This window comes from Leucoraja erinacea, chromosome 15, assembly GCF_028641065.1.
Source record: "Leucoraja erinacea ecotype New England chromosome 15, Leri_hhj_1, whole genome shotgun sequence".
Taxonomy (NCBI): Eukaryota; Metazoa; Chordata; class Chondrichthyes; order Rajiformes; family Rajidae; genus Leucoraja; species Leucoraja erinaceus.
Window position 1 is genome coordinate 12,621,143 of NC_073391.1, and position 72,089 is coordinate 12,693,231.

Below are 72,089 nucleotides of genomic sequence, written 5' to 3' on the forward strand. Positions count from 1 at the left end.
ATACCCAGACCGAACAAAGCGAGCTGGGACTATCTTTGTCTTTGGGACATCTCAGTGCAGTTTCTTTTCCTGGCTTCCTTGATGCTTTGAAGTTGCTTCAATGATGGACAGCTCCTGCCCGTTATTCTCATACAGTTGTCTCACAGTATTTGCTTTACTTGCTTCTTCCAAGTGAACAACTGGGCAGCCCTTGCAAGCAGGCAGGCACTCTCGACACTGCAAACCCCTGGGTTCTGAAAAAAATGCTTTTCACGTTCTCTCTATGTCCAGAAAGATTTGTATTAGCAGCATCCAGGTCATCCCCACGTTATGACAGAGTTCCATTCCCGTGAACTGTTCGTACCTAAAGTGTTCCCAAGTCAGATATGAGGATGCAGCCAAGTTCCCACATGACAGAAGATGACTGCAGCCCCACAGCAGCCAGTAAATCTATATAGCCAGTCTCCAAATGCTCATTTGTATGCACGGGCAGTACATAAATTGGGCTGTTTATAAGCTGGGGAGAACCTGCATACATTATTGTCAAGGTGCACCAGAACAGCACTCTTTAAAGTGTCTGAAGAAGGGTCTCGATCCAAAACATCACATTTCTTTCCTCCAGAGATGCTGCCTGACCCGCTGAGTTACTCCAGCTTTTTGTGTCTATCTTCAGGCACTCTTTGAATATTGCATTTCCATTCACCACCATGCAATTTCACCACAACCTTTGGCTCGACAAAACTTGGTCTGATCTCCCCATCTCAGGACTTCTTGACACCTCTCAAGCCCACCTAACCAGTAATATGGCTGGCTGGGGCCAGCACACCCAAAGCATGAGCGACTCCTGGATCTCCTCACTGCCCAACATTATCATTCTCTCGGCTCCACACTTCGATTGACTCAACCCAATTCATATTCATGATCACTGGTCCACACCTAACCATCAAAGGCAACTGCACACAATAGTCTTCACTGGCAACCCAACAGTACTTTCCCCACTCATGACGTGGAACATGTTATGCAACAATATTTTGATCAGCATGTTTGGGTTATTTCTGATACACATCTGGGCTGATATTTCACAGACCCTCTGGAATACAACATTTTTAAGTCTAGCTCCATGAACAACCCAGTCATTAGAAGATGAAGAAATGAAAAGGAATATGTTTGATGGCAATTGTTGCTCACCTGAAAAATGGAAAAATACATCCAAGAACAGTTTTAAATTGGGAATTAAAAACACACACATTAATTGTGTGGGTTTAATTCAATTCCTTCATCATATAATTACAGGATGTTAATGATACTCCAGTGGCACTATTCCACACTGCGGCATCTTGTGCATCCACAAGACGTTTGGACAGGTACATGGATAGGAAACATTTAGAGTGATTTCGACCCATGCAGGCAGGTGGGACTAGTGTAGATGGGATAAGTTGGGCCAAAGGGCCTATTTCCATGCTGTAAGACTCTGACAAATAAGAATTATCATATTTGGCAGCAATTATTTTGGGTAGTGACTTGCACCTATTTACAATGTGTCCTTTTCTGCCACAACCTTTGGCTCGATAGATAAACGCCATTGTGCCATCCATTACACCCTTGTGCCATTTTGAAAATGAATTGTGAGACTGGATGAGGTCCATAACATGTGCAGGAAGGAACTGCAGATGCTGGTTATACACCATAAATAGTGCTGGAGTAACTCAGCGGGACAGGCAGCATCTCTGGAGAGAAGGAATGACACTTATGACTGTTCAGCCAAACACCCGACCAGTCATATTGTGAAATTTGCAGATGACACAGCTGAGGTGGGATTAATCTCCCACAATGATGAGTTGGGCTACAGACAGGAGGTGGGAGAACTTGAAGTCTGGTGTAAAGCAAACAACCTTTGCATCAATGTGGGGAAGACAAAGGATTGTGTGGAGATGGTGGTTTAAATATCTGGGTGTGCACATTTCTAATGACCTCACCTGGACCTGCAACACGGCTAGCATCATTAAAAAAGCCCACCAACGCCTTTACTTGTTGAGGAAGCTGAAGCGTGCTGGCCTCAGCACCCTAGTCCTGACATCATTTTACAGGTGTGTGGTGGAGAGCGTCCTCATATCATGTATCCCAGTGCGGTACGGAAACTGCTCTGCTGCTGACAGGAAGGCATTGCAGAGGGTGGTCAAATCTGCCCAAAAAAATCACAAATAACTGCCTCCCTGCCATTAAGGACATTTACATCAGCAGAGCCTCAGACATCATGAAGGACCCCACCCACCCAGCAAATGGACTCTTTGCCCTTCTCTCCGCAGGAAGAAGGCTGTGCAGCATAAAGGCCAGGACACAAAGGCTTAAAGCCAGCTTCTTTCCCGAGGCCGTGAGACTTTTAAACTCCCTCCCTCACTGACCGAACCCTCACTACCTCAGTGAAGTGTCTGCTGCTTCTGCTGCTGCTATGGACATTATTATGCTGCTGGATTTTAACCATGCTGCTTTTTTACTTTTTACTATTTATTCATTGGCTTGTTATTATTTAGATTTTATTGTGGAAGGTTTTATATGTTAGAATTTATCGATGTCTTTACCGCACTATTACGCTGCTCGGACCTGAATACAAATTTCATTCATGATTCATGTGGAAGCATGTTCTTATTGAATGACAATAAATAAATGAACCTGAACCTGAATGTGTGACAACCTCCGATTGCACAACAATCAATCTCTAAATTTGTTTTGGGCTTATTGTATTTATTATTTACTCCATGGGCTTCATGTGAACTAGGAATATCATTGCACCCAGTTATATCTGTCAATAAACTGATCAGAAATATGGATTCTGAATGGGTGAGGAATCATGGGGTCAGGAGATCAGGAGAAAAAAACATGTAATGGTGGAAGTCTGCACAGTGCAGGAATAAAAACTACTATTGTAAGGGGACATCCAAGTCTAATGGTGTACCAGGACTCTGTCATCCCAGGAGTACTCAAAGATGAGCACTCTTGGAACAAAAGGAACATAACAAGATGCATGACCTCTTGCCCCGTGCCCCTGACTTTGAAATCGTATCATGGACTCTCAATAAAATGCCCAATCAAATATATGGATTGATGCAAAGCAACCCTGGAATGGTATTATCAGATTCATTCCAGAAAGTGTCACGTTGGTGCAGCGGTAGAGTTTCTGCCTTGCAGTGCCAGAGACCCAGGTTCGATCTTGACTACGGGTGCTGTCTTTAAGGAGATTGTACGTTCTCCCCGTGATCTGTGTAGGTTTTCACCGAGATGTTTGGTTTCCTCCCACACACCAAAGACGTGCATGTTTCTAGGCTAATTGGCGACATTAATTGGTATAATTGGTTAATTGGTATAAATGTAAATTGCCCCTAGCCTGCATACGATAGTGTTAGTGTGTGGGGATGGTTGGTCACTGATAGTGGTCAGTGCGAACTCGGTGGGCTGAAGTGCCTGTTTCCGTGCTGTATCTCTAAACTAAAGCAATCAATTTTTTGACTGCATGATGTCACAAGGAACTTATGCAACTGAACTTTTGGGCAATATCGTTCAGGAACACATGGAACATATTCCCAAAACTTGTTCATCCAACAAGTTTTAGATGAGTTGCACATGAAGCTCGTAAAGCAGCAAAATGGTATAGCAGTAGAACTTCCTTCTTGGTTGTATGCCCTTGATGTAATAACATATCTGCATTGTACTCTGCTCCAGAATTTATTTCTTTAGAATAGAATGTTGTAGGCAGTGTAGAATGCACATCTGTTACTATATCAAAGGGATACATTTCTATTACGTTCTCCTGAATTTTGTGGCCTGTGGTGAATCAGTGGTTCTCATCATTAATAGCTGCCTAAAGGGAAGCAATTTAGGCAATCAGGAATGTGGTACAATATAGTACCTAATGCAAAGGATCTAGGACCTGCATTGAGGTAAGCAGCAAAGCGTTTTTTTAACTAAGAACCTTGAAATGCTTGCAATGTTAGTACAAACATAAATTTATGTATTTCATTCATTCTAATGTACAGGTGTGAAGTAAGCATAGATGAATGGAACTAGGATTAAAAGAGAGAAATTGAGGATGGAAAACAAAACATATAAAAAAATAATTTGTATTAATATGTCCAATACTTGGAAAATGATTGTGAGAGGGTCTATACTTGAAAGGAAAATATTCTTTAGTACTTTAAGGTGGTTATTGAGGAAGATTATGACATTAACTAAACTGATACATGAATGGACAATGGAGCAGCACAATGGCCCAGCTGGAGAGCTGCTTCCTCACGGTGCCAGAGACCCAGGTTCGACCGCAACTTCATCTTCTGTCATTATGGAGTTTGCACATTCTCCCTCTTATCGCGAGGGTTTCCTCTGGGTTCTCTGGTTTCCTCCCACATTCCAAAGGGTTGCGGATTTGTAGGTTTATTAGCCTCTGTAAAATGTTGCCCTTAGTCTATAGGGAGTGAATACAAAAGTGGGATAATATAGACCTAGTGAAAAGGGGTGATCGGTGATTGGAGGACCGAAGGGCCTGTTTCCATGCTTGTATCTCTAAAACTAACACAAGAACTAAGAACTAATTTCTTCTACTATGTTTACATTATAAATAGGAGCAGGAGGAGGCCATCTGGCTCTTCAAACCTACCTCCACCATTTAATGTGATCATTGCTGATCCTCAATATCATATTCCCACTTGTAGACTATTATGACAAGAGTGGCTCTCCAGGGTGTAAGCACTACACCCTTGCACATGCTGAGTTTTCCAGCAAGATTGAATTGTCTGGAGAAGAAGGAAGACCTGGACAGCAACTTCCTCTAGAAATTCCACACCCAAGGGATAAACACACCCTTGCACAACCATACTGAACCTAGGGCTACCTTGTGAAGAAATTGAATCAGCCCCTTATACAACACTTACTGGCATCTGCTGTTATCATATTCTATTAGTGAGCTTTGTATCTCACCTCTTCACAAACCTCCTAGCACCTTCTGACTAAGGATATCACAGTGTAGCCATCAACTTAGATTTGTGCAACCATTTGTGACCACCGCTACATTTATCTTCTAATACTATCAAATTGTTTTCACAGCCTGTACTGTCTCATCAACTCATAGCCTGACTGATTATCTAAAGTCCTACTTTAAAATCACCTTTTTAAAAAGCAATGTGATATCACCACTGTGTGTTCTTGTTTTGAAAACCACACCATTGAGTGGATAATTACCCAACACTGTTAGGAACAATGTCATGTCAACTGTGGCTGGAGCATATGAATATAATATGTTCATTACACAAGACATAGCTATGACAGAATGTGAAGTCGGAGAAAATGGAGAAAGATAGCCAGGCATGTAAGAAGGACACAGCAATATTTTCTAATTTAACGTGAGGGACTTCCACTTGAAAGTAATGCCATCAATAAAGATTTATGCATTGTATAAAGCGGTTGCAATAAAGTTGTTATGATTTAACTTGCACATGTGAAATGCAAGAAATTATTTATTTTGAATGGCAGCTTCAAAATTATTAATAAATAATGACAAGTCATGATCCAGATTGATCAATTGTATTATATGATTTAGGAAAAGCATGAATTGACAAGAATTGAAAGGTTGCCGAAACCATGACAATCCTGAAACCTTTTTTGTTTGCCTTGTTCCCTGTTTAGACAGTACTACTGCCTTATAAATGCTCCCATTGAATGTAGGGCAAATCATAAACCTCAGCTATAGGAGTATATTGCTGCCGCTCTGCTCACAACGTCTTCAGGGATAAAGTCTTTTGCATTTGCAATGTAAAAAAGGTTATTTAAGATAGGCACGGTTTCCTTTCTGAAGAATTTGCAAGCGTGGGGGTTCATCATTCCATTAAATACCTTAGGAGTATAATAAAGAGATTGGTGTAGCTCTTCTAAGTCATACATTATTGTAATGTCCATTAATTCTCCGAAAGTAACTAGGCTCTGACAGTGAAATGCAATTTACTGGGCATTTAGAAAGTTGTTATGAGCTTTTCGTTGAATCATCCTTAAAATATAAAAGATGTTTAGCTCTCAGGATTACTTGTATTAGGTTTGGAATGTGATTGGCTTCTGACAGTCCTGATCCATTGAGTCAACATTTATTTCACTTATTTTAAGTTTCAGACGATGCTCAAAATTTCAAGTAAGTGTTAATGCGACAGTAACAAAATTAATTCAATATAATTTTGCAGTTAAGCATGATCTGCAAAAATTCAGCAACCAAATCACAATTTCATGTTTTAAAAGCTCAGTATTTACTTTGTGTTTGATCTGTGGTTGGTTGTTTCCATTTTATTTGTGCCTCTCCACTAATATTTTACGTTTCTTGTTTTATTAAAACGACAATGAAAATTATGGTTTGGAATTATTGTCAAAGGCGAGCAAAAATATTAATGGTCACAAATCTAGAGCAGTAATATCATTGATGGAACTCCTGGGAGTAAACTTATGGAAGGATGTTGTATAAAATGGAGAGTGAACCAGAGACAGACAACATCAATGCTGTATTCTCCAAATCATACATCCATTAAATGTGATACTCAACTGGAGGTTATGGGTGTGGTTCCACAGTGGAATAACACAATCCAATCTGTTACACAACTGTGTTCCATCTTATTGTTGGTGGAAGAAGTAACAATATGCATTTAGATAGCACCTTTAACATGCTGCAATATCTCCAGAAACATAGTAAATGGATATTGCGACGGATGTTAAGAATGAGTCTCAAGAGAACCATTTGTGGTGTAATCTCTGTAATTCAGTTTTATTTGAGTTTAGAGATACAGAGGGAAAACAGGCCCTTCGGCCCACCGAGTCCACGCCGACCAACAATCATCCGTACTCTAGTTCTATGATATCCCAGTTTTGCATGCAAAACTAGGAGCAATTTACAGAAGCCAATTAACCTACAAATCTACACATCTTTGGAGTGTGAAAGGCAACCAGAGCATCAAGAAAAAATCCACTCGTTCACAGGGAGAACGTACAAACTCCGTGCAGACAGCACTCGTAGTCAGGATCAAACCCAGGTCTCCGGCACTGTAAGGTAGCAACATGGCCGCTGCGCCACTGTGAGTAAAAGATATACATATTAAGAAACATGTTAAAGGAGAGAGATCGAGAGCAGTTTCAGAGAGAATTGTAGAGTTTTAGCCTGGACAGCTGGATAAGAACATACTGCACAAGTTGTAACAGTTGGAAAGATGCAGAATCCATGCAGAGTTGTTGGACCAGGTGTGGTTACATAGTTAGGATGAGAAAAGACATGGAGATATATGAACCCAATCATGCAAAGCATAACCAGGGGGGAATAGTAGGATATAACAATTGTAGGAAAACAGTGGGAAATACTCCAATAATCTTGGAACGCAAAGCCCACTGAAAATGTTGACTCATATTCTATGCAGATATTTCTATGTCAGTCATTGAGTTGGATATGGACTCTATTTAAGGAGCTGTTGAGACTGATGAAAGAAGCAAGTCTAATCAAGATGCTTTCAACAAAAAAATCATTGCATGGAAAGCAGTCAAACATATTAAATGTATTTAAATTCAATCTTAATCATATCAGCAACACAATCAGTAGTTTTGACTGCTGGCAATGAACGTCCATGTATTGGGCTTCTCCCAGGTTGAAACTTGTAGGCTTTACAACAAAAACACAGTTTGACTAACTAAACCATGATCAATGACACCAAACAATGATACTGAGTTGTTAATATATGCTGCCAAATTGATTTGGTAAGCATGCATACTCTAGCTGATAGATATACTGTTTATTATTCCAAAATGACACCAAAATCAACTAAGATCAGATTTCCAGCACACTGTCCACTGTTATTTTGCCTGTGAGGAGATAGCTTCATCAATGCTTATTTTGGTTGGGGGTTTCTGATTTCTTTAGGCATCTGCAAGTATTTGGTGCATACAAATGATGTAGCAGGCAGGTGTAACTTTCTATCCTGCCATTATTATTCTAGATCAAGGAAGTTACTTCAAGACCCAAGTATTACCTTTCAATTCAACATAATTCAAAGAATAAACAGAGGCTATGCAGGTGTAGAACCAATGGCTGGATCAAGTGAGAGAGAGAGAGGCTTTCACCAGGAGGCCACTTTCATGTCAGGAAGAAGAGATGGGAAATGTGTACTTCAGTAAAAATGGTCTCACGGAACCCCTGGCACTTGCTCCAGCCAATTTTACAATCTTCAAGAACCTTATTTCCGTCAAGTTGTGTCTAAGTGGCCATGGCATGGCAATGGGCATCTCCCAGGCTGAAACTTGTAGTTTGACAACAAACCAGTTTGCATTCTACTGTCACATAATCTGGGTCAATGAAGCTCCCCTAAAATACATTCTTGTTGTGCCCAAATGGAGGTTGGTGAAGTGAATATGTTACTTTACAAGATTTGCAGGCTTCCCTAAGGTGCCCGTTGCCTTTAACTGCTTGCTCTTTGTTTTCCCAGTGCACCATTTCAGCTTTGTGAAGTATTGCAACCAGACAGGTTTTCACTCCCTCAGTGACTGGCTGGTGCATGGCCCGCAGACAGTACACTACACTGATCAATGGCTGCTGCTACCCTTGCAACCGTCATGATACTTTAATTGTGTGGTAGGAACTCTGCTGTTTGTAATTGAGCCATTACAACAAACCAAAAGGATAGGGGTAAGATGACAAAACCTATCGGCTGCTGACATGGCCCATAACTTGCTTTCAATTCTCATGGTCATATCGGCAACATGCATACCTCAGCTGTAACACAAAATGTTTTAATACAGTTCAATGGCACGCCGAGGATCTGCAGTCATTGACAGAGTGGCTATCAAGATGTTTGTTTGTTGCGCATCTTCAACCACATGAGGACTCAGACCTTGCTGCCAGCTACCATTTCCACCATTGTTTTTCCTGAGCAGCAGAAGGGCATATGTTGAGAGGAGGGAGAGAGAAACATTAACTGCATGGACTGGTACATCTGTCTATGGCTCCAGTGAACACGACCCCTTTTTCACACTCACCACCAGTCATATTTTCTCCGTTGCTGACTATGGCAGAGCTGGCTTGGTCACGATGCATAAAATAAACTCAAATGCAAAGGTTTGGCCACATTTCCATTTAACCTATTCTTCTCCATGGATTGTCACCTTGTCGTGGTGGAGAAGCTTGTGTTGACCCGAGATCCTGAGAACGATGCCTCCATGTCTGGAGCAATGCTCCAGGTAGGGCCACCCATGGCGTTAAGGTCAAAGGGGAGGTCTGACAAAGAGCAATCTAACCAATGGTGGAACAGGCAGAGGATGATGGCTGACCTTTGTGGAGTGTCACAAGGGCTGGGAAATCAGTTGAAGGCTGCAGCAGAAAAGTGTTTCCAGTCGTCTTGGACTCCATGCCACTGCATCCCAACCCAGATCAGTCAAGGACCGTGGGGCGGCTGTCTGTGCACCAGTCTCCCCACGTTAAACAAAATCACGCACAAGTGTCCTCCATACAGGGAATAGCACCCTGGAGATACCCATGGTCAGCCATGACTGAAGGGGGCCAAAGAAGATCCTGGAATGTCAGGACTTCATATGAAGAAAGACTGAATAGACTTGGCTTGTACTCGCTAGAATTTAGAAGATTGAGGGGGGATCTTATAAAAACTTATAAAATTCTTAAGGGGTTGGACAGGCTAGATGCAGGAAGATTGTTCCCGATGTTGGGGAAGTCCAGGTCAAGGGGTCACAGTTTAAGGATAAAGGGGAAATCCTTTAGGACCGAGATGAGAAAAATGTTCTTCACACAGAGAGTGATGAATCTCTGGAACTCTCTGCCACAGAAGGTAGTTGAGGCCAGTTAATTGGCTATATTTAAGAGGGAGTTAGATGTGGCCCTTGTGACTAAAAGGATCAGGGGGTTTGGAGAGAAGGCAGGTACGGGATACTGAGTTGGATGATCAGCCATGATCATATTGAATGGTGGTGCAGGCTCGAAGGGCCGAATGGCCTACTCCTGCACCTATTTTCTATGTATCTATGTAAACAAAGTCACGCACAGGCGTCCTCCATATAGGGAATAGCACCCTGGAGATACCCATGGTCACCATGACCGAAGGGGGCCTGAGAAGGCTATTTTACACAGGGGCTAATTTGCAAGCTTCAATTAACATTAACAAGCATGTTTTTGTCATATGAGGTGAAAAAACAACACGTAGGGAAAACTCAAGCAGTCACAGGAACATGCAGACTATACTCAGATGGTACTATCATTCGGGTTGGAACAGGAGTCACTAGATCTATGAGGCAGCAGTACTGCTGCACCACCACGCTGTTCAAAACATGCCATGTTCCACATATCTATTAACAAATCTTTTTAATGCTGTTTTGTTAGTCCCTGTCTTGCACAACTTTATGGTGCTCATAGGCAGCGTTTCTCCAGTGACCAGATGCTCAATTATCCCAAAGTGTCACAGTGGCCATGAGTTGCAAATCGTGGCTCTAGTTGTCATCAACTGGTCTTGAAGATTAGTTGCAGAAGGCATTTATTTCTCCACTTGGCATCTCAGGAGGCAATTGACTAGATCCCCAGTCATCAGACAGGGCACAACCACAGACATTGGGTTATAATGTTGCAGCAGGTGTACACATGTGGCCGACATGAACAACAGAGTGGTGTACACACTATGGAAACTGCTTTCATTACCCAGAGTCGCACTTCAACAAACTTATGCCCCTGTCCCACTTAGGAAACCTGAACAGAAACCTCTGGAGACTTTGCGCCCTACCCAAGGTTTCCGTGCGGTTCCCGGAGGTTTTTGTCAGTCTCCCTACCTGCTTCCACTACCTGCAACCTCCGGCAACCACCTGCAAACTCCGGGAACCGCACGGAAACCTTGGGTGGGGTGCAAAGTCTCCAGAGGTTTCCGTTCAGGTTTCCTAAGTGGGACAGGGGCATTAGTTTCTGCTGCAATGGAAAAAGATATTCTTCATCATTATTGCCTTCTTACTCATCTATCTGCTGCGTCTCCACCTTTGCGTGGACAGGTTCTAGTTCTTGAATAACAGGGGAAGAAGCACAGACCTGGTTGCAGTGGGAATTAAGTGGTGCCGGCTTGTACCACCCGCAACCTGCAAGTTAAAACGTATTTTGAAGTCGGGGATCTGAGATGTTGGAAGAAGTTCCATTCGAGTTGCTGGCTGTGGCCGCAATATTCACTGTTCCAGGTGGTGTCACCTCCATCTTCCCCGTGGAGTAAGGTTACAAAGCCCCACCTGACCATGAATAATCTGAGCTGCTTCTTCCTCCTGTTGTGTGCAGTCCAACCCTACAAAGGAGCAGACAGCGCAGCAGTAGGTGAGTCATGGTAGTCTTGGATGATCTGCCAGTCGAAGTTTAATAGCTGTGTGTGTGTGTGTGTGTGTGATGGGCTATAAGGTTTGCAGTGAGACCGAGTACTCGAGAGTAAGTTGACCCTCTGAACTGAAAAGAAAAACTGCTGGAAATGCTCAGCGGCTCTGCCAGCATCGGTAGAAAGAGAAACGGTTTGTGTTTCAGTTTGAGAACCTTCATCAGCCATTTTTCATCAGATCTGGGTTCTGAGGAAGGGTCTTCATCCTGCAACATTAACCATTTCTCTTTGCATTTCTGATTTCCAGCATCTGCAGTTATTTTGTTTGTATTTTTTTGAACCTCTGATTTTTTTATACTTATAGAGGTTGTTGATGAGTGAGAGATATCTGTAATGCACTAAGAAGTAACAGAGGCTAATGATGCATCTTATTGAAGATAGCAATTGACAATGCATTTACTGAACTTAGAACTAGTGAGGTCTGAACATCTGAGGAAACTGTTCCTCCATTTTCAGTTCTTGATTCCTGGAAAGCCCATGCATCTGGTCTTCTTACCTTTGGAGAGTTTGCCAAGCCTCTGCGAGGATAGAGCACATCTCCTCCCACTCCTCCTGCAGACCTCCAGTACAGCACTGGAAAGCCAGCATTCACCCAATTTTCCCCACCATCAATTTTTCTTCTGTCAGACTACGTTACACATGGACTTTCACTGCTTGCAGATGCCACATTTAACATTGCTTTAATTGGTGCAGGATGGTTGTAAACAATACAGGCTTTCACTGTCCTATTTAGTCATTAGTTTGTCTTGTGGTGCAGTGAAAAGTTTTTGTTGCATGCTAACCAGTCAGCGGAGAGACAATACATGATTACAATCAAGCTATTTACAGATACATGAGAGATACATGTTAAAAGGAATATCGTGAATAACATTTAGTGCAAGATAACGCCAGTAAAGTCCAATCAAAGATAGTCCGAGGGTCTCCAATGAGGTAGATAATGAGTCAGGATTGGTCTCTAGTTGTTGGTAGGTAGACAAAAGTGCTGGAGAAACTCAGCGGGTGCAGCAGCATCTATGGAACGACGGAAGTAGGCAACGTTTCGTGCCGAAACCCTTCTTCTAGTTGTTGGTAGTTTAGTTTAGTTTAGTTTGGGGGGCTGCTGAGATGGGCTCCCATTCCACGGAATACCATGTGTTAGCTGGAATTATAGTAGTTGGCAGGCAGGAAGTCAGTGTGCTGCCTGCAAGAGAAGCAACTGATGGGGGTTAATCAGTTAGCATAACCAGAGTGGCCATTTCTTGGGAATGTCCACTTTAGACAAACGCAAGTCTTTAAAAGATAAATATGGGGTGCTCACATTGAAAGAAGTTAGGATTAGAGAAAAGAAGTCCATTCCCATACCTGCTGTCCTCTGTTTCAATGAATGAAATCACCCACTAGTGCCAAATAGGAGACACTTGTGTGACTGGCTCAATGTTGTTGTTCAATGATGAGCAAAGCTAACAACAGTCTGGAATCCTTACCGTCCGCCTTCCCACTCTGTGGCATCAGGGCAACTCTCAAGGGAACTTCACCTGCTCAGAAATAGGCAGCCAACTGCTTAAAATCTCACCGAGGTTTAAAAGGAATGAACGGTTAAATTTAGGAGGCTGTGAGGTGTAGTGAGACTTTAGTGTCAGCAACTAAGATTCTAATCTAGCTATTTCAAAGAGCAGTCTCCCAGGGGGAGTAGCTTTAATCTAACCCCCTTGGCAGGAAACCAATGGGATCGAATCGCCTGCACGTTTTAAATCCCACACAATTTTGCTTTCTACTGAAGCCAATATAAAATAAAATTGGGCAGGGTGCTCTTTCCCTGAGTCATGATGCTCAATGTGAGAAAAGTGCTTCCTGATTTGACTCTTAAATGGTCTCTCTCTAATTTTATGATTATGCCCTGCTGTTTTGGATTTCCCCGAATTCCTCTGTATCTGCTCTATCAAATCCCAATGCCATTTTAAATGCTTTGATTAGATCACATCAGCCCCCCCTGGGTATGACCCTTCATGCCCTGGTTTTGATCTGTTTTTATTTAGGATAAATACCTTTCTCACATATTTAATCAGAATTGAATGCGATGTTCTGGGTGACATTTGCCCAATTAAGTGTGACTTTCCAGTCTAGCCCATTTTGATACTGCAGATGGTGGAATTTTGAGCCAAACACAAATACAGGAGTAACTCAGCGAGTCAGGCAGCATCTGTGGAGGGAATGGATAATTGACGTTTCAGGTCGGGAATCTTCTTCAGACTTATTGCAGTAGGGGGTAGAAAGCTGGAAAAAAGAGATGGGGGGTGGGACAAAGCTTGGCAAGTGATAGGTGGATACAGGTGAGGGAGGTGTTGATTACTTCACCCATCTGCAAATCAACCTCTCCGCAGATGCTGCCTGAACCATTGGGTTCTCCAGAACTTTGTGTTTATCCATTTGAAACATAGGTTGACGTTTGTAAGCCTATCCAGTTGCCAATTGTTCTTGTGCACAATGTTTTGAATGGTATATACACTCGTATGCCAAATATTTGCACTCTTACAACTCCAAACACTCACTATTTAGATCCAGAATGAATGGTGCCCCATGCACCGAATTCCATTTGCAAGTGTATTGTCCATTCTTTTAATCTTTCAACAGGTCTTTGCAACTTGATATAAACAGCTCAGTATGCCATTTTATGTTTGCCCATCTGACATTACTTGAAGCACAAATGGAGCTATAGCAATATATGGAAGTTGTCCTCCATGTAAATGTGTTGGTCATGAGTAAGTCACCAACCTATGTACAAAGTGTGATGCAAGCCTAATTGATTGAGGAGAGATTTTCCCAGTTGAGTTAGAATGTAAAGGCATTGAAATCAGCAGAAAGTAACATTGTGTGGGATTTAAAATGTTTAGTCTGGAATCCATACCATCCAGTTCCCTTCAAATCTTCATATGAAGATCAGCTGCTAAGAGATTGGTAACCTACTGCTTTATGCCTTACTGTCTTTAAAATGAGAAAATTGTTACATTTAAGAGGCTGTAAGTGATTCCATTCTAACTATTTAAAAGTTCTGAACATGAACTAATTGATATTACAGCAAAAGGTTCCACGTATATAGTGCCTTTAGCTTACCAAAAACACCATAAAATACTTCCTAGAAGTCTTATCAAATGAAAGATTGATAATGATATAACAGAAGGTGTTAAAGCATTTGTAATAAGATGTAATAAGATTTGTAGGTAGGTTTTAAAGAGTGACTGAAAGCAAGAATCAGAGAGCGAACCAAAAAGATTTTAGGTGGGAATTCCAAAACTTGAGATCTTTGCAATTGAATGAAATGGAAGAATGCACATATCTTAGGAAATATAGACTTGGAGGAGGTTACCAAGGAAGGGGCAGGCAAGGCATAGGCGGTCTTATTTCAAGGATGGAGCAGTGCATATATATAAATTGCTATTACTGGATTATGTTTTTGATTGTGTGTGAATTGTTGTGCTTATGTAATTCTGAAAACGTTTTTAATAAATCCAAAAACACACATTGGAGGTATGTAATATGCTTCCCGTGCATTAATCTGCATATTCCGCATGTTATGTCACAGTAGATGAGGAACACAGGAGACATTCATATTGCTTTGGGAAACTTGAAACAGATGCATAGTTTCTCCGGGTTGGTCAGCGGCCACAGATGTAGTGGGTCAACTGGACTCAGCGTAAGTGTGAGAGCTGCAGAAGATTCTCCTGAATAGGAAGAGTAGTGTGTAGAAGGCCACCAAGGACTGCAGTGCTCACTCTAGGGGTTAACAAAGGTATGGGTGAAGGTTTCAGCAATAGGTGACCTGATGAAAACCTGGAGTCAGGCTTCATTAGAAAGTAGATGTAATTTCATTAGAAAGCTGGAGTAACTCAGTGGGACAGGCAGCATTTCTGGAGAGAAGGAATGGTTGACGTTTTGGGTCGAGACCCTTCGTCAGACCTTTCTTTGATTTAAACCAGCATCTGCAGTTCCTTTCCATTCTTTCGAAAGTACACAGTTTTTGAGATGGCACGGATATAAGGTCTGAAATTCCATTAAGGGTCGGATATGGCACTGAGATTGCAAATAATAGGCGCCAATGTTTAGTATTTTTTGGAAAATGCGTAATCAGGCAACCAAATTTATGTTAGTTTGGTGAGAATGGTACTGAGAGAACAGGAGTTGGATCTCATGGACCCGACATATTTCCAGAGGTTATGAGGCGATACTAAAGAAGGATGCACATTTGGCACTAAGTTTGGGGAAGTGTGAGACGTTTGCTCTGTCAGACATGGTAATGAACAAAAGAGGCAGATCCAACATTCTGGATAACCTTAACAATGAGGTTCATGACCTATTGACATTTACCTTTGTTTATGGCAAATGAAAATTGGTTTGAGAGGCCATTCAATGCAGGAAAAAAAGAACGGAGGTAATTGTCGCAATCCAGGAATATCCTGTAATAATAAGTCAGGGTTTTTTTATTGTGATATGTCCAGATACATTCTTACTTGCAGAAGCACAACAGATATGTGAACATAGTACACTATAGACACTGGAGTAAACAACAAAAATAAATTCAATATATAAAAAAGAAACTAACAATATAGTGTAAAGACAATGTCCTTGTGCAATCACAACAGTTTGTGGTTCAAAGTATATTTTGAGTTTGTAGAGTTCAATAGCATGATGGTTGTTTGCCTGAAGCTTTTAATTTTGTTTGCCTTCTTCCCGATGGCAGGAGTGAAATAAAATGTGACCAGGATGGTGTGGGTCCCTGATGATGCTGGCTGCCTTTTCGAGGCAGCGCCTCCTGTAGATCCCTTCGAAGGGGAGATGAATACCTATGGTGGAGTGGGCAGTGTCTACCACTTCTACGGCACCACCACATTATAAGATCAGACAGATTTGACCTACTGACAAAATCAATTTGTCACCATTACCATTCAAGTCTATATCCATTGGGGATACTGAATAAGGAGAGTTACTTGAGTGGGAAAGAACAATGGATTCCATGCAGACCAGAGTATTGAAAAGTAATGTGGATTTTGCTGAGCAGCTCAATATCTGCCAAAACACTGTAGCATGTAGCATGTGAATCTTACTTTGTGTATTAAACTCAGCCAGCTTCTCAAATAAAGCAGCTGATCTCGCCTTTCTCTAAGGCAGCCCTTGAGATTGATGACACCTTGTCTTCACTCTAGTTTTGTGAGTTTTAAGATGACCACTGAAGCCAATGGTTCAGTGCTACTTTATCGCCGTGTGGGCAAAGTGCAAATGCACAGTACAATTATTTACTTACAAACAGTCCTGTGGAGGATCAGCATACCATCCCCGATTAGCAATTGTACAGAAGTAGTCTATTGAGCACACGTGCAAGGCATGTTTTGGCACCATTTTCCAAGTCCAGTCCACGCTCAGTTGTTATGAGTGGTGCCAGATCCAGGCGAGTCCCAGGCTTCTGCAGGCCTCCTGCCATCGCCTTCCTTGGTCGACCAGCAACCGACTTCCTCGCCACACCCGTCCACCTTTGTTCTCCGGGGATTCCTCCCGCAGCCGACCTTGAAAGTGCAGTAGGCCAGACCCCGGTTCCCTCTTCTCAACTACAGATGAGGCAGTAAGCGCCCGATGGAGCAAGTACGTATGTGGGTGGTTTGTCGGGACCTTAATCCTGCTTCTTCAGCAGTTGATGAGGGGGTTGCTGTCTGTTCCCAAAACGTGGACTCAAAGTTCACAATACCATCCTAAATACACCTGCACACTCTAAGTGGTTGTGGGACAGGGAAGTTGCATTTTGTTTCAAGGTGTCTTTGAACACGTCCTTGAATCTTTTCTTCTGGTGATTTGGATTCTCTTGCTGTGTCAAAAATGTGAACAATATTTTACTAACAATAGAGTTTTTAGTGTCGTACTCAGAAGCATTCTTCCCTTACAAATAATGTAGCACTTTGCTCTGAAGGATTAGCCCTGTTTATAAATCCATTCACAATCAATTGTAAACTAGTTTAACAGTGGCAATGACAAACTTTGCCTCATTGTCTTTGTCGCTTGTAATTAAGCTGGAAAATTTAGTTAACAAGAAAAGTAAAAAGGATGATAATGCAGGCATCGAAGTAGCTGCATATCTATTTATTTTAATTAAGCTGTCTGAAAGTAGCCAGGTGGTAAAAGTTGAGATGCCGTTTAATTTGTCTAGTCATTCAGATTTCCATTGACAACCATGTGTGAAATTACCAGAGATGTGCACTTAAGTGAATGCAAACCCATTGTGACTCTAATTAGACCATTTCAAGTTTATTCATAAAGACACAAATTTACTCTAATTTGGATCACATCAGGTTTCACTGTAATATATACAACATCATTTTCCATATTGCACTACCTGTTTCCCATCATCATGGCATCTGGCATCTGTTGCTAGAGCTGCATTTAACAAAGTGAATTTTTTTTTTTCTTACATTTTGTCCATAAGTCCAGAGGGATGAGTCTGATCCCTGTAAATCCGTTTTGGGCATTGTGACCTTGACAGTCCTTTGTCCGGTATTGTAGTTCTTGCTGCAATGCTTTCTCATCATCCGGTTTTAAGGAGATGAAAGCCACTGTCAATAGGTTGGTGAATGGGACTCACCATTGTCTCTCTTATCATTAGACCGCTCAGAAACTGTGGGCTTGGTTTACAGTGTCAATCAAAGAGAGCAGATTTTGAAGGCCACCAAAATATTAATAACCATAACCCTTATTATGACTGCACGCTGACAATTATCATTACTGTAACTCCCCATTCTTGAGAAAAGAGAAAATAATGATCTAATGTTTCCCGAATTTTCTTTGCTAGCCAAATAATGGACTTAATAAACACATTTCATTTCTTACATTGACACTAATAACATTTTTATCTGCTATAATGAGTGGTACATAAAAAAATAATGTTAACTATGAATGCATAGTACTAATTACTTACTTTGATCAATGTATTTCAATGGAGCAATTAATTTGTTATGCATATCCTTGGTTGGGGCCGCAACTGTTCATTGAATTTTAATCACTTAGAAATGGTGTGGAAAGCCACATATCCAAATTTGTTGATGACTTTACGACAAACAGCACGGTACGCAGTATAACTGGTAACATATATACTGATAGAAATAGTCAGTTCGTTAGAAGTATAGCAATGGAGTGCAGTGGAGGTGTGTGTGCGCGCGCAAGGTCATTCATGTTGGAATTAAAATGGCCGTTACAGGATACCATTAAATGGTGAAGTCAGAAGCAGTTATGGCAAATTTGCCTACAAAATGCCATAAATAAATATTGCAATGTTGATATGAACATGGAGTGAAATTATGACAGAGAGACAGAATATTAACAAAGTAGTTATAACCTTGTTATAACCAATGCCCAAAGAAGTAATAACCTTCCCGTGCCAAGTCCGTAGAGATGCAGGTCGCTGTTCCTGAAGTGCATATTCAAGGTCTTTTTAAATGCCGTGAGGGTTTCTTCCTCCACCACATCAGACAGTGAGTATTAATCTTTTACTGCCTTCCAGATTCTAAACGTTTAATGATTACTTGGTCTCTCCTTCCTATTTTGACTCCTCTATTAAAATAAATAGATTGTCCATACTTACGTACCTTAGCCCCTCATCATTTAATACCATCTTTCAAAGATGACTTGGTCTCTTTGCCACCAACACTAACACTGTGTCTCATCATTGTGAAAGATGTTGTCATATTTGTCAGCATAGTTTTTCTGACTGCAAGTGACTTTAACATACATTGTCTAATGTGTAACGTTCAACCACTTTGGTCTGAATAAAATCAATCACTATTCACTCTCTGAAGAACTGGCTTTAACTAATGCTGGAGGCTCAGAAGTAATGTTACTTAAAGGTCCATCACACTGAAACTGTATTCCTAGCCAGGATGCTGCATACCATCCATTGAGGGTCAATGGTTGTGGGGAGAAGGCAGGCGAATGGGGTTAGGAGGAAATGATAGATCAGCCATGATTGAATGGTGAAGTAAACTTGATGGGCTGAATGGCCAAATTCTGCTCCTATCATTAATGACCCTATGATTACAATACATACTACCTACCATCTTCAAATTCTTTGCTGCAACTAAAACCTACTTCCAATGCTCATTGGCCTGGTCCATGCATGCCTTTTAAAGGATGATATGATTGTGCAAAATCAACTCCCTAGCACCAGACCCACATTCCAGCAGGCATACTAAGATTCAGCACCTTTTCCACCCAGTACTCACAAGGAACCATACAACAATTAAATTTATCTTGTATCGTACATTTATCTACACCTCAGTCTGAAGAAGGGTTTCGACCCAAAACGTCACCTATTACTTTTCTCCACTGATGCTGCCTGACCCGCTGAGTTAATACAGCATTTTGTGTCTATCTTCATTTATCTACACCTTCAGCTGGAGTAATGTCAGTGTAGGGGCTTTTTCACAAAGTATCCTTACTCATTCCTTGTAAAGCCGCAAGTACATACTCACACATGTGCCTGAACTGCTCTCATTGTCAAAGTCAAGATCACAACTCTGCAGTAACTGGAAGAGTGCTGTGGTGTTGTGCATGTAATGACTGACATGAGTACTTGGGTGCATGTCTAAGTGCCGACATCCATAAGAAATCTGACCTGAGATTTATTTCAGCAATGCCTGCTGCTTCCGAGCTAGCACGCCATTACGGGAGAGAACCCAACATTGCGCTGATTTTCTGATCTTTTTAGAGCTTTTAGAAGCAGCTTAAGGGAGACATGCAGTTACATATAATGCCAGAAAATTGCATACTTTTTTTTATCCCTTGGAGGAAGATGTACATAATTCATTATAATGGAGAGACACAGAAAAAATAACAAGAAAGTCTAATGGCATGTTGTGTGCAAGGATACCAGCAAGTAAAAACAGCTGTACAAACTATTTATTAGACTTCACCTGAGTAGTGTCAGCAGTTCTAGTTACCAGTTAGGAAAGAATGATTTGCCTTGAAGGATTGCAACATAGATTTACTGACACCTGTGGTCTTTGATTTTAATTACGTTAAGATTATACAACATATCTTGCATTTCCTGAAATCTAGATAGTTGGGGGCTGATATGATCAAAGCTTTCAGTATATTAATGAGTGCTCAATTAGGATTTTTTTCCCTGTTTGGTGTGTCTACGATAGTCTGAAAATTAGAGTTAACCCCTTGGGAATGCAGTTAGGAAATGCTGAACCACAAAGACTGGAAGGAGGTTTAGGACTATCTTCTCAAAATGACAATTGCTGCTGGATAAACATAGCTTTAAGTCTGAGGTGGATGTTTATTGGCAAGTACTATAAGGCATATGAGGCAAAGGGTAGTATATGGGGTTAAGATTGGCCAAATCTCATCGGACAGTGACACTAAGTCATATAATCCTATTTCTATATTTCTGTACCTCTAAATAACCGTAATTATTTAAAAGAATGGCAAAAAAAGACATTTTATGCTTTAGTGAATAGGACTTTGGCAAATGGTTATTAGAGGGAGTCTCAAACAGATCATATTTGAATAACAATTACAACACTTAGGGAGAAAACAAGGGAACTATAAATAATTAAATAAAGTGACATAATTAGTAACTTGAAGGTGAATTAGGAAATCTACATAACAGAAGGAAAATCTGTGTATGTTGTCTGCCCCAAGATTTCATTTACTTTGGGGCCACATTTTCCGTTAGAATAATTTTAATGTCAATTGAATGGGAGCATTTGAATGTAAGTCAGAGAATACAATGTGATATGTATCATTGTATATGGAAAAGTAAAGTATTTTGTGTTGAAAATAGTGATGTGGTGAAATATAAGAGCAACAGACTTGTGCTTTCCAAAGTAGAAAATACACACATTCCCAATGCAACGAGCTACTTCAAAACCTTCTCCTGCATAACCACTCTGACTATGATATTACATCCATGTAATCTCTCGAGAGCATAGAGAGTCAAGAGTCAAGAGTGTTTTATTGTCATATGTCCCAGATAGAACAATGGCAGCAGCAAAACAGAATATGTAAACATAGTACACTGTAAACAATATAATAAACGAGAGAGAAAATAAATTCAGCGTGTTTATATGTACACACACACACACGCACAGGCACACATACGTACACACAAAAAAACACAATAATAGTGCAATAATAGCAAAAATAGTCATTGTAATTCAGGGCTTATTTGACATTGTAGTGTTTAATACCCAAATAGCTGTAGAAAAGAAGCTGTTCCTGAACCTGGACGTTACAGTTTTAAAGGCTCCTGTACCTTCTTCCCGATGGCAGGGGTGAAATGAGTGTGGCCAGGGTGGTGTGCGTCTCTGCTGATGCTGGCTGCCTTTTTTCCGGTAAATCCCTTCGATGAGGTCTGAGCTGGAGATGGGACTGGGCAGTGTTCACAACTTTTTGTGGTCTTTTTCGCTTCTGGGCATGCAAGTTGCCGAACCAGGCCATGATGCAACCAGTCAATACACTCTCAATATTTCTATGCTTATTAAACTCTGATCTTGGATGTGTGTGTATTTGTGTGTTGTGTGTGTGTGTGTATGTGATGTTCGTGGGCATTTCACATCTCCTCGAAAACACAATGCACTAGTGGTGAGATTTTTACAAATTCCGATAGGGATTTATGCCATGATGTCAAACATCGCCTTATCTGAAAAATTCATGCATTATTTCTCCAGTTATTTATGTTCACAAATCTCAAACTTGCTTGCACTGCAAGTGACGTCACCCCTATTCTGTCTTCTGTACTTCTTGGCTTCTTAACTTTCACTTCTTTAAATTCGTCACTTAGCGTTTTTAAACTGCTGCTCAGGTCGTGCTGCGCGCTCTGCTGGGCTCCTTGAAGTTCTAGAACATGGCGGCGGCGGCTGTTATCGCCGCGCAGATGAGGGTGCGGGCCAGCGCGATGGGAAGGTGGCCGTGACGGTCGGGACGGGAAAGGTCGTCTATGGAGACCTGTGATTCCTCCGTCAATCGCAGGGTCTCGTGGAATCGTGACACCTTTCCTTGCTCGTTATCCAGATCCCACCTGGCGATCTCTGGCCGTCACAGGGGGTAGGCTTCCCCTCGTGGAAGCCACGATCGGCCGGCCCTCGCTGCTTTTGACCATCCTCAGATCGCGCCCGCCAGCGGCCTCCCTCGAATCTCTGCCGCCCGCTCGCCATGGGCCCAGCAGCCCACTCGCTCGCAGTCCGCTCGCCTACCCGGCTCCCCTCCTCCTCTCCACCCCCCTCTCCTCCCCCCCCCCCCTCCCCCCTCCCCTTTTCTCCCCCCTCCCCCCCCCGTCTCCTCCCTTCTACCCCTCTTGTCTCCACCCTCCCTCTCTCTCCCCTCCCTCTCCCCTCCTCTCTCCCCCCCTCTCTCCTCTCTCCCCCCCCCTCTCCCCTCTCCCCTCTCCCCTCCCCCCCCTCCCCCTCCCCCCCCCCTCCTCTCTCTCCCCCCCTTCCTCCCCCCCCCCCTCTCCCCTCCTTCCCCCCCCCTCCTCCCCCGCTCCCCCTCCCTCCCCCTCCCCTCCACCCACCTCCCCCCCCCCCCCCCCCCACCCCCCCCCCCCCTCCGTGTGTGTGCGGGGTGGTTAATGTGTGTGGGACGGCCCCCCCCCCCCCCCCCCCCCCCCCCCCCCCCCCGCAACCATACATCGAGGGGACGGGACCCAACGGGTCCCACTTGGTCTGGTGAATTCTAAATATCTCAGGGCTTTACTGCTGCTGCTATTCTGTCTCCCAGCCCTCCCCTCCCACTTTTCCCAAATCATATGAAGATGCACACCTGGGTACCTTAATACGATATTTACTTTAATTCAGGCATTGGAAGTATATTATTATTATTACTATAAAAAGAAATAAGATTCCCATCCTTAGGTGCTAGCTGCAAACAACAGTTTAGCAGGATATAGTGTGACCATGCATTTTCCAATAACGTGTGTAAAATGGATATTGTGGATATTGTTTGGCGACGTAAGAGAATAAAAATGGGGTGCCATCATAGACAACAATAATGAGGTAGCTTCCTTCACAATTATTCCCCCGGTGAAAAACGTGCTGTATTTTTAAGTCACAATTCCAGTTGATTTGATATCAGTGAATGAATGCTTATTTTTGTCAATTTTTTCTTTATTTTAGAAGAGATGTTAACCCATTTATTTTAAACAAACCGTAGAGGATAACATTGTCAGCGAAAGAAAAATATAACAAAATATAACAAAATAATTTCCAATGGGTTGAAAGTGGCAGGTGAGAAGCTGGCTGGCGGTAACGATGAGAAATAGATTGGAAACTATCACATCTCCTTCAAGGCCCCCTGAATAGATGCTCTTATAAAAAGATGAACAACCATTTATCATGATCCAGCATCCGTATCCTCCAAGAAAGTCATGTGTTCAATTCAAATTTTTACCTGGTGTCCAGTTTCAGAACGTCGCAGTAAAATACGGTTTACACTTGCTCTCCTTCACGGGCTGGAGTCCAGTTTTCAGTAATCTTGTCTTAGAAGTACCGCTCATGGTACTTTACCTCCAACAAGGAAATATTTAGGTTTGATTATAGAAAATGCTACACATAGTCAGAAAGTTTAGCTTAGTTTAGTTTAGAGATGCAGCGCAGAAACAGGCCCTTCGGCCCACCGAGTCCGCATCGACCAGCGATCCTTGCACATTAACACTATCCTACACACACTAGGAAAATTGACACTTATACCATGCCAATTAACCTACATACCTGTATGTCTTTGGAATTTGGGAGGGAACTGAAGATCTCAGAGAAAACCCACATAGGTAATGGGGAGGACGTACAAACTCTGTACGGACAAATCTGCACAGACTATTGGTCACCCCTTCACACTGGTTCTATTTTATCCCACTTCCCCATCCAGTGCCTACACATTAGGAGCATTTGTTCCTGAAGCCAATTAACCTACAACCCCCCCCATATCCTTGGGATGTGAAAGGAACATCCGAAGCATCGGAAGGAAACCCACAGGGCAGAGAGTGTACTAGTCACAGAGAGAACATGCAAACTCTATGTAGAGAGAACCCAAGGTCAGGATCAAACCTGGGTCTCTAGCAGTGTGAGGTGGCAGCTTTACCAGCTGTGCCACTATGCTGCCTTTAGTAAAGTATCAAGTCAAAGTTAGGGTGCTGATCCTCGAGGTCATGCCTGGCTTCTTCAGAACACTGTTGGTGGTGGAAAAAGACAGTGGGATTGAAATGACGTGAGAGGCAACTAGAAGCTCAGGTTCATGCTTGCAAACTAAACAGAGCTGTTCTGTAAGTGGGTTCCCCCATGCAGTGAGACCACATCCTCAGTACAGAAAGCAGTGCGCTAAAGTGAGGTGTTTGGTTCCCTTGAAAGTAAGAAGACAAAAGTCAAAAGGCCATATATTGTATCATTAGGTATGAAATCACAGCAACTACAGCTGCTCCTCGATCCACGATGGGGTTATGTTCAGATAAACCCATCGTAAACCGAAAATATCGCAAGTCGAAAGCGCATTTAATACATTGTGATCACATGACCGGAAGTGACGTACGGCTTGCTGCCGTTGCCGAGCATTTGCCGATCGTAAAATCATAATATCGCTAGTCGAAGCATCGTAAATCAGGGAGCACCTGTATATTGGGTGGATCCTGGAATGAGATACTATGTTTTCCATGTCTGCATCTGGTGAAGTTAATTTCTGATTAGTTGTTTCATACTATTCATCCACGGATTTATTGTTAAATTTACGGATTGATCAATTTCGATCATGGATTGAAATTCATTCAAAACCATAAATTTAAGGTCCATTTCATGTGGCTTTCAAAAGAAATACTCTTTTCCAAGCAGATGGGAAGAATAAATGAAGATTGTGGGAACAACCAACATGACATTGTGGCCATAGCATCTTCCTTGTTCATGGGGCTTGAAAAGCCTCATATATGGAGGTGCAAAGAGTCCAGAGCATTGAGTGGATACTCAATGATCTCCTGTGGTCAGATATGAGGTTCCTCATGCAACCAATCTATGTGTGAAATGTTTCACGGTCTGGGATTCATCGCCACAGTTGAACTTTTGCCTCCAAGCAGCTTCCATCAAGAAGAATGTGGATGCATTGTCTGTGGCCTGAACAGATTCTTTTGAAGGATGTCCACATTCTTTGAGGGAGGCACTTCTACTGTGGGATCAATTATGTGGTATTTCTCCAATGCACTGGATACGACCCACAGTTCCTTCCATCTGAATAGTGCCCTCATAACATGGCAGTTGGCTACTTGGCCTTTTGAATTATTGTAAAGCAGTAGTGCACATTGCTATGGAAAGCTTTTACTCGGAGTCTGTTTTACACATTGCCTGTATTTTACTGGGAAACTAACAAGGCTTAAAACACTCTCTTGGTAAAAGCTTTCCACAGCAATGTACAAATGTTGCTTTTCAAGAATCAAACATTTTTTTTGCATATTAATCAGTCTTAAATAATCTTCATATTGATCCTCCATTTAAAACATGTTTATGAATCACAGAGCTAAAATTTAATTTAATTCATTTCTGTTTGAAGAAAATATCTCCCAGTTTAAGCCATGAAATCAAGCTTTTACACTGGGAATTCATATACCCCATATGCTTTCATTTACTGTTATCTTTTTTTTCCATAGACATCTGGGATTAAATACTAGCTGGCACGGTTACTAAAAATCCTTTCTACATCTGTGAGAAGTAGTATTAGTGAACTTATTTTCTTTAATCACTCTGTTTAATATAGTTAAGCACTTTTCAAGCCTGAAGTTGAATGCTTTCATGACAAGCAAATAATTTTTAAAAGTTGTATCTTCTGTCCTGTTTCTAAATAAGTTTACATTGAAATCCGTAAATGTGAAGTATTTTGTAACTATTTTAGTTCTCTGGTTTCATTTTATTTTAACATGGTAATCAAATTATATCATGTCTCTTTTTCAAATATATTTGCATACATTGACGGAACAGCACATTTAAATTTAAGGAAGAGATTTAAAAGGTGTGCTGGATTGCAGGAAAATGACAGAGCTTAACATTGAATGAAAGTTTACAAAACATCTGGTAAAGTCTAACATTAAATATCCATTACTTTGTAATCCATTAATTACATAAAAGGTAATATGTACATTATTTTGTGTTTATATGTTTATATTTTATGTCTGAAGAAGGGTCTCGACCCAAAACGCAACCCACTCCTTCTCTCTAGAGATGCTGCCTGTCCCGCTGAGTTTCTCCAGCATTTTATGTCTATCTTCGGTTTAAACCAGCATCTGCAGTTCTTTACTACACTATTTTATGTTGGAATTATAAAAAAAGTGCGAAGGCCTTTCAGGGAAAATTAAATTATCCAAACTTTCACAATCAAACTTTCTTAGCAGAGAATTAAATTCATATATTTTAGTATCTTTTTATTATAAATTATATAAAAGCAATCTATATAAAAAGCTGGCTGTATAGAATAGTTTTTGTTAATCATTACTGAAAACAGTATCAATGTCCATATTCAATACAGGAACTGTTATTTCACAATATGAGCAATACTACTATGAGCAGTTCCATAATACTGTTGTAGATAAGATATGATTGTTGCAAGGCAATGAAGCAAACATTGGTACAGTAAGTCTATGTGACCATTAGAGTAAGTGGTGGGGACTGTTATTTGCGGTTGTAAAATATTTTAAATCCGTATGTAGGATTGGACGACAATGTAGAAATGAAAGATAACCATAATTGAAGAATTGCTTCAGCTATAATAGAACGCAAAGCCACAGTACTGTAATGTCAGCTCTTTTTCTTGTGAAATTAAAAAATTCCAAACTATATAAGAAATTAAGGAATGAAATTATAAAATACATAAAATTCAAGTAACAGGTATACATAAAATCCAGTTATTTTATGTGCAATCATAAAATGAAATTATAGAATGCATAAAACTAAATTTACATGAAAGCATAAAAGTATAATCAAAGCTGGTGAAATTTTGCCAGTTCTTCCTCTTTAATGTTTGTGACAGAAGTAGTTGAATTGTGTGCACAAGGTTCTAGTAATGCTTTTGCTTCTGCTCACTCTGCTTACAGGGTCCAGCTTCCCAAAATGATAATAAGTATTTTGATAGTTTTCCCATATTTTAATGTTGGCTCCTTATCTGCAATGTCAGCATTTTGTCCAAGTCTTTCTGACAAGGTTAACGCCCACAGCCATTTCCTGTTATGCCTCATACTGACCATGGTGGGCTGCTGTATATTTTCCAACGCCCACTCTTCTGTCTCTAGAAGGAGATCATGTCATTAGACACAGACAATGAATCATTATAATTGCTCTAATATGACAAAACTGCTATGCTGCCTTAAAGGGACCACATCCTTTTGCCAGCATACATCCTATCATTCCAAATATCATTGCAAAGAAAATATGTTGAAGTTTAATTAAAAACCTGAAGCCCATTTAGAGCAAGTAAACAAATTGGCTTTATATTATGAATTTATATTATACATTTTATTATATATCTCTATATGACCAATTGTATTTGGCACAAATTGCACACTATTTCAATGTGAATTCTATGCTCTGGGTACATGCTAAAGTAATCACTTAAATTTCTTAATTAAAGTAAAATACTTCAAGATTTTGATCTCTGTTGTACAGGTTAAAGTCCCTGAAATGTTCTCCATAAAGGAAATGGACATTGATCCAATTTTTCTTACAGTGTTTTGATTCTACAAGAGAGCTCAGGAGAGCTAATGATTTCTAAAACTTTTCCAGCCAGGAGTTATGTGTCTCTGTACATGTAAACCTGAGGGATTTCTTGGTAGTTGTACAAGCCAATTCTTCAGCAAGCACCGAGCCCTTGTCTACAGAAATTTTGCAGCTCCTCCTGTGTATAATTTTCAACAGATAAATATTCAGCAAATGGCAAACTTCCGTGGAAATGGTTCACATCTGTTTTCACTTCCTCTAAATCATCCTCGAGAAATATTTAGAAGACAGTAATTGACAGAAAATTATTTTCTTCAAAAAATGACTGCCAAGCAGTTATTATCGAGGCAAATGCAAGAGGGGGGGAAAACAAAGAGATTAGTAAAAGGATGAGTATATCTTTCTATCATGACAACCTTTATCCTTTTGGCCAACAAACAATATGTGAGCTGTATTGGGAGGTTAAAAATTGGGTGAGGGGCCTTTACCAGAAATAATAACTTCCTTGAGAATAACTTACTTGCTACTCACTTTTATGCTATTGGCATTTTTCAACTTCATGCAAGTGGCATATTCAAGTGTAATCGATGCATTCACCACTATAGTTTATTTTAAAAGGAACTCTTATTTCAGCATTGTATCAAGATCCACACATGTTTATACTGAAACAATGAATCCTTTCTGCCTCATCCATTGATGAATTCTCTTGATGTATTACAGTAACACACAAGACAGACTTTGCTAACTTTTAACATTTTGCAGTTTGTTTATGTTTTACCACAATGCTGCACTTCTCTCAAAAAATATTCAGCAGGTCAGGTAGCATCCCTGGAGACTGAAGAAGGGTCCCGATGTGAAACATCACCAATCCATGTTCTCCAGAGATGCTGCCGGACCTGCTGACCTACTCCAGCACTTTATGCCTTCTACTGCAAACCAGCATCTGCAGTTCATTGTATCTATAGAAATGTTCAATTAAAAACAAGAGCTTTTTAACATTGTATACACTAAATATTACTCCAGGAGAGTAAATAAGTCAGTGACAGGTTGCTGGGTACACGTAACTTCCACTAGAAAACAATAGGTATTTCTCGCGGCCTTGGCTTGGTTTAGTTTAGTTTGGTTTAGAGATACAGCACTTCGGCCCACAAGTCCGCACCGATCAGCGATACCCGCACATTAACACCATCCTACAAACACAAGGGACAATTTACAATTTTACCAAGCCAATTAACCTACAACACTATACATCTTTAGAGTGTGGGAGGAAACCGGTGATCCTGGAGAAAACCCACGCAGGTCACGGGGAGAATGTACAAATTCGATGCAGACAAGCACCCATAGTCAGGATCGAACCCGGGTCTCTGGCACTGTAAGGCAGCAACTCTACCAGTATGCCATCATGCTGCCTCTTGGATTCAGCACATAGTCTACAATTATAGTCATCATTAACATTTATGACCACAGTTCACAGAGGAGTTAAAATCAACATATGGTCCATTTTTAAATAGAGGAGTTCAAATGGAGCATTTTTTATTACGTTTAAGAAAGAACTGCAGATGATGGAAAATCGAAGGTAGACAAAAATGTTGGAGGAACTCAGCGGGACAGGCAGCATCTATGTAGAGAAGGAATAGGCGACGTTTCGGGTCGAGGCCCTTCTTCAGACTTCTGAAGAAGGGTCGAGATCCAAAACGTTGCCTATTCCTTCTCTCCATAGATGCTGCCTCACCCGCTTAGTTTCTCCAGCGCTTTTGTCGACCTGCCAATTTTATGACATTCCTTTTATAGTCCTCAATGTAGACACCATTTATAAAGCATTGGCTTGCATTTTTAAGGAGAACTTTCTTGCAAACCTCCCTGGTATCAATGGAAGTTGTGAGATATGGATAGAAAGAGACAAATAATTACTTTTTTTTAATGGAGGCACAAGAAACTGCAGATGCTGTAAGGGTGGCACAGTGGCGCAGTGGGTAGTGTTGATGCTTTACAGCACCCGAGACCTGGCTCATTCCGGACTACGGTGCTAGCTCTACGGAGTTTGTATGTTCTCCCTAAGACTGCATAGGTTTTCTCTGAGTGGTCTGGGTTCCTCTCACATTCCAAAGATATACAACTCTGTAAGTTAATTGGCTTCTGTAAATTGTAAATTGTCCCTAGTGTGTAGGATAGTGCTAGTGTGTACTGGGTGATCACTACTTGGCGTGAACTCAGTTGGCCAACGGGCCTGTTTCCACTAAAGTTTTCTCTAAAGTCTAATCAAATTGCTAGAGGAATTTAGCTGGGCAAGCAGCATCAGCGGAAGGAATGGGCAGATGACATTTCCCAATACAACACATCATCTGCTCCTTCCCTCCGCAAATACTGCCCATTGACCCATTGAGTTTCCAGAACTTTGTGTTTTGTGTTGTTAATGATAGTTTAAATCATTTTCAATTGTTATTTCATTTGTAATAATTTTGAAATTATTCTGAAAGAGAGGAGAGTGACATTCGGGAGCACATTCAAGTCAAGTCAAGTCAAATCAAGTCAAGTGAGTTTATTGTCGTGTCCCTGATAGGACAATGCAATTTTTGCTTTGCTTCAGCACACAGAAAATAGTGGCCATTTACTACAAAACAGATCAGTGTGTCCATATACCATAATATAAATATATACACACATGAATAAATAAATTGATAAAGTGCAAATAACAGATAATGGGTTATTGATAATCAGAGTTTTGTCCGAGCGAGGTTTAATGGCTGTGGGGAAGTAGCTATTCCTGAGCCTGGCCTGACAACAGCTCGCATGGTTTTGCTGCAACAGGAGCTTTGACGCAAAACATCACCCATTTCTTTTCTCCAGAGATGCTGCCTGTCCTGTTGAGTTACTCCAGCATTTTGTATCTTTCGTCAGTGTAAACCAGCACCTGCAGTTCCTTCTTACACAGGAGTTTGGAGAAGGAACTTGTTCTGTCCCACTCACTACATCACATGAAGAGCTGTCACTGATCCAAGGACCTGGCTTTGAGACAGCCTGGCAAATCAACACCTGACTTTCAGACAGCCTGGCAAATCAACATACCCCTCCATTTTTGCTGAAATGGAGATCATACACTGCATGTATAAATTGAAGACCAGGAACGAGCCTGTCTAGTACTGGAATATGAACATATGAGCTATTACACTCAATGATGGCCACTGGCCCTCCAGCCCACTGTCTTTCTTTCATACACCATTCTCGAAAAAGGGATATTTTCATGAGCTTCCATTCAGTCAAATTATATTATCAAAACAGACCTGTAATAGCTATGTTGCTCAATTGTAATGTTGGCCATCCGTGTTTAAAGGTTTTGAGCATGCAGGAAGTACTCACAACCAAAAGGATCATCTTTTACATTACAGCTTATATCACAGAGATGCATTTCACAAATTATAACTAACTCCTGCCACATGAAAGTGTTTTCAGTCGTGACACAGTCCTCAACTTACATTAAAATATATAGGAAGGAACTGCAGATGCTGGTTTACACTGAAGAGAGACACAAAATGCTGGAGTAACTCAGCAGGACAGGCAGCATCTCTGGAGAGAAGGAATGGGTGACGTTTCTGGTCGAGACTCAGGCGAGAGGAAAACTAGATGTCTGAAAGGGTACAAAGAGCATGTAAGTTGTGAAAATGACAGATTTTTTTTTTAGTTTAGTTTAGAGATACAGCATGGAAACAGGCCTTCAACACATCGGGTCCATGCCGACCAGCGATCCCCACACATTAACACTATCCTACACACGCTAGGGGCAATTTTCACATTTACCAAGCCAATTAACCTAGTACATCTCTGGAATGTGGGAGGAAACTGACGCAGGTCACAGGGAGAATGTACGAACTCCGTACAGATAGCACCCGTAATCGAGATCGAACCCGGGTCTCTGGCACTGCACTCGCTGTAAGGCGGCAACTTTACAGCTGCGCCACCGTGACTGCACGGTGAAAACAATAAAATGTTCTGTTTTATTTTCCCATAAAGAACACTGAACATCGATGTTTCTAAAGTTGGGAGTTAATTTGACCTTTTTTCTGCATCACATTGGCATTGTTATTTTTTAATAGAGCGTAGATTATCAAATTGATTGGAACTAGAGTGCGTTGAAAGGTTTAATACATGAAAGCAAACATACTGTGGAAGATAGAAATCTGAAATAAAAAATAAAACATGGGATATGCTCAGCAGGTGAGGAAGCATCTGTAAAAAGAGAAATACGGTTAATTTTTCAGGTCAATGACTTTTCATCAATTCTGATGAAAGGTCATGGACCCGGAAAGGCTTAATGTTTATTCTCAGCCAAAGGAACTTCAAATAGACGCAGAATGAGAGCAGTTTATTCATGGACTTATAAACTACTTACTATTGTGCAACTTTAAACAGAGAAGACAAAGGGGTGATAAGTGTTTTATTGGCCACAGCACAGCAAAGGAAATATGATGTTGAATAGTTTCTCGGTGATGCAGAGATGCACCTTTTTGTAGGTGGTCGGAAGGAAGTGTAGATGCAGAGGAAATTGTTGGGGGAAGATAGGCGCACAACTCTAAATAAGTAAAGAAAATAATGGATTTACTAGCAGGTGAAAGGAGTTTATCTGAAGGTATTCACAACTGTTACAGGTCTCAAAGTAACACTGAACCTAAAGACTCTTGCAAGCCATGCTAGAAAATTGCAATTACACTAAAGATGGTTAGAATCGATTAAACATTTTAGAGATGTGGTTAGAAATCATCTTCTCCTCCAGTGATTTTTTTTAAATGAAGTTGATCACAAAGAATGCCGCAAATAGAAAATGTCCTCCATGTCATGTCACACTGCCATGGATGATCCATAGAAGAAATGTATTGTTGATTCAGAAGGAACTGTACTGTACCGTGCAGGGATGAAGGAGAGCAACATCTTCCTGTTCATTTCATTAAACATGATGGGCAGCACAAAAGTATTATTAAATATGAATCAGAAACAGGTACTGGGGGTAATAAAACAATTGCTTCTTTATGAATGAAGTAAAATATTGGGATATTCCTCAACATAAAAAAAATCAAATTGTTAATGTAGCTGTCCTCTGGCAGGATAATGAACATCAAAATAAGATACAAAAAATCAAACTGCTCCAATTCAAATTGAAGGCTAAAATCTCGCAGTGGTGGGATAGGGTTGGTTTTAAAAGTTTCCATGGTGAAAGCACTTCCACGTGCTTTTGGTGAAGATCTATTGTCGTGGTCTGAATTTATCCAAAGTAATTACAACATATTTCCAAAAAAGAATGATTTGGAAGTCATCTTGGAGAAAATGGCATTTCTCTGTCTCTGCACTTTGAAAGTGATAGAAGTCATGGGTTGGGAGGTGCAGTCAAAGTAAGAGTTTACTCATCCAAGATATGATTTTTTTTCAATCAAATATGCCAAAGGAGATGCAACACCAAATTTGAATATTTATTATGAATTGCAGATACATAGTAATTACCAAGTGCTTAATCATTGTGATGTTAAGAAGGTCAATTACTGCCAATTTTATCATTTAATTCTGCTCAAGCAGCTAGAAGAGGAATGATATTTCGCCAACATCCTGATGGCTTCAAGCAACCAAGAGCATTTGTCTTCCATATCTTAAGTTGCCATGAAATCAATTATTCATTGATCAAACGTGTGGTCCATATAATCATGTTTGGAGCGAAGACGTCTCACAATTCTGACAGCTGCCATTCAGATATCTTTTGATTTCATGAAACAAACAAAGACTGACAAGTTTCACATTCTTCATGATGTAAGGATTGCCTATTTCACCTTGAATTTAAAATATAAGCTGATATTTAGATTGTGTATCAATTTGAACAAATAGTATTGAATGCCAGTAGAGATTATTTTGTCCCACCTACTAATGCCCACTTTGCAAATTGCTCACGATTCCACCGTGAAGAAATAATTTACTGACCAACCGAACTTAAAGCCTCTCTCAACTAGTAATACTCAACACTGTGCAATTCCATGTTAGCGACCATGTGGTGAGTGGCTGCTCCTTGTTTCTGAAATTATACAAGGCGGACTTTGCCATGAATTGGCAAAAAGAGCTAACATTCATTTCCTTTGTGTTGTTATTCCAGTTAATTTGCAAGGCCGTATAATCCAGGGTTTACATGCAAACCCTCCTGGTCATGGAATGAAATGACTAGCTGGAAGGCACATATATGAGGGAGGAAGCAACTGGAAGATGTTGTTCATGTCTATTAAACCTGTCAGTTATTCAAAAAAATAAATCCTAGGCAATGACCAAAAAGGCCATCGCTGCAAATTCATATTGATTTTGTGAAAATGAAAACATAAAAAATGTTACCTTGGATTTTTCTTGGGTTGTTAACTTACTCAACCACAATGATTAGTATATAATGGTACTTATATAAACTTGACCTGATATAAACTTTATTTAGAACCAATCTTTGACAATGTTCGGACATAGGATGTTTTTCAACTTTTGTGAACAGTGAAAACAGTTACATATTTGGAAAAAAAAAGCACGCAGAGCCAAAACCGGAATTGTTGGAAGCTGCTCAGCCAGTTCTAAGGAAGGATCACTGGCCCAAAAGGACAACTAGTTTCTCTTTTCACAGATGCTGCCTGACTGGCTGATTTCTTCCAGCATTTCTGTGTTTTGAGAGTTATGTTTCTGTTAACATTCTAGTGCATGCACATTTCCAATGTACCTTGTAAGGTTGTATCATCAAGCGCACTTACATTGCAAGACCACCTTTCCTTCTCTCGTTATGCTTTTCCCTCACCATCACTGTCACTCACTCACATGCTTACGAAATTTGAAGCCTGTCAGGTGAGTTCATGTCATTGTACGAGATTCTCAAAAGAAAAGTGGTAAATAGTATGAATGAGTTTCATATATCATTCAAGAGGAAACCAAGTCTGTCAGTATCCTTAAAGCCAGTATGCAGACCAACTTGGCTGAGGTTGAATGGAAAACTAGACATAGGTTTGTTCGAAGAAAAACAGAACATTTAAAGAAATAGTTCCAAACTCTCAATGTGTGCGCATTCCATTGAGAAATAAAAGCTTCATGGGAAAAGCGATCCATCTGTGACTGACAAAGAAGGTTAAGGACCGTACTAAATTAATAGAAAAAGCTCACAAGCTTGGCAAGGGGAGTCGTAAGCCTGAGGGTTGGAAGAGGTCTGGTTCTGGCAGCGGATGCCCACAAAATTGATGAAGAGGCAGTGCATAAAATCGGAGAATAATTTTGGAAGAAATACAAAAAAAAAACCTATAAAAGACTCAATAACTATGTCAAATAGAAAAAGGTTGTAAAAAATACATATGAGTCCTTGGAGGCAGGGGGAAGGAGAAATTATTGTGGGGAACAAAAGAAATGGCAAAGGATTTAAATAAATACTTTCTATCTCCCTTCACTGTAGAAGAAATAATAAATAAACTAGAAAGGTGGAGAACAAGTGGTCAAATGACAAAGAGAAATGCCAACTAATTAATATTAGTAAATAGGGAGGAAAAGCATTTAGGAGCCAAATCAGTCCCTTGGACCTGACATCATGCATTTCTGAGTTATAAGAAAGGAGGGTACAATGGTGTCTAGGCTTTGGAAATAGTCCTAGCATGGTAGTGGTAAATGCTACACTGTGCAGGTGGATGAGGGAAATTAGATAATTTTAGGTCATTCATCCATCATTGGTGTTTTCTGAAAGAAAACTAGTGTTGGATAAAGCTTGTTGAGATTTCAGAAGAAAGCTAGATAGAGTAAAAGGGGGGACATATTTGGGTTGGCAAAAGCCATTTGATGAGGTAGAACAAACATAATTAAAATTCCAAATATAACATAGGATAGGGGATATTATATTAAAATAGATAGAACCTTAGTTAAAGAACTGAAAATAAATAGGCATAATTGAGTATTTTGGGGGGGGGTGATATGGAATCTGGACCATTTGGGTGCCCTAGATTAAGACATGGATTCCCATTTCTTTGCAATACTGGAAAAAATAGAACATGTAAAGTATTAGAGTTTTGATATTACCATTGGTATTGGTTTATTATTGTCCAACATACCGAGAAACAGTGAACAACTCTGTTAGAAATCAATGCAATGTAAGCTGAAGAAGGGTCTTGACCCAAAACGTCACCTATTCCTTTTCTCCATAGATTCTGCCTAACCCGCTGACTTACTCTAGGTTTTTGGGACTGTCTACTGTTTAATCCAGTATCTGCAGTTCCTCCCTACACACAATGTAAGCCCTTATTGGCAGATACAGTATATTCATCTTAACTGACAGCTGAATTGGTCTGTGGTTCTTCCACTAGTTCAAACCATTGAGAAGAGTCAGGATCACAAGAGGCCTCAGAAGGCACATTTTCAGTCTTTTTTATAATATTCTCTGTTGGCCCAGCAGAAACAAGAGTGCTGATGAAAAGCTTTCTGCAAAGTTTACGTCTACCCAAATCTGGGATTCAATTTCTGATTGCAAACCCTGCAGTTAACCTTTCCATACACACACCAAGAACTGCTCCCTCTTTACTTTGCAATGATCTCCCACCACTCAATCTTTTATTGCTGCCTGTCAGCGTGTTGTTCTCAATGAACATCTGACCAGGGCCATGCTGATGAGGCCTGGGAATAAATATGGGGCTACTGAAAGGGGTCAGCTGAATTTTCTATCCGCCATGGAAAAGACAATTCCTACCTTAGGTTAAAATGGGGCCTTGTGTTGCAAACGGAATGCTCTTCAAGAGGAAGAATGCAAACACAAGAGAAGCAACACAAAGCTTAGATGAATATATAGAATCTCCAGGCAGACTGGGGCACAAAACCTAAGCACTGACACAACACACAAAACAGTTTTTTTAATGTTAACGTAATTGTTTATTCCTGAACCTTTGCCCACCGTTTACTGCAGATAGATATTGCCAGGAGACAGCGGGACACAGCCAGCCTGAGAACGAGTGGCTAAATATGCAGAGCTTTTGGCCTCCATTTCTAAACTATACGTTAAGTGACAGGCTAAATTTAATTAATGGTACAAAGTCAAAACAGGTCTCTGTTTCAAGCATGGAACACACTGGGATTTGTTTTCCTCATTTTCTGAAGGTCCACAGTATGTGGTGAACCTTCAAGTCTGAAGGGAATGTGGTCAAGTATATTGCTGTGCTTTTGTGTTGCTTCTACAGTCTTATGGTTATATGAGTTCAATAATCTTAATTAATTGTATGCCTTGTGAAGCCTTTTGAAGCAAGCATAATTTTGTCTGTTACATAAAAGATTACCTTCTGCATGATGTCTCATATTATTCCAGCACAACATGTGGGCTGGATCGCATTCCATTTGCAGATAATCTAATCGGCTAGCTTCCATCTGCAGATAAACAGCTTTTACTTCATTCAACTGTGTCCAGTCTTCCACTAAACTTCATAACAGAAAAAGAGGCCAGGTACTGCCTTGGAGACTGTCGGGGCTGAGGTTGCAGAGTTCCATTATACAAAGCTAATTTGCATTTATATAGCAACTTTAAAGTTGAGAAATATCCCAAGGTGTTTCACAGAAATGTGAACAAAGTGGACACTGACCAAAGAAGCAGAGATTACAAGATTCTCAATAAACTTGGTCGACGGCATGGACATGTAAAATGTTTTTAAAGCAGAAAAGAGACAAGGTTTTGGAGAAAATGTCAGATATTCAAGAAACAAAAGGCACAAAGTCTAAAAGTATGATAAAGAGAACTGCAAATGTAATGATGTATATTTAGAGGAATACAGAGTGAGAAATTATAGTTTGGTTGTAATTTGATGTGTTTATAACCAGAGCCAATATAGGCCAAGGTTGAGATAGACACAAATTGCTGGGGTAACTCAATGGGTCAGGCAGTTTCTCTGGAGAAAAAGGTTAGGGATGAGTAGACTTTATGTAATTTCAGACACAGGGGGAAATGTTTCAGATCGGCTTTGAAGGCTAAGATTTGAAGTAATCAATTGAGAAGTGCTTTGGTGAAAGTCTCAGTGAAAGAGGGTCTGATATAAGGCTAGAACCAGGCAGGTTGATGGGGATAGTGGTCTTTGTTGTGAAAGTGTGGTAAGTCGGGCACTTCAGTTAATGTTTGGACAAGGGGCCAAGGCAGTAGACAAGGAAGACAAGGAAAAAGGTCATGATAAGGATGGATATGGAGTTCATCTCATGGAGAATGAGGGGTCTATACAGGTGGAGGAAGTTGGTCATATCAAAGCTTAACTGATGGACAAGTAGTGTGGCTCGATTGTAGGGGTATCAAGGTAGGCATTGGGTAGGTAGCACTAAATATTATAACCTTACATGTAGATTCACAATGTAGAAAATAGGTGCAGGAGTAGGCATTCAGCCCTTCGAGCCAGCACTGCCATTCAATATGATCATGGCTGATCTTCCAAAATCTCTGCTCAGTGATATAAAAGTTAACACAAGAAAAAGGAAAAAGGAAGATGGTATGAAAATGTCTCAGCCTTACTCTTCTGTCAATTAATGCTTGGTTCTCTCTTTCTCTCAGTCAATGTGCCATCTTCACCAATTCCTTCTCCCCAGAGATGCTGTCCATCCCGCTGAGTTAGTCAAGTCAAGTCAAGTCAAGTCAAGTTTATTTGTCACATACACATACGAGATGTGCAGTGAAATGAAAGTGGCAATGCTCGCGGAACAACAAAACAACCAAACAAATTATAAACACAATCATAACACACATATTATTTTACATAATAAATAATAAAAGGAAAAACGTTCTGTACAGTTAGTCCCTGGTGAGAAAGGCATTTACAGTCCGAATTGCCTCTGGGAAGAAACTCCTTCTCAACCTCTCCGTTCTCACTGCATGGCAACGGAGGCGTTTGCCTGACCGTAGCGGCTGGAACAGTCCGTTGCAGGGGTGGAAGAGGTCTCTCATGATTTTGTTTGCTCTGGAGTTGCACCTCCTGTTGTATAGTTCCTGCAGGGGGGTGAGTGAAGTTCCCATAGTGCGTTCGGCCGAACGCACTACTCTCTGCAGAGCCTTCTTGTCCTTGGCAGAGCAATTCCCGAACCAGATGGTTCTACAGCCTTTTGTGTCTATCTTCGGTTTAAACCAGCATCTGCAGTTCCCACCTACACGAGCCATCTTTTGCTGGTTATTGTGAAACGTCCTTACTTTCAGCTAGTGTGTGTCAGCTTCTCTCTATCTGTTCACATTTTGCTCCTACTCTGCCAATTTAAGACTCTGACATCTAGAATAATATTGAGAAGGACTTTTTCCTCTTCCAGATCATGAAGTCTGCTGACACAAGGAACTGCAGATGCTGGATGACAAAATAAAGACACAAAGTGCTGTAGTAACTCAGTGGGTCAGGCAACATCTCTGAAGAGTTTCAGATTGGGTCCGATCCAAAATCTTCTTCTTCTTCTTGAGCCCTTTGCTCCTCTTGGGAGCATAGGCCATTGATGCAAAATGTCTGATCCAAAATCTCACCCATTTATGTTCTCCAGAGATGTAGCCTGACCTGCTGAGCTAGTCCAGCACTTTGTGTCATGAAGTTTGTTGTGGGAAATAAAAGCAGAAAATGCAGGAAACCCTCAACATATCATCTGCATCTGTGGAAATTCCCGGGATGGGGGGACTGTCATATGCTGAGAGAATGGAGCGGCTGGGCTTGTACACTCTGGAGTTTGGAAGGATGAGAGGTTATCTTATTGAAACATATAAGATTGTTAAGGGTTTGGACACGCTGGAGGCAGGAAACATGTTCCCAATGTTGGAGGAGTCCAGAACCAGGGGCCACAGTTTAAGAATTAGGAGTAAGCCATTTAGAACGGAGACGAGGAAACACTTTTTCTCACAGAGAGTTGTGAGTCTGTGGAAACCTCTGCCTCAGAGGGCGGTGGAAGCCAGTTCTCTGGATACTTTCAAGAGAGAGCTAGATAGGGCTCTTAAAGATAGCCCTATCTAGCTCTCTCTTGAAAGAGTCAGGGGATATGGGGCGAAGGCTTGAACGAGGTACTAATTGGGGATGATCAGTCATGATCACATTGAATGGCGGTGCTGGCTCGAAGGGCCAAATGGCCTACTCCTGCACCTATTGTCTATTGTCTACTGAAAGAAAAATGGTGGTAACGTTTAAAGTTGAAGACTCAACATTAGTCCTGGAAAATGTAAAGGGTGCAGAGAAGGTGTGCAGAGACAGATTCTCATGGAAAAGAACATCACCGACGGGAGATAAAGCAGGAATAAAGTTGGCTGTGAAGTTATTTAGTGGATAGATTAATGAGAACAGTGCATAAGAAAGAAAGCAAGCAAAGGGGCATGTAAAGTCTGTGGAATATGGTTAGAGCAGTGGCATGAAAATTGAAACCAAAAGTAGAAATTTGAATATGCCCTCCAAGTGAGGAGAGACAAACTGAGTTCCAGACAAGTGGATATCTGCACAGCAGAACTCGCTGATTCTGATGCAAACAAAGAAAATGTGTTCTCTGACATCGTTGAATTCTGATTTCAAGGCTGTATCATACCCAGTGCTGCTGTTTCCCAAGTTACATTGGAGAGCTACAGGAGGGTATTGACAGTGAGGGAGTGGAATAGAGATTTATAGTGAAGCACAGGGTCACCTCCATGGATTGACTGAAGGCACTCTGCAAAGTGGTCATGCAATCTTTATTCAGTTCCTCCGATAAAAAAAAGGAAACCACATTTAATTATTTGTTGCCCCCATACTCAGTCACTGTTATTTGTGTTGGTCATTGGGGAGCTCTCAGTTGGTTGGAGTACAGCTCTACCTATCAGTTGATGTTTAGTTCTCACTCTACTGACATGATTATCAAAGATAATATTGAGAAAGGGAGACACAAAAAGCTGGAGTAACTCAGCGGGACAGGCAGCATTCCTGGAGAGAAGGAATGGGTGAAGTTTAGGGTCAAGACCCTTCTTCACACTCATCTGGGCTTGACCCAAAACGTCGGTCTGAAGAAGGGTCTCGACCCGAAACGTCTATCTTCGGTTTAAACCAGCATCTGCACTTCCTTCCTACTCATAATATTGAGAAAGACGTCTTTCTTCCAGGTCACATAAAATGCCGCGGGTAACTTCTGAAATATCTTAAGAATGGATAATAGAATTCACCCTTAAATTGACTGAGACGTTATAGGAGAGAATCATTAAAGCAAAAATCAGATGTGATATCGGTAATCACAATGAATTGATAACCTATCAATAATTTTATCTTTGATTACCGAAGAATTATTTTCTTTTAACCAAACCTTTTGATAGATGCTTACTTTATTATTCATTTAGATTATTTCAAACCAAGTTATGTGTGGATATATAATGGTAAAATGAGGTAGGGATAGTTTCTATATTAAACAGGGGCATACTGTAACTGTGTCAGGGTATTCTAGTTCCTCCTATCAACATGTATTTACGAGCATTCACAAGAAACCACTTCCTAATTCAGGGCTTTCAATCTAAGATAAGTGTTAAGTTATAACCATAATGTGAAGAAGGGTCTCAACCTGAAATGTCACCCATTTCTTCTCTCCAGAGATACTGCCTATCCCGCCGAGTTGCTCCAGCATTTTGCGTCGATCTTTGCTTTAAACCAGCATCTGCAGTTCCTTCATTCACCATAATGTGCATCTTACTACCTCAGAAAACTTCAGTGACGAGAGACTGTGTAGGAAGGAACTGCAAATGTTGCTTTACCTTGAAGATAGGCACAAAATACTGGAGTAACTCAATGAGTCAGGCAGCATCTCTGGAGATAAGGAACGGGTGACGTTTCAGATCGAGAACCTTCGTCAGAAGCAGAGTCTGAAGAAGGGACCCAACCCGAAACGTCACCTGTTCCTTCTCTCCAGAGATGCTGCCTTTCCCGCTGAGTTACTTTGTATCTATCTTTGACTCTGGAACTGTAACTTCTGATGACAAAACTGATGTAAAACAGTGGCAAAATGAAAATGCAAGGCTATGCAAGGTGGATGCAGGTATCCATCCGTCTGCAAGTCTTTTTTTCTGTCTGTGCAACTTAAATGATAAATGGTGGATTGCATAATTGTAACTTTTTTTTTCAGCCTTATGCAATTGAACTTTGTTTTTTCAGGAGTAAAACAACGACAGTGACCATATCTGTGTAGATTCCTATAACCCAGGCGTTTGACCTAGTGTCTTGGATGTGATTTACATGTCAGGGGCATGCAGGATGATGTATTTCCCAATGCAACACCCCTTTATCAAGACAAGATCTGCAGGAGCTCTTTAACATTGTGTTATTAAAACTAATTTGCTTATGGCTTTACAATTCTTAATTGGATTAAAATAATCTAAAGCACTGCAGGGGAGGGGGAATGTTAATGAATTATTTCTGGATATGAATCACCTGAGATTGGAAAGGTTAAGAAGTTGGTCTTGTTTTCATTGGAGACATGGAAAATGTTGAGATGACTGTGAAAGTTTTGAAGGACTGATAATAAAATGACAAATCAGATGAAAATGAATTTTCCCTATGGTTAAAGATTCAAATACAAAGGTTACAAGTTAAGAATTAGAAAGCGATTGGGTATATGTTATTGGGTAAGAGATAATAGAGTTTTGTGAGAAACTGATTTGTGAGGCATTTGGTGGAATATGCTGCACGAGGTTTTTAGAAACATATTTCAAATAAGATTTGAGATTGAGGGATATATCAGGAATGTGGAGATAACCTGTGTTTCTAATAAAGGACAGATTTGTTGGGCTATTACATTTTCTTCCTCCTGTTATTCCTGAAAATTAGAGGTCTTGGATTCTGAAATTAAAAAGGTGAGTGCTAATTTCCCCTTTATCTTGGCTCCCATTAATAGGATGGGCTTGACAAGGCACCAAACAATTCGAGTTGCAATGACTTACACAACATCACTATGACAAGATGACATTTGCTAATGCAACAACAGTCATATCAGTGACCAATTAGGTGATATCTTACATCCACAATCAATAGTTGTATAAAAAGTTTAATTGATTAATAGGCATATGTTTTATCTATCACAACAAGAACCACTTGAGCCTTTTGGTAGATCATGGTTGAGTGACATGCTGGTCCATCATGTGAAACTAGAGTAAGAATTGGAAAAATAATTGCTACTATATGGTAGACACAAAATGCTGGAGTAACTCAACGGGATTTGCAGCATCTCTGGAGAAAAGGAATGGGTAATGTTTCGGGCCGAGACCCTTCTTCAGACCGACGTCTCGACCTGAAATGCTACCCGGTCTTTCTCTCCAGAGATGCTGTCTGTCCCGCTGAGTTACTCCAGCATTTTGTGCCTATGTAAACCAGCATCTGCAGTTCCTTCCTACAGAATTGCTACTACATAACAGCTTGCCGCGGATTGGTATGTCACAGAGTCCCTTAAGCAACTATTACTGCAAGGTCAATTGCTAAATATACTTGCCATAGTGAAAGGAATTATCTTAATAAGGTAAACGGCAACAGATGTAAAAAAATAAAAGAGCACTGGACATACTGAGCAGACAGGCAGGCCACATGTGTGGAGTGAAACAAAGTTAACATTTCAGGTCGGTGACCTTCCATGTGATGTAATAGCTATCCTTGAATAGGCTTGATTGCCCTACCACATTTGTACAGAAAAATCATAGTAATGGTGATAGATAAAATCAATGGTGGTCCAGTGTTTTTAAAAGCTTATAGTTTTATTGGATTATCATTAGGAAAGTGTGAAACAGAGAAAGCTGTACAGGTGTGATTTTAGAGCATCAGACACCAGTTCCTTCATTCCCTTCCACTTATAATGTATAATAATTTCTACTCTGCTGTCTTTAAGATGGATGAGCCAACTTGCGTAAATATTATTATTGTTATCATATGTTATCATATTTACAGATATTCCGTCAAATAACTGAAAAAGATATGTCATATTTTTACAACTGACGCTGGTATGTTTGCACATTAATCCTCATGAACCATATATTTGTAATGAGGATTGTTGAAGGATAACATAATTATTGATCAATTATTTTGCTTCTTTCATGATATGCCATTTGGCTCCATGACAACTGAATGACATTCACTTTGAGAGATGCCCTTTGACATCCTGACAGTGGGACAAATTTACTGCCAAGAAGTGCCAGTAAAGGTCATAGTTTGCATGATTAAGTTCTCTGAGGAAATCAAATAGTATCACTTTCAAAATATTTGAATAATTTCAAGTTCATATATGAATTGATTGAAACGCAGAATAAAAGCTCGGAAAGCAGTCCAGAATATACATTACTCAACAATATGAATTAGTGTGATAAGAGTAAATAGTTGCACAGTTGCAAAATTAACCTTATAAATGCTGCATCAAAACGTCAGTCAACATTAGTGAAGAAGTGTTTGTTACAGTTCTGTTCCATGACAATTTTAATTATTCAGATGTTAAAGCAAATCATCCTTTTGTATTATGATGAATGGAACTATGACCGTGAGGTATATACTTAATGAGATAATAACCAATTAGTTTAAAATTGTGGGATAGAGATTATTTTTAATATAAAATTAAAGAATCATGGCTTTTGAATAGTATAAAATTGTTTCATTGGCAACCTCAGCCCCACATGGCATTTTTAAAAATGTGATTTCCAGTAAATGCAACAATTATATTACAAAATTGCTGGAAAGTGTAACTGTGCAAAATATTTTTAATTAATGGTAAGTTATAAAATCCAACTAATATTTTAACATCTTTTTTAGCATATAATGTTATAATGTCTGATGAAGGGTCCCAACCCAAAATGTCACCTATACATTTTTTCCAGAGTTGCGGTCCAACCCAGAGTTACTCCAGCAATTTGTGCCTACATTTTGTATAAACCGGCATCTGCAGTTCATTTTATCTGCAATTCCATTTTAATATTTTAACTATCAAAGCCTTGATAAAAATATAATCTTATATATCAAAGATTTTTACTGCAGCTTGTGAACTGAACGACGACAATGTTTTTTCGCAAAGGATTTAAAGTCAAGGGATTCTTGTTCACTTTTGTGAACCTATTATTTTCAGTTTTGAGAAAGGATCTGCACAGTACTTCACCGCATCTGAAGTTTCAGTATAATGTCTGATGAAGGGTCAGGTTTATCAATGTTTCTGCTCAGTATTTTTGTACTACTTGGAGTCAAATAAAGTTATTTTGGAAACATAAGTTATTTCCAAGCAGTGTCTGCAAGACACTATTTATTTATATCAATGTATTTATAAGATTGGCTTTCTTTATAGCTAGCTGAGCAATTAGTACACGTTATTAAAATAGGTATATTATATTAGAAAGATAATGCACAATGGCAAAATGAAAAAAAAAATTGCATTTTTTAAATTACAAAGGGTTATCTTTCCACTTTTGATCTTCATTTTTTTGTGATGAATTCATCAGTTTTCAAGGGTCTGGCATTAGTAATCAAATCATTGCCCTTCTCTGGTGCAATTATTTTCAGCTCTAACTTGCACTTTGAACACCTCAGTAATTCTTCCAAAAATATGACTTAAAAGAATTCAGGACAAGTTGCCAAAGAAATTTCATCTAAAGTTACGCATGTATCTGTATTCGTTGATGGTAAATTGCACCTGTATTGTCCTGTTTTCAATTTACGCCAGGATTTAAAATGCACATAAGCAATCAGAAGCCAAGCAAATGCCGCAACTACGCTGGTGCTATATTTTCCTTGGACTTTGGAACTTTGGAATTTCAGCCCAACAAAACATTTTTCAGAAACTTTATTTGAGGACGTTTTTCAGCTTTTTCCTTTGACCTAAGTTTGCAGTTAAAACTAAAGATAATATAAAGCAGATCATACACGATACTTGGTTTAAATGCTTATAGTTAAATGACTTGAAAAAAAGATTGTTTCCAGCTACGCCTTAAAATCTGTCCTCGGCTATGAGGGAGCAGTAAATGAGTACAAGGTGAGAATCTTGCCAGTTTTATATGAGGAGCTTTAAATGGGTGGAAGGTTTGAATGTTGAGGGCCAAAGATCAAGGAATCTTGGCGTATCAGAGTTATACCCTTAACATGCTTACATTTAATATGCTGTGATCTTTTAAGCTGCATAATTGAGTCCAATCTAGGGACAAATCGAGGTTTAAACGCAAAGGGAATTTCAGGCCCAACAGTGCATCTGCAAGGTCCAAGGAAGCAAAAGTACTTATGTTTCCATGGTCTCTGATCATTAATGGGCATTTTAAATTCTGACATAAATTCTAGCATGAGGACCTTTGTTGAAGGGAATAGCACTGAAAAATGGAATATATGAATTTGAAAATTAAAATGAACAAATTTAGTTCTTGCTCATTTTATAGAATTTTTGGCTACGATCAAATTCAGTCCAATTGGTCAACGCTGGTGCATGTCCCTCCAGACACCCTTCATCATTAACCTAGAACCTTCCAGTGAATTCTTCTTGCTTCATACTGAAACTTTCCTTTGAAATCATTAGTTGTGAATATTAGGCACAGGAACTGCAGAAGCTGGATTCCCAAGCAAAAAAACACAAAGGGCTGCAGGAATGCAGCAGGTCAAGTATTGCCTCTGGAGGACATGGATAGGCAATGTTTCGGGTCGGGACCCTTCTTCAGACTGATTCTTGTAAAGAGGAGAGAGATGGAACAGAAGTGGGGGGCAGGATATAGCCTGGCAAGTGATAGGTGGATACGGGTGAGGGGCAGGGTTGATTAGCAGATAGGTGGACAAAGGCCAAATGTGAAAATAAGTCAAAAGGCTGTGAGATGAGGAGTGGTGTGAATATGAGGCTAGAGGAAGAGATATATGTGAAATAGGGGCGGGGATAAGGGGAATGGAGGGTGAGTTAGTTGATTCTTTTAGCATTCATATTGATTGGAGACACATGCCAGTTGTGAATTAAACCTCTCCAGAGCATGTTTTACTTATTCATTCAAAGGGTGTTGACATCACTGGATTCACACCGTGTATTATCTCCCTTTAATGGCCCCTGAACTGAGGCAATATCCTGGGTTTCATAAATATTGAGGCATAATACAGCACAATTTGCAGGTGGCTACACTCATCCTCAACAAAGGATCTCAATAATGAACATTAACTTCAGATGGGAAATGTCCACTCAGCTAGTCTATATTGAATGATATTTCTTTGGCACCAATGAACATAAAGATGTAGCCTAGTATTGGCTTCTAGGCACCTTTCTGAAGCAAACATATGCTACTATGCCAAGGGTGCAAGCAACTGGAATGTACTCTAACACACGTCCACATATTTAGTTATGACGAACATTTATGGAATCATATTCTGCTGCATCTCCTGATGTCCTTCTTGATACAGTAGCAGCTATATTTTTGAGCTGTATATGAAATTCATGTACTTTAATTACAACAGTCTAAACCCTTCTTTATCCCAACTCAAATCTATTAACTTCACCTTTAATGCGGATTGAATGATAAGATCAAAGTGGCAGAAAAGATAACGGCATGTAAAATTCTTGAACCATCTGTATATAATATATTTTTAAAAACCTAGTGTGTGTACAGACTTTGTGTCTACAGAACCTTGCTTCCTGTTGTCAGATTTTCAAATAATAAATTCCTCTGTCGAAATTTATAATGAAACCTATCCACTCAAACTTGTGACCTTGTGGTTACAATCCCCCATCAGCACTGGTAGTGCTGCACCCTATCTTTATACCTATTAATATCTTAGCCTGCCCTGCAAAGAAACCTCTGTGTTTCGTTTCTCTGTGACCGAGCCTACCATTTATTTTCTCTCGAAATAGCATTATAGAAAGTTAGAACAGACATATATGATTTTAAAATGGAGTCTGAAAATACTTTAATATCCTGGTGCAATTATCCCCCACTCTCTATTCCATTTCACCTCATGTTGTTGTTGCATGGGAGATAGACCAGTGAATTTATAAACTGCATAATCTAGTATGTCAATTAGACTTAATTTGTATTAAGATCTAATGCAAAGATCCCTTACTTTAAAATTGATTTGCTTACAGAAAACAGCATTCTCAAGCACCAACACATCAACTGGCTGGATATCAAGTACAAGAGCAGTCCATGGTGAAACCCTGCACTCTGCAGGCAAGACGAGATGTGTTCCCACAGGGAGCGAGAGGAGCTCAGACAATGAGTTATCCCATCAACAAAACAGGGTCAGCAGAGGATCAGAATAAACTGATACCTTAACTGTAGGTCAAGGGTCAGAGGGAGAGTAAGAAAAATAACTATGCACAGGAAGGAACTGCAGAAGCTGGTTTATACCAAAGATAGACACAAAAAGCTGGAGCCTGTCCTACTGAGGTACTCCAGCTTTTTGTGTCTATCTGAAGGGCCTGTCCCCTTGGGATATTTTTAGGCGACTGCCGGCGACTGTCATAGTTGTAGCAGGTCGCCGAAATAAACCGCGGCTGGACCCCTCTTCGACATAAAATTGAAAATAGAATCATTACTTTAACAACATAAAAAAACGAAGTCAGCACCAGCGACAACCTACCTTAACCTGACGACAACGATGACAGCATCTACATCAGGAGAAGTCAAGCTACGCTCATTAGCGTCAAACCCACTGTTGTCGACTGTCTACGAATATTTTCCAACATGTTGAAAATCCAGTGGCGACCAGAAAGATGCTACAACTCTTGGACTATTCACGACCATACAGGCGACTCCCCGGCAACCATGTGGCTACAGCCTATTCGCCTGTAGTCACCTAAAAAAGAACCTAAGTGGGACAGGCCCTTTAAAGAGAAAGAACTAACTTGGCTCAAACTTTGTTGTCAGGTCCGTAGCCTGCACTTGATACATAGGCACATAATTCTCTCAAAACTACCTTTTGCAAAAGCCTGACGTAGATGTTTTTGTCTATGACCATCTTACCCTTGCTGTAACATAACCTTGTCTGGTGAGCGGGCCAGAACAAGCCCATCCATGAAGCTCCCATGGAAATCTTTGACAGATGACCAAGCCATGCCGCCAGCTTTGTCACGTGACAGGTTTTCCGATGCCACTGCATGTTTCTGACCTTCAAAAATTATTATAAACAAAATAAACAATTTAACGTTTTTGGAAGATATTTAAAAAATAAATCAGTTGAAAATAAATAATTCAAAATTTCACTGCAAATATGAATAATTTTAAAAGCATATACAATATTTTTCCATCTTTCTTGACAGCTACAAACCCTGTGCTAAATAAATGTTGGCAATCTCCAGCAGCTCCTGTTCTGCAGTTGCAATCCATGCACAGTCCATGCATATTCCATGCATAATTTATGCACAGTCCATGTACTGTCCATACACATTCCATGTACAGTCCATGCACAATACATGCACAATCCATGCACAATCCATGTGCAGCCCATGCAGTAGAATGTGGCTGGGAAATCACAAGGGGACCTTAGCCAGGAAGGGCTAAAATGTTTCCATTAACACAGGAATCCTGAGACATGCCGACATTCCTGAAGGTGAAGCCCAACAACGTTTGGGTCGATGGTCCTTTCTGAGTGGCTTCAACTTTGGAGTAACCAGGATTCTGAATCTGTGGGACAGCTAAAGAGATAAGATGGAGTGTGTTACCTAACTGATGGATTGTGTTTGGGATATTTCAGCCTGCAATGATGGGAATTGGCCTCGCCATGTGGAATCTTCTCCAGGCACTTGGTGTGCACCCTATTTCGAGTTGAAATAGTATAAAAAAAATAATGGAGCAGAATAGAAACAGATTTCAAAGACTTTTTGTAATGGTGCAGATAGATTTTCTTGGCTGGTGATTTTCCAAAGTATCACAACACAAGCTAATCCTGTGGAGGAGAATCGTAATTAGCAATTATGCCCAAAGCATATCTATATTTGACATCCAAGAGAGGTAACAGGGAGGGCTGAGTCTCTCTAGACAAGGAAGGATTTCTCCTGGGCTACTTCATCACCTTTTTCAGTGTCACGCACCTTTTTGCCATTTCAGCATGACCAAAAATGGATGGCTTCCATTAATTTGCCATGGCCCCAAGGTTTCACCTGCACTAAATTGCTGACTATAAGCCCTTAATTAGCTTCAATTGCTTTCTTTTAATTAGCTATAAGTTGAGGCTGCATGTTTGCCTACATTGACATAGATCGAGTTTAGTCCAATTCTTTCCCAGGCCTCTTTTATTCTTGCTGAGCACAAGGAAACAAGCAATCATCGTTCCCTTGAAATTAGGTGACAGTACCACAGGGGATTCCACCTCCTTAAAAGATAGTGCATGCAATCTTGATCTTATAGAGGTGTATAAAGTCATGAGAAGAATAGATCGGGTAGATGCACAGTCTCTTTCCTAGAGTAGGTGAATCGAGGATCAGAGGACGTAGGTTTAAAGTGAATGAGTAAAGATTTAATAGGAATCTGAGGGGTGACTTTTTCACACAAAGGGTGGTGGGTTTATGAAACAAGCTGCCAGAGGAGGTAGTTGGGGCTGGGACTATCCCAATGTTTAAGAAACGGTTAGACAGATAGGACAGGTTTGGAGGGATATGGACCAAACATGGGCAGGTGGGACAAGTGTAGATGGAACATGTTGGCCGGGGTGGGCAAGTTGGGCCAAAGGGCCTGTTTCCACACTGTATCACTCTATGACTATCTCGAACTGCTACCTTTATCATTAGTTAACCAGATCCAGCCAATAACATCATAGTATAATTCTCCACCTCACAACTTTTAGGTAACAATCCAACAGGAATGTTATCAATCATAAATCTCTTTCCCTTCACTGATAGGAAAACACTGAAACATTCAAAAACAACCCTGGTCTGGCCGCCATGGTGCCATTTATGTAATCAAATAATATGTCCGGTGGCACCACCTACGTGGTATTAGTTGACAACCTATTTGACACACTGGCAGGAGGGCACGGATCCTAACAGAATGCATTGAAACATTGCTGCAGATAATTGACAGTTGAGTCACCATCTCTGTCAGAAGAAATTAAATGATCATTTATCTCATTGCCGTAATGTAATGTGGAACAGCAGCCATTTTGCTGATACAGTAACATAGCTTCATTTTGTGAAGGTCCTTTGATGATTGAAGTCACAAAATGAATACTAATGCCAGATGCCTTTCAGGTCAAACTACAGCTTAATAGAATAAACTTTCTCTGCTACTTTGCTATAACTGACCAGACTGATCGCAATAATTAACCATTAGGATCATTGTCTTTGGGACTCTTTAACTTTTGATTAGTATAATGGACAGGAAATTTGTTTGGATAGTCCCAAAAGAAATGATGCTCTGTTGAAAAATGGAATATTGCCTACATTTTGTCCCCTCATTTCTCAGAATCATTTTTTATTATTTTTATCACTTTTCTCTCGATTAAACTTTCTGCCGACAATGATGACAACAATGAACTGCTCAAAAATCATCGGCAGTGACATTTTCAATTTCTGTAATTTGAAAAACAAGTTTTTGATTTCCTTAAGGGCCAACCAGGTTTTAATAAACTACAGATAGACACAGAAAGTTTGAGTAACTCAGCAGAATGGGCAGCATCTCTGGAGAGAAGGAATGGGTGACATTTCGGGTCAAGACCCTTTTTCAGACTACTTCTTAATAAACTACGTTCCACTGTGTAGTAAAATGGATGAAGAAGGGTCTCGACCCGAAACGTCACCTATTCACTTTCTCCAGAGATGCTGCCTGACCTGCTGAGTTATTCAAGCTTTTTGTGTATATCTTTGATTTTAACCTGCATCTGCAGTTCCAAAAAGGCAGTGTTGGGCCTGTGTGCAATCTGTGCTCTACAGGTTCTTCAATCTTCTTGCTAGCTTCTACCTGATCCACTCCTCAGTCCCCGTTGTTCTCCTTGCCAGTATCTACCCTGATCATTTCTTTTCCCATAATACTGTTCTCCTCACAAAGTCTCCAACAGCAATCATCTATCTGCCAACTACCATCTGTTTCCCAATATTCTCTCTTTGATCATCACTCTCTGCCATGGTGGGATTTTGGGACCATCGTCCCTGCGTGTGACTTTCCACTACACACAATTGGACCACTATTAGAAACTGTGTTTCACTCTCTCTCTTAGTACATTGAACCCGCGCAGAACACAACATTATTGCCAGGTCTGCTGGAAAAAAAAAAATGAAATTGGGTAATTCCTTTCCTGGCTTCCCATAATATCTTGATTGATCAGACAATTGATCAGGAATTTACCTAATTTAATATGCTTTAAGGTAGCTTGCATCTCCTCTTTTGTAATGTTGGTTTGTTCCAGGATATTATTATTACTTTCCCTTACTTCCTCAACTTCCATGATCTTCTCCAGGAAAAATTACTTTGATGCACGGAAAAAAAACAAATATTGGATCTAAATGGGTCCAAATTCTGAGTACACACACTGGAACTTTGAATCCTTGAGGGCTTGCACCAAACTGTAACTCTCCATGTGCCTGCAAACCACAAATAATTCCTAGCCCACAATTGTAACTGTTGTTGGCAGCTTGGCTTCTTTTCTAGTGGTGACATTTTGGGCACATCTAATCATCACTTATTGCCTTTGCTACAATAGCATTTGTAAAACTGGACATCATTTTAATCCTCGTTACCATATGTGCCACTAATTAATATTTGCCTTGGCTTAAGCTTGCTTGATAATTTTCTAGAAACCATTTGAATTTCTACTGGGTCCTGATAATTTGGATCATCACTTCATCGCATGTGTGTATCTAAATATCATGAATCAACAGTGCTATTAACTTTCACATTCAGAGGTCTGGTTTTTAAAATATCAAATATTACTCTAAATTTGTATTATATACCAAGCATGATTAATAATGTTAATTTGGTTTGTTTTTTTTGGCAGTAACTAATGTGGCTGTATACAAAATGCATTTGAAGGCAAAAAATGTGATATGTTATTAGAATGACCACTATGATCCACTTACATGTCTAAAAGTCTATTCTGTGATGAACTAATATTGCAAATTTAAACTTCTTTTGTCAGATCAGGTGTTTTACCGAACAGGGCACTAGAATCCTCAAACTAACATTGTGTGAAGCCCCTGCCCCACTTTCACGACCTAATTGTCGACCTCTGGCGAGTTTGCCCTTGACTCATACTCGCTGCATGGTCGCCACGAGGTGGTAGGAGGTCGTAGAAGGTCTTTGTAACTCTTCCTCATGCTTGTGAGTTGTCTCCGTGTACTCGTGGCCTCAAGTAGGTCATGGCATTTTTCCAGCCTGATAAAAAACGTCCACGAGTAAAAAAAAGGTCGACATTGAAGAAATTGATAGTTTTTACTCGTAGGTAAGTCGTTGGTAGGTCGTAGTAGGTCATAATGGTAGTTGTAGGTAGCTAACTGGCCTGAAACAAATATGCAAACATGACATCATTTTATCATGTGATCATTTTCCACTCATCGCTAGTCGTAGTTGGTCTTAGGTGTGGAAGACTGAGGTCGAGGGGGGGTTTTAGGAGGTTGTAGACATAGTCGTAGGAGGTCTTAGACATAGTCGTAGGAGGTTGTAGGAAGTCTTTTACTTCGAGTCAACACGACCTTGACATTTTTTTCAACTCGTCTAGGGTCTTCTAAATTTGTGGATTTGGTCATCCAAGTGGGACAGGCCCTTAATATTGCTGCTTAGTAGCAAAGGCCACGAGATTAAGCAAATTGTAAGAAGATGCTGGAGATATTCAACAGGTCTGGCAGCAGCTGCGGAGAGAGAAATAGGTTAGGCATTTCAAGCCGACGACTTTTTGCGAGAAGTTGAGGACGTGGGCTCATGTTTGCGATTCCCTGTCATTGTGCATGGCAAAGGAAATCAGACATGTGAAGTGACGTGGAAGCGATGTAGACGTAAACCTTTAGAGTGGACCTGCCTGAACATAGTTCCCTCACTGGGAGCTGACTGTCATCTGTTGTAATGATACATCTCCAACCTGAATCATTAACTGTTCTTCTCTCCATAGTGGGCAGCATAGTGCTGCAGCAGTAGAGTTGCTGGCTTATAGCACCAGAGACTCGGGTTCGAACCTGACTAATCGTGCTATCTGTACAGCGTTTGTATGTTCTCCCCGTGGAGCGGCCTCCAACCTGAACGACCCGGGGGCTCGGGAGACTGCGGAGCTGCGGACTACTCACCATCGTGGGGCTGGCCGGCCTCGGAGCGTGGGGAGCGGTGGTGACTCGCTGCTGCGACTCGACTCCTGGGCTTGGAGGCTCCAGCAACGCAGCCGCAGGTCCGGTGGACTGTCGGGACATCGGGAGCTCGCGGGTCCGGGGGGAGAGACCTCTTCCCGGAGCTCCCGCAACGCGACTTCTCCAACCCGTGTCGCGAGGTTGGAACGACACGGAGTGGGGACGTACATCGCCCGGCACGGCTTCATGGCCGTGGGACATTCCAGCACCCGCAGGGGGCTCCAACTCAGTGACATTTAGACTGGGAGCGGGGCCGTAAATTGCCCGGCACGGCCTAAAATGGCCGTGAGACTAAGCATCGCCCGCCTGGGGCTTGGATATCGGGAGAGAAATGGAGAACAGGGAAGAGAAAAGACTTTGCCTTCCATCACAGTGGGTTCACTGTGATGGATGTTTGTGTGAATTAAATTGTGTGTATGTTTGTAGGAAATTGTCTTTGTTTGTACAGCTGTGGAAACGGAATTCACAGCCTCACTGAGGCTCAAATGACAATAAATGGTATTGTATTGTATTGTATTGTATTGTAACCAGCATGGGTTTTCTGCGGGTGCTCCGGTTTCTTCCCACATTCCAAAGACGTACAGGTTTGTAGGTTAATTGGCTTCAGTTGTATTGTAGGATAGTAATGAAAGTGTGATCGTTGGTTGGTGCAGATTCGGTGCGCCGAAGGGCCTGTTTCAACGCTATATCTCTAAAACTAAAACACTAAAACTAAGATGATGTCTTATCTGCTGAATATCTGTCGTTTAAAAAAAAAAAATTGTAATCTTCATCTCATTAAGAACACCACACAATGCATGCTCTGGTCTCAAGCATATAAATGGGGATACAAGTCCTCATGCTGCAGTAACTGGCTAGATTGGACAGGCTAGATGCAGGAAAAATGTTCCTGATGTTGGGGAAGTCCAGAATCAGGGGGTCACAGTTTAAGAATAAGGGAAAGGTCATTTTGGACTGAGATGAGGAAAAGGATTTCCACCCAGAAAGTTGTGAATCTGTGGAATTCTCTGCCACAGAAGGCAGTGGAGGCCAATTCACTGGATGGTGTCAAAAGAGAGTTAGATACAGCTCTTTTTATTGTATCAAAAATAATGTATTTGAATACGAACACGATACAAAAACCAATCAAACCAAACCCGTGGTGACACACCCCCCACCACATTACAAAATCACCAAATTATTCAGACATTAAATTCCAAACAACTATGTTATAAAGATACTAAATAACTACTATACAACTATATCCCACTCTACCCCCACCCAGGTGCGGACGTAACCATGGTAAAGGGGCAAGCATCTGGCTCGGGAAAAGCCCTCTTCTGCCTGGCGCTGAGACTCACGGATAGCCAGTTTGGCCAGGCCTAGGAGCAACCCAACCAGGACATCTTCAGCCCTGCCCACTCCCCTAGATGTAGCTCGTAGGACTAACGGAATCAAGGGATATGGGGAGAAGGCAGGAACGGGGTCCTGATTTTGGATGATCAGCCATGATCATATTGAATGACAGTGGTGGATTGAAGGGCCGAATGGCCTACTCCTGCGCCTATTTTCTACGTTTCTATGTTTCTAATCTGAAATACCATTTGTTCCGCTTCCCATGCTCCCTTTAATGCATTGGGGCCCCAGTTCCCCATTCCCTTTAAATTAATTTGGGCCACAGTCAAGGAATTGGCTTGTCTTTAATAGAAAAAGAATATGGGCAACACCAAACTTCCAATTTGCAAAGACTTAATATAACCACCACAAAGGTGTTTAACATCGCCCACTTATGTTGAAAAGGAGCAGCCACCAACCAATTATTCAAATGGAAATAACTATTGAACTGATTCAGTAGTTATGAATAAAAATCTTGTTATATATTGTTATATTCTCATTTGTTCCTCAACGTTGTGAGCTTGTTGGTGCACTTTCATTTGGACCTTATGCAAGGTATACCTAAGAACAGAAACGGTGTTAACCTCGGTTGCCACATTTTGCCAAGGGCCTTAAATCTCCAAAAGAGGATTTAATAGCCTATTGCACTTCATATGCTTATTTATGTGTGTATATTTATATATTCAATGGTATATGGACACACTGATTTGTTCTGTATTTATTTACGCCTACAATATTCTGTTGTGCTGAAGCAAAGCAAGAATTCCATTGTCCTATCTGGGACACATGACAATAAACTCTCTTGAATCTCTTGAATTTTCCATTCTTTTTTTACCCTCTGCTGGTCGTCGGAAACTTTGTACAACAGTTGCACATTTTGCAAATGAATTATCAAATGAAATTGACAATTGTAATGGTGAACTGACTTATTAGCTGCTTGAGAAGTGTGAAAGAATCATTATTGCATCGACATTGTGATTGGCCGCTATCTTTCTGTTGACACTAGCAAAATCATATTATCACAAAGGCACATAGCTTCGAGCTGTGCATTATTACAATTTCATTAATCTTAGAGAAACACTGTCACATTGGGGGCAAAAAGTGAACGTCATGTCTAAAGTATATCATCAATATGAATTTGCTTACCTTTGACCATTCACGATTGTGTTGTTCTCTCCTTCATTGCTTGTGGTATTCATTGGCTTTGTCATAGAGTTGTACAGCAAAGAAATAGGCAATTTGGCTAATCATAACCATGCAGACCTGTATACTAATTTACACATCCCATTGTTAGGTTGCTATCCTTCTATTCTTGCCCATTTAAGTGCTCAAGATTTGTAAAGTTGCATGATAATGTCTCAACTATTATTTTAGATGCCACAATCTATGAAAACAAACATGCCATATGCCTTTTGCAACAATTTAGCTGTGTTGCCACTTTCAGAGAACTACGGACTTGAAACCCAAGATAGTTTTTACATGAAAATTCCTCAGCGAAATGCTATTTAGTTTAGTTTAGATTAGTTTTAGTCAGTCAGTCAGTCAATCAGTCAATTTTATTTGTATAGCACGTTTAAAAACAACTCACGTTGACCAAAGTGCTCTACATCAGTGCAGATACTGATGTGCTACATACAATGGTAAACAGAGCTAACAATACATACATAAACTGTTTACAGTGCCCCCTCAGAGGGACTCAAAAACGCTAGGGAGTAGAAATAGGTTTTGAGCCTCGATTTAAAGGAGTCGATGGAGGGGGCAGTTCTGATGAGGAGAGGGATGCTGTTCCACAGTCTAGGTGCTGCAACCGCAAAAGTGCGGTCACTTCTGAGTTGGCCGACCTGAGGGACCTGGAGGTAGAATGGTGGATTAGAAGATTTTTGATATTGCGGGAGGGGAGGGGGGCAAGCCGTTAAGGGCTTTGTGTACGAATAAGAGGAGCTTGAAGTTGTTTCTGTACCGTACTGGGAGCCAGTGGAGAGAGGCCAGAATCGGGGTGAAGTGGTCCCTTTTACAGGTACCTGTCAGAAGTCTCGCCGCGGCGTTTTGAACCAATTGAAGGCGGGACGAGGATGATTGGCTGATGCCAGTGTATAGGGAGTTGCAGTAGTCAAGGCGGGAGGAGATGAATGCGTGGATTATTTTTTCAAGGTCGTCGAATTGGAGTAATTGTTTGATTTTAGCTGTGGTACGAAGCTGGAAGACACAGGCTTTTATCACAGATTTGACTTTAATGCGGAGTCAAATATCACGCCAAGGTTTTTGACGTGCGGTTTGACTAAGGAGGTTAGGCTTCCAAGGCTGCCTGTTATCGTTTTAGTTTAGAGATTCAACTTGAAAACAATCCCTTCGGCCCACCGAATCCGTACCGACCAATGATCCCCTCACATTAACACTATCCTACACACACTAGGGACAATTTGCACTTATTCTAAGCCAATTTACCTACAAACTTGTATGTCTATAGGAGTGTGGGAGGACACCGAAGATTCAGATTCAATTTTAATTGTCATTGTCAGTGTACAGTACAGAGACAACGAAATGCATTGGGACACATGACAATAAACTTTCTTGAATCTCTTGAATTTTCCATTCTTTTTTTGATCTCGGAGGAAACCCACGAGGTCATAGGGAGAACGTACAAACCCCACATATACAGCAGCCATAGTGGGGATCGAACCCAGGTCTCCGGTACTACAAGTGTTGTAAGACAACAACTATACCGCTGCGCTAATGTGCGGCCTTTTTAATTATTTATTGTTTATATCCTGCCCTATTTGACTTCCCAAAATGCAGCATCTCATTTGTTGGGAATAAAGTCCATCTACCAATACACTGCCCAAATATGTGATTTACAGAGTAACCTCCACCTAATCATTCGGGCATAATGTTGCAAAGTTAATCAAACACTACCCTTACATTAAAATTGGCACACACTGCCATAGACTACACTCTTCATCAGTGAGAACATCAGGAATAAGAGAACGGAAGTTATAATGCAGGTTTATAGGACTGTGGTTAAGCCACATTTGGAAAATTGGGTGCAGTTCTGGTCGCCCCATTAAGGGAATGATGAGGAGGCTTTGGAAAGGGTGCAGAACAGCTTTACTAGAATGCTTAGGAAGAAACCGCAGATGGTGGTATAAACCGAAGATAGACACAAAAGGCTGGGGTAACTCAGCGGGTCACGCAGCATCTCTGGAGAAAAGGAATATTTCAGGTTAAGACCTTTCTTCAGACTGAGGAGCCTGGATTCAAGGGTATTACCTATGAGGAGAGGTTGCACAGATTTGAATTGTTTTCTCTGGCGTGTGGAGGGAGAGGAGAAACCTGATAGAAGTATACAAAATGATGAGAGACGTGGATAGGGTAGACAGTCAGAACCTTTTTCCCAAGGTGGAAAAATGAAGGACTGTAGGCCACAGCTTTATGGTTAGAATGTATAAAGGAGGTTTGTGGGGCAGGATTTTTACACAGCAAGTGGTGGGTGCCAGGAACACACTGCCAGGGGTGGAGGTGGAAGCAGCTACAATAGCTGCAGTAGAGAGACTTTTAGATAGGCCCATTGATACGCAAGGAATGGCGGGATCTGGATAAGGTGCAGACTGAGAAGATCAATTTAATCTGCCATCATGTTCAGGGTGGACATTGTGAGCCCAAGGGCCGGTTCCTAGAAACATAGAAACATAGAAAATAGGTGCAGGAGTAGGCCATTTGGCCCTTCAAGCCAGCACCGCCATTCAATATGATCATGGTTGATCATCCAAAATCAATACCCTGTTTCTGCTTTCTCCCCATATCCCTTGATTCCATTAGCCCTAAGAGCCGTATCTAACTCCCTCTTGAAACCATCCAGTGAATTGGCCTCCACTGTGGCAGAGAATTACACAGATTCACAATTCTCTGGGTGAAAAAGATTTTTCTTATCTCAGTCCTTTATTCTTAAATTGTGACCCCAGGTTCTGGACTCCCCAACATTGGGAACATTTCTCTTGCATCTAGCCTGTCCAATCCCTTAAGAATTGTATATGTTTCTGTAAGATCATGTGCTGTACTGTTCTATGTTCCTTGTCCTGAGAATGGGAGAGGGATAATGGTTGAATCAAGCTTCTGCAAGGAAAGGCCAGGTGTAATTCATGGCCCAGCTTGCATCAATCAAGCTGCCAGGAATGGTTGGCCAAATGCAGAAGACTGAGATGAACCAGGATGAAGCAGGAGGCAGGTGCTGGATTGCTTGATCGCCCACATCACTGCTGGTGTCACTAGTTGTGCACTGACTTGCAGACAGGGACTGGGTGCACTTTTCATCCACCCTCACAGCTTTCCATCTGCAAGCTACAGTGCTGCTTATCTGAATGGCTGGGCGGCCTCATGGAGGCACATCCGAGTGTGCGAGTCATCTCACTTTATTTTGATGTCTTTACTTATTTGTTAGTTTTAATTACATTTATTATTTAAATCAATTTGAATCACTTTAAAACATCTCTGACGATCAGAGGCATTTAAAAGAAAATGAAAAGCCTTCATTAGTTGTCAAGGGGGAGGGTCAGCCCTCAGGATATGGTGCCTGAAGCCTTGTGGTTGCTGAGAGCCCACTCTGCCTCTTGGGATGCTCCTTAGATATCGCGGATCAGTTTGTCTGCTCCTTCACCTCCAGGTATCAAGCACGTGTAGGATAGGGGCAGGGTCAAGGACATCCAGGCCATTGTTGCGTTGAGTCGAGGAAGGGGTAAATTCTTAATTAAATTCTGGCCATCCGAAAACATGGGCCAGAATTCAGCTGAGTGAATGTAAAAGAGGGAAGAAAAAAAAAAGCAGCAAAGAAAATATTAAGAGAACATGGAGAAAAGTGTATGATGGGGAAGGAGCGGATAGCTAGCAAGAGCACTGCTGTGAGGGAATGTATGTGAAGCCCGACTAGAAAGGTAGCTCACATCAAAGACGGCAATGAAGACTCCTGACATACTTAACCCTTCTCTCCGAGAAAGTGTGAGCATTGGGTCTGTTTGTTGTGTTTTTGTGCTATCCTTTATCATTCAAAAGAAAAGTCTTGAGAACCCAGTCAGTGGCTGTGTCTGAATGCCTGGGACAAAATGTTATTTTAAAAATAATATTTAAATTGTTATGAGTTGAGGAGTTAGCAGCCGCGGTAGAGGAGCACGATTGAGTGTGATGTGGTGGTTTCTCATGCCATTAAAGGGTGGCATAATGGCAGTGCTGCAATGCACTAAGGAATTTTATGGAGCTGTCTGAAAATTGAAGCTGACTCCGTAACCGAGGAGAGAGAGAGACATAAAAAATGGAAGGGAAAGTTCAATGAAATCTGAGAGCAAAGGAATACCTGAAAGAAAATTGAAGTCAAAGGTTAAAAAAGGATTGTTGAGTTGAGAAACATAGTGCGGTTTGAGCAAAGAAGTGCATCTAAGCAAGTGGCCGGGTTCTTTATTTCAAACAGTGATCTCAAATGTATTTAGTGCAAAATGCAATTTAGATGCAGTGATCAGCTGGGCTCAACTCACTGGAGTTGCATGCAAACCTATCAGCAACCAAACTACTCACATAGCATGGGCTGTTTCTTTAATTTATTAATGTTACTTTTTAATAAGAAAGGTTGGCAAAAGTAGAACAAAGGCGGAGAATGAAAAGAAGAATCAGGATTGGAATTTTCAATTCATTTTTAATCATCAAGTCACGACATAGATTTGCAGGCATCTTCAGTCCCCTGTAGGAATACGTAATGCAGATTACTGGTGGCAGCTCAGTGGCAGGGCTCAATTAGAATCTTCACAATCAGATTCTCAGCAGTTAGATATCTATAATATTATAGAGATGAGAGTGAAAGCTGTTGAAAGGTACCTATGCCAGTAACCTATAGATTGCCAGCATAACACATTGATACTGGTTCATGTTTTAATGTTTCATTATGCACAGTATTTAGGTCAAAGATCGTCAGTAATGTGATGGAAGGTCTGACCAAATTAGTATTAAGTATGAATACTATTACTAATGGGATTAGTATTAAGTGACATTAATCCTCCAATAGCCTTGTCATTGATAGTCAATTTGCGGGGACCCATCTCACCCCAGGTCTATATTGTCTTGATTCACACATGAACTATAACACTGAATTCCAGAAGTGAGGGAAGCAGAGTGCCTTTGAAATTGAAGCAGCATTGTACTGAATGTAGCATCAGGCTGCCATGGTGAAATTGAAGTTAATTAGCATCAGATTAAACATAATCCTACCTGCAGTCAGACCTCCTGCAAAGAAAGATGAGTATTGTCGTCAAAGGTGAAGCTCGCCCGTCTTCAGCTGATTCATTAACGACTTTCATTCCATCATGAGGGCAGGAATGGAGATGCCTGTTAATGATTCCACAGTATTTGTAACTTCTCAGCCATTGAAGCAACCCAAGCCAGCACGCAGCAAAACCAGGCCAACAATCAGTCACGGGCAAATTACAAGAATGTCAGGCAGTAACCATCTCTGACAACAGAGAGTCTAACCACCCACATTTGATATTCAACGGTTTGCAACATCAACAGCTTAGAGGGGTCACTATTGACCAGAAATTGCTGTGTGACACCATCCTGGCCACACACTCATTCCAGTCTTGCCATCAGGACGAAGAAATAGGTGCCTGAAAAATGTAACGTTCAGGTTCATGAACATTTTTGTTCCTACAGCCATCAGGCTATTAAACACTACAACCTGCAAATGAGCACTATACAGAACTTTTTTTATTTGTTTATTATATTGGAGGCAGAGTACTATGTTTACATATTCTATTGTGGTGCGGCTGGTAAAAATGTCATTATTTTGTTGGGACATATGAAAATAAAACACTCTTAACTCTTGCCTCTTGAACAGCAGGTCAGAAGCTTGGTATTCTGTCAAGAATGTCTGACATCCCAAAATCCCAAAGTATTTCCACCATCTACAGACAATGTCAAGAGCATGATGGCTGGATGAGTGCAGAGCCAACAACTGTTAACGGATCTGTCCCACTTAGCGATTTTTTCGGCGACTGCCGGCGTCATTATCAGGGTCGTCAAAAGATTTTGAACATTTCAAAATCCAGTGGCGACAAAAAAATGTTGCGACACTTTATGAAACACCCCGCATCAATACGTCGTCACGCCGCGGCGGCATCACGCCGCAACTTATTCGGTGACCTGATATGTCAGTCATTGATGCCGGCAGTTACCGAAAAAATCGCCACGTGGAACAGGCCTCTAAGTCATCTTCTTATCGAGTCCAGACACAAGATTAGAAGTTGTTCAGACAGAGCTTTAGGGGACAGAAGTTTAGGGGTAATATGAGGGGGAACTTCTTTTCTCAGAGAGTGGTAGCGGTGTGGAATGAGCTTCCAGTGGAAGTGGTGGAGGCAGGTTCATTGGTATCATTTAAAAATAAATTGGATAGGCATATGGATGAGAAGGGAATGGAGGGTTATGGTATGAGTGCAGGCAGGGGGGACTAAGGGGAAAAAAATTTGTTCGGCACGGACTTGTAGGGCCGAGATGGCCTGTTTCCGTGCTGTAATTGTTATATGGTTGTATGGTTTATATGGAGCTGAACACACTTATCAGCATCTGCGTACAATGGTGTCTGTCTGGTCACTTCTTGTGCTTCTTATGTGTGGTGGAGGAAAGATTGGTGGAAACAGGGCCGCGACGTGAACACTCTTTCCTTGACCGCATTCAATAATTGAAACCCAGTGAAAGCCATGGCAAGGTGAATTAATGTTTGACCTTTGAGGTTTGATAGGGTAGATGGAGTGACAATGCTTTTGCTCATGATTGGAAAACAATAATTAAAAGAAAGCCATGAGGCATTTAGGAGAAACATCTTTGCACAGAAATGTGATTCCGTAATTCAGGATGTAATGAGGCAAATAATACAAATGTACTTAAAGGGCAGATGTATAAATGCATGAAAGAGCAACTAAAAGAATGTTATATGAATTGGATTAGATAGGAAGGATTCTTGTCTTGAAACCTAGCATCAACCTGTTTTGCCCCTATCTCTCATGATCATGAAAATCCCATCACTGTATGTCTATTATTGACTTACAATGTCTCCTGAAATCCTCAACTCCCTCCCTCCACACATCTTTGTTTATAACATTCCTGTGATTCAAGGCCCCAGATCCCGCAGCCTTTCATAAGTGTTCCACTGCTGACCATGCCTTCATCTACCAAGCGCTAGATGGTCTTTCCTCTCCCTCCTTCTCTTCCCACCTTCAGGGATCTGTTAACACCTGCCTCTTTGACCAAGGTTTGCTCATTTGCTCTGTCCCTCTTCACGTGGACTGGCGTCAGTTTTTGTTTGCTACAATGTATTGTTTTGCTACAATGCATGCCATTGTTACACTTTGAAAGCAGTGAGTATGCAATGAATGAAAATGGTGCATGTTTCTGGAGGTGGTGACGTGGAAAACATGGACAGTTAAAAAAAATGGTTGTATAAAAACATCACATACATCTTGATCTACTCAGGATGTCTAATTATCTCTCAATTCAAACCCTCAATTGATTCGATAATTCAATAAAAGCTTCTTCGCTGATCATTTTAGTAATAGGTGTGCACTGCAGAAATCTCATTACAATTTAGGCTTTCCCTCCATTCTAATGGGGGCCATTGCTTGTCTGTGATGAATGACAGTACAAGTGATTGAGGAAGTCTATTGTGTCTGCATCCTCACTTAGTCAAATGTCAAGTTGTATATATATGACATCATGGAAACAGCAATTTCCTGGCAATTATTCATTTCCTTCGACCTTAAACATTGTTCCGTGAATTTTACACCAGCTCTTCAAAAAACTTTCCTGTATTGCCATCAATTGCATTTATTTCTTTGTTTCACATAACACAGTGTAGGCCATTTATTACCGGAATGTATTCCACATGTGTGGTTAGGGAACTGTTGAAATACTTTTTCATGATAATATAAAAAAGTAAAATTATATTTTAAAGAAATAGGGTGAATAGAATATGTCCTGCCAGCTGGGAGATGTGATAAATATCTCCGCTTGTGTGGCCGGCCATAATTCACTCCTGATTTTGGTGCTCATAAGTTACCCGGTCAGCCTTATTTGTGAGGATATTTATCATTATCTCACTGCTGGCCATGACATATCCTTTATTTCTAACACTTATGTGGAAAAATACCACTGACAGTAAAAATCATATTTCCACTTGCATGACAAAGTGGCACCAACAGACAGCTTCTCCTGATTTTCCTAGGTTGCCAAACCTGCAAAAACTTCTCATTAAATATGTTTTCCTTTCAGTTGAAGACATACTTGGAAGCTTTATAAATAGAACTTGTTATAAATAGAATGCATTGGCACTTGTGAGTTAACAAGGCGGCCTCAACTGTAACAGAGCTTACCATATTTTATTGCTGGCCAAGATACGACCTCTCGTGTTTTTTTTTTAAGTGATGGCTTGCCAATTCCAAAAATGTCCTTAATTATGATTCTAAACATATCTTGGAATTTAAACATCGAGGGTGAGGGGGGGCCATTACTGTTAAAAAAAAACAATGAATGAATCTATGTTAATGTCACACAAATATTCATTGCAATCATACAATGCAAGTCAGTATAGAGTGAATATTTCACTTCAGAGGACTTCCCCATCTGTGCAAGGTTAACAAAAAATATTTGTGTAGGAAGGAACTGCAGATGCTGGTTTACATCAAAGATAGACACAAAATGCTGGAGTAAATCAGCAGGACAGGCAGCATCCCTTGAGAAAAGGAATAGGTGACGTTTCGAGCCGAGACCCTTCTTCAAACTGGGTGTCAGGGGAGAGAGAAGCTAGAGGTATGAAAAGGTGCAAAGAACAATTGAATGAGAGGTGTGAATAGAAAAAGTCTAATCAAAATATTGTTGACTCCTTTTATCATCTGCACACTCAGTATGCAGTGGTTATGGATTCCTTCAGATAGGTGCTTTTTCAGGAAACAGGAGGGTGAGCAATCTGGGAAGATAATCTCAACTTCACTAAAAAAAATCAAAGAATGGTTCCTATTTGTATCCAAAGTCATGGTTTATTTTCAGTGCTACTCGCAAACAATAGACAATAGACAATAGACAATAGGTAAAGGAGTAGGCCATTCGGCCCTTCGTGCCAGCACTGCCATTCAATGTGATCATGGCTGATCATCCCCAATCAGTACCCCGTTCCTGCCTTCTCCCCATATCCCCTGACTCTGCTATTTTTAAGAGCTCTGTCTAGCTCTCTTGAAAGCATCCAGAGAACCTGCCTCCACCACCCTCTGAGGCAGAGAATTCCACGGACTCACCACTCTCTGTGAGAAGAAATATTTCCTCGTCTCCGTTCTAAATGGCTTACACCTTATTCTTAAACTGTGGCCCCTGGTTGCTTACTGCATGCTTGCGTATGCAGTAAGTAACTTAACAGGTTACTTACTGTTTAGAAACGTACTACATACTTCCATGATTAACATTCAAGCTGCTATAACGTCAATACAAAGACAGAGTTTAATTGAGCAATCTTTTTGAAAATGCATTGAAAAGCCAGAGGGTCTCCACGAGACTGAAATCGGTGCAAATTTAAACAAAGTACTCGCACACTAATTAGCTCACTCACTACTCCATTCTGAGGTCCCCACCTGCTTCAACAAGATTACTACCATTCTGGTGCCAAAGAAATGTAAGATGCTGCCTGTCCCGTTGAGTTACTCCAGCATTTCGTGTCTATCTTCAGCGTAAGCCAGTGGAAATGCTGCCTGTCCCACTGAGTTACTCCTGTATTTGGTGACAACAGGCGACTAGGCTGTCACCACATGGTCGAGGGTGGTCGCCGGGGTGTCGCTTGTATGATCATGAGTAGTCTGCTCAGTCGCCCAAAGAGTCGTAGCTTCTATCCAGTCAGCGCTGGATTTCCAACATGTTGAAAATTTTCACCGGCTGTATCAACCGTGGGTTTGACACCAATAAGCGTAGCTTGACGTAGTTGCTGTCGTAGATTGTCGCCAGGTTAACGTAGGTTGTCGCCAGGTGACGTAGGTTATCGCCGGTGTTGACTTTGGTGAGTACCATTGTAATATTCGCCAGCAGTCGCCTAAAAAATCGCCCATGCCTATTAGATTTCGTCTCAGAAACCTATGCGCTGCATTGCGCTACAATGCTGAAAGAACTATATTCTGCACATCATATCTTACCTTTCCCTCCGTCTATTGTGCTTGTGTTTGATTGGATTGTATCTATGTATGGTATATCTGACCTGATGGTTAGCGTGCAAAACAAAGCTTTTCACTGACCTTGGTACATGTAACAATAACAAGCCTTATGGGTCTGTCCCACCTACGCAACCTTTTCAGCGACTGCCGGCACTCGTCATAGGTCGTTACAGGTCGCCAAAAATTTGCAACATGTTGGAAGTCGAGTGGCGACCAGAATAAGGTACGACTCTTTGGGCGACCACTCACGACCATATGGGCTTTACCCCGCGACATGTCGCCAGGGTGTGGCCTGTATGGTCGTGAGTCGTCTCCTCAGTTGCCCACATAGTCGTAGCGTATTTTTGGTCGCCGCTGAATTTTCAATATGTTGAAAATTCTCAGCAACTTGCAACGACCTATGACCAATGCCGGCAGTCGCTGACAAAGTCACGTAAGTGGGACAGGCCCATAAATCTAAACCTAGCTTTTCACTCGTAAACATTTGGATACATATGAAGTTTCACATATTTATTCTAAAGAATCAGTTGTCTGAGAATATAAATATATTATTCGATTTACTGTTATTAGATTTACTGTTAGTGTAATGGCATCAGATAGAGAGAAAGTCACGGTAGTCCTGGGTTTTAAGTGGTAATGGTCTGATGATGTCAATGGTCACTTGTATTGCCCCATTTCCACTTCATCCATCACCTTTATTTTCCAGTGCGTAGGAAGGAACTGCAGATGCTCGTTCAAACCAAAGTTAGACACAAAATGCTGGAGTAACTCAGCGGGACAGGCAGCATCACTGGAGAGAAGGAATGGGTGACTTTTCAGGTCGAGACCCTTTTTCAGACAAATCAGTCTGAAGAATGGTCTCAATCCGAAACATCACCCATTCCTTCTCTCCAGAGATGCTGCCTGTACCACCTTTATTTTCCAAGCAGTGTGTGTGGAGGGGGAAAAAGAGCCAATGTTTTAGATTAATGGCATTTCAATTAAGGATTATTGACTTGAAATGCTTGCTCTGTTTCACTCTCTACAAATGTTGTCTGATCTGTTGAGTATCTCCAAAATTCTGCGTTTTATATCAGATTTCTGGCATTGCAGTTTTCTGTACCTCGCAGTCCTAGCATTTTGTTTCTATCTCCTTTGTTCTTTTTCACTTTTTATTTACATCTCTTCTAAACAGAGCAGATGTGATTAACAAGCTTTCAACACCCTCTCTCGGCAGGCACAAACAATGTTTCTGTCATTCAGTTTCTCTTGCTCTCTATCCTGTGACAAAGATCTCCTTTCGTCTTTCCATCACTCACCTTTCTCAACAAACTTAAAAGCTTTATATTTTCTACACTTTTCAGAAGTGTTTTGGGCCGGGCACGTTAAAACTGTTGAAGCTCTAATGCAATCTATGAATGAAGCACATACATTCTCTGAGGGGCTCCATTTAATTTGTACTGAATCAGGCATTAGATATACTGTGATGGTCTAATGGGCTTATCCCACTTCAGAGATTTTTCAGCGGACTGCCTGCGACTGTCAAGGGGAGAGGGGGAGAAGGGCGGGGGAGATGGGGAGAGGGTGGAGGAGAAGGAGTGGAGACAATTTTTAAGAAGCCAGAGAGATACACGGCTGTGAAGCTCGGCAGACATTAACATTACCTGAAAAACCGGCAACTGGAACGGCGACTGTCAGAGTGGAACACACACAAACACATCGCTTCCTTCACCGGCCTGTTATGCAGGTGGAGTACAAGGCAAGCGGGGGGAGCGCTGTCTAAAAAATTCACACGGTGCAAAACCAAGGTGAAACTGACACACACCGCGATGAACAGGAAGGTTGGCGCTGTAAAAATGCAGCTAAAGCACAGTGTATGGTAAGTCTTTTAAAATGGGGGGGGAGGGAAATGGGGGAGATGGGGAGAAGGGTGGAGAAGGTGGAGACAATTTTTAAGAAGCCAGAGAGATACACGGCTGTGAAGCTCGGCAGACATTTAACATTACCGGTCGGGTATCCTTGGTTCTGAAAACTGCTGCTTACCTTTTTTTACTAATGAGCCAATGAAATTCACTGGTCAGCACCGGCTACAACCTACGAGAACCTCCAAGAACCTTCGACCTCCTGGCGACCCACCTACGGCTCGAGAATTCTCGCTACTCTCCATGGCGGATTCATTCTAGTCGCCGCTAAGTATTCAACATGTTGATGAGGCCGCGACTGGTTCCCAGAATGCGGGAACTCTTCACGACCATGAAGGCGACTCCCGGCAACCACCCGTGAATATTTGTCGACCATGTGGTGACCGCTTAGTCTCCTGTAGTCGCCTAAAAAGATCCCTAAGTGGGACAGGCCTATAAGAGTGGCCTACAAACTGAACAGACAAGAATGAAAATCATGCAAGTAGCATCTGACTGTTACTGCATGACATTGGTGCCATTGCATGCAACCAGGTTTCTATGTACATTAAAGAGCATTAAAAAATGAAAATCTGAAATAAAAACAGAAAATGCTAGCAGACAAGACAGTATTGTGTACTGTGTTTTGAGTCTGAAGAAAGGTTTCGACCCGAAACATCACCCAGCCATTTTCTACAGAGATCCTGCCTGAACTGTGAGTTACTCTAGCCCTGTGTGTCGATCTTGTTTAGTTTAGATTAGTTCCGTTTATTGTCACGTGTACAGTGAAAAGCTTTTGTTGCATGCTGTCCAGTCGGCAGAAAAACAATGCATAATTAAAATTTAGCCATCCACGGTGTCCAGATACATGATAAAGGGAATAATGTGGATAACGTTTAGTGCAGGAAATAATGTTTAGTGCAACAGGAAAGGAAATTAGTCAATTCTATTTCTCTTTCTACAAAGGCTGCCTGACCTGCAGAACATTTCTGGCACGTACTGGCTTGAAGGGCCAAATGGCCTACTCCTGAGCCTATTGTCTATTGTCTATCTTCTCTTTCTATCTACATCTGCAAATTTGATGCACAGAGGGCAAAGAACAAAGACTGCACCTCACTTCAATTCCTCTGCTTTGAATTAACTTTAATTTTATAGAAATTAAATTGTGAGTGTGATTCTATCCATGTGAAAAGGTTGTTTGGTTAAAAAGAATACAATAATTCAGAAATGTCCAATTTTCCAATGCTTATCAGTAAAGGTTCCAACTTTAGGATGAATTTTTTTTCTTCGAAAAAGATAGAAGTTCTAAAATCTTGTTACATTCATTTAATAAAAGCTTCTATTCGATTCCTCCGCCTGCATTGCATCTGCACCCAGGATGAGGTGTTCCAAACCAGGGCATCGGAGAACATTCTTTAGGTTCCCATCTTCAATTATAGACGAGGCTCTCACCAGGGACTCTTCTATACCCCGTAGCTCTGCTCTCACTCCACATCCCCCCACTCGTTACAAGGGCAGAGTCCCCCTTGTCCTCACCTTCCACCCTACCAACCGTCACTTACAACAGATAATCCTCCGACATTTTCGCCACCTCCAACGGGATCCCACCACTGGCCATATCTTCCCATTTTCTCCCCTTTCGGCTTTCCTCAGAGAATGCTCCCTCCATAACCCCCTGGTCAATTCGTCCCTTCCCACCCAAACCACCGCCTCCCCTGGGACTTTCCCTTGCAACTGCAGGAAATGCTACACTTGTCGCTTTACCTCCCCCCTTGACTCCATCCAAGAACCCAGTAGTCTTTCCAGGTGAGGCTGAGGTTCACCTGCACCTCCTCCAACCTCATCCATTGCATCCACTGTTCTTGGTGTCAGCTGCTCTACATCGGTGAAACCAAGCGTAGGCTTGGCGATCGCTTCGCCCAACACCTCCGCTCGGTTCGCACTAACCAACCTGATCTCCCGGTGGCCCAGCACTTCAACTCCCCCTCCCATTCCAAATCCGACCTTTCTGTCCTGGGCCTCCTCCATGGCCAGAGTGAGTCCCACCGCAAATTGGAGGAGCAGCACCTCATATTTCGCTTGGGCAGTTTACACCCCAGCGGTATGAACATTGACTTTTCCAATTTCAGGTTGGCCTTGCTTTCTCCTTCCTTCCCCTCCCCCTTCCCAGCTCTCCCAAAGCCTATTGTCCCCGCCTCTTCCTTTCTTCTTCCCCCCCCCCCACCCCGCCCCCCCTCCACATCAGTCTGCAGAAGGTTCTCGACCTAAAACATCACCTATTCCTTCGCTCCATATATGCTGCCTCACCCGCTGAGTTTCCCCAGCATTTTTGGCTACCTTCGATTTTTCCAGCATCTGAAGTTCTTTCTTAAACATTCCCTTTGCTCAGGAGGACTAAGGTTTTCTCTGCCTCTTCTGCCTCACTGCATACACTCCACAGCAGCTCTGTTATGAACTCACCCCTTGACACGGTCCATTGCCAATTGGAGATCAAACTGAAAGGTATGGCTTCCATCCACCCATTGGGCATTTGAGGTCCAAACCTTTAAGACAATCGCTTTCCATCAGTTTATTTACAGATTTTACACTGTCTCTAAACAGATTTTTTCTTAACTATGCACGTGAATACATTTCCTATAACTGTATACGTGGAAGAGATAGGTGGAAGAGATGGTTGGCTTAATGGCTGTAAACCTTTAGACTTGAGACATTAGGTTTAGAAATGCAGTGTGGAAACAAGCCCTTCGGCCCAATGAGTCCACGCCGACCTGTGATCACCCCCGTATACTAACATTTTCCTACGTACTAGGGACAATTTACAATTTTGTACCTCAGCCGATTAACCTACAAACCTGTATGTCTTCCGGAGGTACACAAAAATGCTGGAGAAACTCAGCGGGTGCAGCAGCATCTATGGGTTTGAAGGAAATAGGTGAAGTTTCGGGCCGAAACCCTTCTTCAGACTGATAGGAGGTGGGGAGAAGGAATTAAAAAGGGGAGGAGGAGTTCTAAGAAGGAGTTTCGTTGTCTAAATGCATTTCGTTGTCTCTGTACTGTACACTGACAATGACAATTAAAATTGAATCTGAATCTGAATCTGAATCTGAGGAGGAGCCTGAGGGCAGGGGGATGGGAGGAGACAGCTCGAGGGTTAAGGAAGGGGAGGAGACAGCAGGGGCTAGCAAAATTGGGAGAATTCAATGTTCATGCCATCCGGGTGCAAGCTACCCAGGCGGAATATGAGGCGCTGTTCCTCCAATTTCCGGTGTTGCTCACTCTGGCCATGGAGGAGACCCAGGACAGAGAGGTCGGATTGGGAATGGGAGGGGGAGT

The 72,089-nt window shown here is 41.2% G+C and overlaps 1 protein-coding gene across 1 annotated transcript; it reads left to right on the forward strand.

Moving 5' to 3' along the window:
* The first annotated feature begins 17,722 nt into the window (after window positions 1-17,722).
* On the forward strand, window positions 17,723-54,723 carry LOC129703950 (uncharacterized). The gene is made up of 3 exons (XM_055646689.1): window positions 17,723-18,877; window positions 48,110-48,265; window positions 54,061-54,723. The coding sequence occupies exons 1-3, from the start codon at window positions 18,798-18,800 to the stop codon at window positions 54,527-54,529; spliced, it is 705 nt and encodes a 234-aa protein (XP_055502664.1). The 5' UTR covers window positions 17,723-18,797; the 3' UTR covers window positions 54,530-54,723.
* Window positions 54,724-72,089: the final 17,366 nt, after the last annotated feature.

Coding starts and splice junctions, on each gene's coding strand:
- LOC129703950 (XM_055646689.1), top strand. CDS start 18,798: ATGCAGGTCGCTGTTCCTGAAGTGCATATTCAAGGTCTTTTTAAATGC. Junction 18,878..48,109: donor TTCCTCCACCACATCAGACA/GTGAGTATTAAT, acceptor ATTTGCTTACAG/AAAACAGCATTCTCAAGCAC. Junction 48,266..54,060: donor TATCCCATCAACAAAACAGG/GTCAGCAGAGGA, acceptor TTCTCTCCATAG/TGGGCAGCATAGTGCTGCAG.